This window comes from Carcharodon carcharias, chromosome 9 (genome assembly GCF_017639515.1).
Source record: "Carcharodon carcharias isolate sCarCar2 chromosome 9, sCarCar2.pri, whole genome shotgun sequence".
Taxonomy (NCBI): domain Eukaryota; kingdom Metazoa; phylum Chordata; class Chondrichthyes; order Lamniformes; family Lamnidae; genus Carcharodon; species Carcharodon carcharias.
In genome coordinates, this window is record NC_054475.1 from 48,647,049 (window position 1) to 48,719,137 (window position 72,089).

Sequence of the window (72,089 nt, forward strand, 5' to 3'; positions counted from 1 at the left end):
ACCCAGGGGGAGTTCGTGGAGGGGGCCTTTAATTTGGAATTCGAGGGGGCCGCCTACCAGGTCTTTTGGACCGCAGATGGTGTGTGGTGCTATGCCTGTAAGGAGGTGGGGCATGTGTGGAAGAACAGCCCCACCTCCAAGGCCGCAAGCACCATCCAGGCAGCCGTAGCTGGCACCGCTGCTCCTCACCTCGCCACCACTCCATCTCCCTCCCCACAAGGGGAGATGCCACCGGCAGCCACCACCATCTTAGCCCCCGCGCCGTAAAAAGGCACGGAGGAAGACCCGCAATCTGGGGGGTGGCCCCCAAGACCCCCAAAATCACCCTGAACACCAGACCCCTGATGACTCTGGTTCAGGGGGAACAAAAACATCCGATCCCAGCGTCGTGTCCGCACGTGCTCCCGGGCCCGTGTGCGCCACAGCACCATGTGCTGGGCCCAGCGTCGTGCATGCGCAGGTTCTCAGGTCCGATGGCATTGAGGCGTGCGACCCAGAGCAGGTGAACACAGTAAAGGGGGTGGACTTACCCAAACCCCAGAGGGTGGAGCATCAGGGAGGGCTGCGCGAGGCGGAGGGGGCCTCACAGATGGAGGTCTCCCCAACCCCAGCCTACCCTGGAAACGACGTGACCCCCTCGGAGGGGGAGGATTTCCGACTGACGAGGTCAGGTATGTTCTCTCCCCGTGAAGAGGTGGTGGCGTCTCCGCCACGCAAGTCCTCACTCTGCCCTTTGGGGGGAGCCCAAACCCCTACCCCATTACCAATGTTACCCGTTACCTTGCTACAGTCTCCTGAACAGGGCCCCTCGGGGGTCGCTGAGGGTATCGCCCTTGTGGAGGAGCCCCACCCCGACCCACCTTATGCCCCCGAGAAATCATCTGGCCCACCGGGACAATGCAGCACTCCCTTTTTAGCCCCAATAACTGGGTCATTGGATGGCAGTGGTGAAGGCGGCCTCCCTGCTCCCTCCCAACCTTTAGCACTGTGCGTCACAGTCTTAAGTCCGGAGCTCTTTCCAGACTTGCCGGATGACCCGGTGCCTGAGGGGGAGCGGGGCTTTGAGTTGCTGCCACCCTCTGACCCAATTCTCCAAGAGGGTATCAGAGAGGACCCTTCTGCCCTTGATCCTCGGGGTGGGATCGAGGTGGAGGTGGAGCCCACTGGCAGCTCTGAACCAGCCCCCATACTCAATATGGGGGAGGGGTTGGAAGCTGGAGGTGACGACCTGGAGGAGGACAGAGTTTTGGTGGTGAGCACGGGGGACAACTTAAGAGTCATTGTTAGATGAGGTGGTGGATACCCTGGTACCCCCCACTGACTTTCTGCTCATCCCCATTAGGGAACTCCGGGACTTTTTAATCGAGCAATCACAGTCACCGTGACAGGGTCCAGTTGGCAATGGACTGGTGGCATTATTTTCTGCTGTTGTTCTGGTCTACCCGCGAGGCCCTAATGGCCCCCGAGTTGGACAGGAATGAGCAGCGGAGGGTCCATACGTTTCTCACTGAGCTCCTGAAGGAGGGAAAGACTTAAACAAATCCCCTCCTCCTTTTATTTCAGGTGATGGTAGCATATACTTCTGACAATGAAGGCTAACATAGCCAGCCTCAACATCAACAGCAGCAGGGACACACAACGAAGGTTCCAGAACTTCTTGGTCCTCTCGGTCAGTAAGCGGTGTGCTTCCTGCAGGAAACCCATACTGTTACAGGAGCCAAAGCTATGTGGCTTCTGGAGCAGCGAGAGAGGGGTCCACGAGTCACCTAGCCTCCAATTCTGGCGGGGTGGCTGTCTTGTTGGCCCCACATTTTAAGCCGGAGATCTTGGGGACCAAGGAGCCGGTGCCAGGCCGTTTGCTGCACCTTACTGTGCACCTGGGGGACATGGTGCTTCACTTTGTGAATGTGTATGCTCCCCTGGGCTCGCAGCAAGCGAGCTTCTTTGATGAAGTGTCCACTCATCTGGGCTCCATTGATGTGGGTGAGTGCATCAGCCTTGGGAGGGATTTCAACAGCACCCTCGAGGCCCGGGACGTCACTGTACCCAGCACCACACGCTAGGTGTAAGTTGCAGGGCCTGGTCAGGTCGTTCAACTTGTTGGACGTCTGGCAACATTTCCATCTTGACTCCAGCGTTTTCACTTTCGTGTTACCTGGAGTCAGAGCATCCAGACTTGACCGTCTTTACATTTCGAAAGCGTACACATCCTGCGTTCTGTCGCTTCTGTGCGGTGGGTGCCACACACGGACCACTGTCTGGGCGGAGCTCACTCCGTTCTGCGCTCAGACCGGATAGGCGTACTGGCACTTTAACAACCTGCTGAAGGACAAGCGGTTCCCGGACTCGTTCCTTCGCTTCTGGGCTGGCTGGAGAAGGAAGTGGGGAGGCTTCCTCTTCTTGAGGCTATGGTGGGACGTGGGCAAGGCTCACGTCCACATCTTGTGTCAGGAGTATGCGAGTGGGTCGACAGAGGCGGAAATCCAGGGTCGAGGAGTTGAAAAAGGAGGTGCTTGACCTGGAGGCATGACTCCATCAGCCCAATGCGGACCTGGCCCTGCGACTGGCACAGGAAGGGAAGGACGCGCTGTGGGACCTGCAATTCATCGGGTCTCGCGGCACGTACGAGTTCGCGGATCCAGTTCCGCCGGGACCTGGACCGTGGCTCCCCCTTATTCTACTTCCTAGAAAAAAGGCACGGGGTCCACCAGCAGCTCCTTACGCTGCTGGCCAACGGTGGATCCCTTGTCTTGGAGAGCATCAAAGCCATTGCTAAATCCTACTACACTGCCCTGTTCTCTCCACATCTGTACAGCGATGATGCTCGCAGAGTTTTGTGAGAGGACCTGCCGCAGGTCGGCCCAAAGGGTGCCGGAAAGCTTGACTCCCCTATAAGTCTGGGGGAGCTGACCGGCGCCCTCGACAGCCTCTCCAGGAGCAAATCCCCAGGGTTGGACAGGCTTCTTCAGGGCGTTCTGGGAAGTCCTGGGGAACGACTATGCAGGGGTCCTGGGGGAGAGTATCGCAATTGGGGAGATGCCCCTTTCGTGGCGCAGGGCAGTCATTGCCCTGATGCCTAAGAAAGGGGATCTCCGCCTCCTTAAAAACTGGCGCCCAGTCTCCCTCCCAAGCACGGATTATAAAGTCTTTGCCAGGGCCATGTCTTCTTGACTTGGCACCGTGCTGGACCACCTGATCCACCCTGACCAGTCCTACACCATCCCGGGCAGCACAATCTTTGATAACGTCCATCTGGTCCAGGACATCATCCAATTTTCCCAGAGGACTGGTCTGTCCAGCGCCTTCCCGCCTCTTGACCAGAAGGCGTTCGATAGGGTGGATCACAAATATTTATTTGGGACTCTGCAAGCATTCGGGTTCAGGACACATTTCATCACCCAGATCCAACTTCTGTATGCTTCTGCAGAGTGTTGAGTTAAGGTTATCGGGTCCCTGAAGGAGCCCTTTTGTTTTGGGAGCTGCCCTCTGTCTGGCCAATTGTATTCTATCTGCGTGGAGCCTTTCCTGCGCCTCTGGAGGAGGAGGTTGTCAGGATTGATTCTGCACAGACCGGGCATCGGGGTGGTCCTTTCGGCTTACGCCGATGACGTGCTGTTTAGCGACACCACTAACCTGCTGAGGCTGAGTGCCAGGTTTACTCTGCCAGGATCAAATGGGGCAAATGTTCTGGACTCCTGGTCGGTCCGTGGCAGAGCGATCCCCTACCCGAGGAGTTCAGGCCTTTCACCTGGAGCAGGACCATCCTCCTCTACCTGGCAGTCCACCTCTGCCCTGCTGAGGAATCCTGGCCGACGAACTGTCTGGAGTTAGAGACCAAGGTCACCGCTCGCCTGTGGCGTTGGACAGGATTGCTCCGAGTGTTGTCTTACTGGGGTCGAGTTCTGGTCATACACCAGCTGATTGCCGCCATGTTGTGGTACTGGCTGGTCACTTTTACCCCTCCCCCAAAATCACAAAAATCCAGAGAATGCTCGTCACTTCTTCTGGGACAAAAGGCTGCACTGGGTCACTGCTAATGTTGAGTCTCCCGCTTAGGGAGGGCAGATAGGCGCTGGTGTGCCTACGTACCCAGGTGGCGCCGCCTTCAGGCCCTGCAGCGATACCTTTACGTTGAGCGCCCCCCCCCCCCAGCCAAGATGGTGTGCCCTGGCAACATTTTTCTCCCACCAGGTGCACGGCCTGAATTATGATGTGCAGCTCCTGTTTATAGACCTGAGGCGCCTTCATGTCTCCTTGCAGGCGTTGCTCGTCTTTTACCAGGACCTGATCAAAGTCTGGAACATGGTCGCCTCACAACGCAGCTCTCCACCGTCAAGGGTAGCGACTGTCAGAGAGCCGCTGCTCAGGAATCTGCCCCTCCATCCTTTTCAATGGCTAGTAGAGAGGAGGGGTGCGGCTGCCGGGGTGCGGATCGGGAGGGGACTGGATGCTTCCTCAGGAGTTGGCACATCGCGCGTCCGGCTTGCAGCCAATGCCATCCAAGACCTTAGGATGGTCGTGCTCGACCCCAACGTCATACTGGGCCTCGAGGTGGCGCAGGTCTGAGCGTACCCGTGTTCGAATGGAATTCCACATTGGCCGAACCCTCCCTCGGGACCAAGTGCCCCGCAACCTGAGTTGCCTCGCAGAAATGCCCTCCGTGTCCTTTAGCACAGCATGGAGGGGTTTCCGGTATGGGCTGCTGCTGCACACCCTTCACTTCCTTGTCCTCGCCCGCCGCCCAGACAAGCCCTGGCATGCCTTGTTGCCATCTGGCAGCAGAGGTGCCCATTGGGGGTCCCTCTATGCAGGTGTCCTCCCCCTTTCCATCGGGGACCTAGGGTGGAGGGTGTTGCACACAGGAGTCCTGTACAACGGTTCAGTCTCCCATGAGACCTATACCTTTTGCGGCCTTGTGGAGTCCGTGGACCACGTGTACGTAGGGTGTCATAGGCTGCACTCCCTTTTCACTTATTTAAAAAACCTTTTATTAATGTTTTGTTTGCATTTCAGTCCCACATTCCTGATCTATGGGCACTTGGTGCGGAGGGGGGGCCTCCTCGTGAACCTGCTCCTGGGCCTGGGCCTGGCCAAGTTGGCCATTAACCGGTCCAGACAACAGGTGATTGAGGGGGTTGTCCGACCCAACTGTCTGTGCCTCTTCCAGCTGTCCCTGGAGAGGGAGCACGCAGTGTTTGCCTGCACCATCGAGGCCTTCCATGCTTTTTAGACACCGTGGGGACTGGGGTATTTTATTGACCCCTTAATCACATTTTGGTTTGATGTTTGTAAGTTTCCTTTAAATTTTGTCTTTGGTTTTGCAGTTCCCTACTTTAAGGGCTGTGTTTATTTTATCCCTCATTTTGTTAATTTAGTGTAATGGGTTTACTCCCAAAAGAGTTAACTCTTCTTTACTTTTGTTCTTCCCCAGACATCCAGTGGAGGTGGAGGCAGCTTGCTGACTGCGATGCCGTGTCTGTGATGACTTTGACGGGCGCCCTCTGGAGGCCCAAGATTTGGAGGGCCCTGGCCAGCTTTCAGAGTCATGTTGCGTGGCAGTGGCACCTTCCTCAGCCTGTGGAGCTGGAGCTACCGAGGTGACAGGAAGAGGGGTTGGATGGACGGGCCATGCTCGGAATCACCTGGATGGATGGACCCAGAACGTGCACCTGCTGATCCTTCTCCCTATGGGTGCCTGAGGGCCCCAGGGCAACTCCATGAGCAGCAGGGGTTGCTGGAGTGAGATCGAGCTGCCCAGCTCCCCTCTCATGCACACACTGTTGGAAGCGAACTATGGCATCAGCGATGGAGTTGAGCCCGCACCAGTGCAGGAGCAATGTCCTGGGCCAAGGTCTCCTTAGCAGCTGCTACCCTACTAGTGTTGGCCTTGGTGCATTGGCATGACGGCGCTATTGCCTCAGCCTGAAGGCTGCTACCGCCTCCCAAGCTGGATTGGTCACATTGCTGCCCATCCTACCAGAGAAGCGGTTCAGGACATCCCAGCTGGCCTCCACAGCATCCTTCAGTCGCTCGAGGGGCCTGTCGTTGAAGCAGGAGCTGCGTTTTTTTTTCCTTTGACAGCCATGTCTTCCAGGCAGCGGTGGTGAGCTGGTGGCTACCTTTTAAACATGGTGTGATGCAATGGCAGGGTGATGGCAGGCGGGGTGAGTGGGCTCACCCTCCTGCCCCGAAAACTGCGTGTTTCCTGGGAGTGCATAAGCAATGTGGTGGGCTCGGGACAATACAGCATGAAAACCTGCCATCGCCATCAGTGGGTGGAATGCCATTTTGCCCGCCCGCTACCGCACTTGGTGCAAATTTGGGAAAATTCCGCCTGCTGTTTCACAAATGCCATGGATGATTCAAAAGATGACATCCTCTGGGATTATGATGCTGAGGTGGACGACGAAGACAATGTCTCCAATGATGAAAGAGTTAAAGAGGCAGTAGAGGAGTTGCGTAAACTAATCGAGGACAGTGATTCAGGCAAAGCATTTCAAGGCTTCTATACATGAAATTTTTCTCCTTTATATTTATTTACAAGACTCACCAGTAATTTTTGAAATAAATGATCAAGAACAAAGTCTATAATTCCAGCTGCAAAAAAAAAAAAAACGTTTTGAATTGTTAACATGTTTAATACACAACCGAACTTCCAGATAAACATTTAGGTAAAAAATGTTTTTTATATCCAGAAAATTACAGTAACCATTTGTGTGCTGTCACGTCATAATATTTAATGATTTAGTGGTAGGATGGCACCGTTCAACATAGCAAATTTCCAAAATTGACTGCATCATCTGGCAAAAAGATGCTGGTAGAGAGTAAGAGAAATAACTAAAAGGTGAGTCGGACTGATCAGCTTTTGCATAACCAGCTCAAGCTAAAGGCTGGGAGGTAAGACAGCAGTTTCCAGTGATGTACCAATTTACTTCGCTGTTGTTCACATCAACTGTTAAACAAAAATCTAGACACAGAAAATCAAGTTTAAAAAATAAATCCATTCATGATCTTATCAAACCCCATCAGCTACCTCTTTGGAACAGGCGGTGATATATTGGTACTCTCAGACTTTATCAGTTGCTATCCCCTCCTGTTTGGTTTAGGTAGTTTTACAATAGGGCTCGGTTCTCTTACTCTTGTCAGCTTTGATGAGGGTTCTCTAATCAATACTTTAATCTTTTATCTCGCTTTGCTGTGGTATTTTCTGATTACAGAAAATCAAAATAATCAACAGTATTGAGCTCTTCACTCTATAAATAAAAGAATCATAAACTGAACAAATAAAATGAAGTTTTTGATTATAATGATTTAATCCAGAGTGGTAAATTGTCTTCAAAGTTGTATGCTTGGCTGGGACGAAGACGAAGTGATAGAAAGGCTAGTCATGTTTTAAAAAAGTTTTAAAAATCCCTGACCCAGCAATAAAGAATGAAACAGTCACAGGTTTATGATATCATGCAGTAGTCTTTTTCCAATGCTCAAAGATCCATGTTCTAACAGACAGTGCCTTGAAGTAAAAGTGCAAGGCCATTTATACTTATAATCTCTAAATCTATGTCCACTTTCTTACTGACATTAATGGAGAGGGGAAAATATACTCCTAAATAAGATAGACATGGAGGTTGGTGGGGGTGGCTGTGGGGAACTGTGCACCAACAAAACCATATTTATCAGAGCTGCTCAAGAGATGAATAATCTGTTTTGATGACCAGGAATCATCAAAATGGAGTCAAAGGGTGCAAAACTCTCTTGTAAAATTTGTTAATTTGGAAGTGCCGAGCTTTGCTGCATTTGTTGATGCATTTCAGAAATTTTAACCAGTTATGTATACACACCACCAGCCACCACAAACTATTAGAAAGTACCCAGAAATTGTGAACTAGCACCATGGGCAATCAGGAGGGAGAATAAATGCCCTTTGCAAAGTACCAAATTGCAGAGATTGCTGGTAAAACAGTATACACTCATGTCATACCTATTGTCTATGACAGTCTAATCCACTGTATTTTTCACAAGTATTTTATTCCTCCTCTTAAAATATTGTTCAACTATGGCATCAAAAGATTTCAGACTGGCATAACACCAACCCTGAACTGTTGGTACACAGTTTTCATCACTTGAGCTCGGTTTACTTTTACAGGTCCTGCCTGGAGGTGAAATGGAAGCTGACCCAGATTCTTCAAATTTATGAGGTTCTCCATTCTGTTGTTCCTCATAAATATCTGGTGACCAACAAGGCACGGGTGCTGTCAATGATGTGCTTGCATTCATAGCTGGCAGCACTGATAGTCTAGAGGACTGTTGCCGGCTTGGACCATTGTTTCCAGTTGGTTGCCTTCCTAAATGGGGATGATGTGCAGATTTCCCATCTTGGCACCACTTCAGCAATGAAGTCTGTCTTATCTTTACTGGCACTCCAATGAAAGATGCCTTTAATTTCTGTTCCACAAGCAAAGGAACTTTGGTTTTTTGTTTGGTAGTATTTTTTCCATAAAATTTATCCTTATTATTATCAGAACTCTGCTCCTCTGTAATCAGATTGCTGTCATCTTTCCAGTCCTGCCAGACACATTTTGGTGGGAACTGTATATTGTCGATATTCACTTCCTTTTGGAATAGCTCCTCATTACTGTTAGAACTTAGCCCTTCTATACTGAGCTTGTCAGTTCTACTGCTATCTTGCCGCACCTTCTCTGGTGACTCAAACACTACACCCTTTGGAATATCCAAAGCTCTTAGTCCAATGTGCTGTTGAAGCAGCCTTTTATTGCGTTTTTCATTCTTCTCTGTACATCTTTTTACAGTTTCTGGAACTCGGATTTGCTTTAACTCATCAAATGGACTAAGGTACTGGTAGAAGTATGCCTCACATGCCTTATTTTTCACTACAGGGATAATTGTGCAGGGTTTCAGCCTGGCCACAAACTCTTGCAATTCCTGAAACGAGGAATGATCTGAATAAGGAACCACATGTACATCTCTGTGCCAGACTGTCATTCTTCGACTTGTAGGGATAATAGCAATCGTTGGCCACATTTGATTCCATATAACCATGTTGAAGCGGTTAATCTCATTCTGGTCTACCACTTGGATTCTTCCCGCCCCCACTTCTGAAGTGAAGACATCACAGAGTCCCAAGAGCTGAAACATCTGAAGTCTCTGAGGACTTACCACAATCCAGGTTTTAAATGCCAGGGCCAGCTCTATTAATAAGGATTCTTTGCCCAGGTTGTACAGACCTGTAATTATAGATAGAACCATTGCTCAGATACAATGTGCTTAAATGGTTAAAATTGAAGAGAAAAAAGGAAAAGGACAAAAAGAGGAACTAATGAAGTGATTTTTAAAGTAAAAGCAAAAAACTGCGGATGCTGGAAATCCAAAACAAAAACAAAAATAAAAATACCTGGAAGAATTCAGCAGGTTTGACAGCATCTGTGGAGAGGAACACAGTCAATGTTTCGAGTCCGCATGACTGTTCTGTTGAAGAGTCATGAGGACTCAAAACGTTAACTGTATTCCTCTCCGCAGATGCTGTCAGACCTGAGTTTTTCCAGGTATTTTTATTTTCGTTTTTGTAAGTGACTTTTAAGTGTAGTCACAGTTGGAATGTAAGTAATATGATAGCCACAAACAGAATTAGATAATATTCACATAATCTGGTTTTGGTAACATTTGATAATTACTGGCAAGACACCATGCTCATGGTACAATGCTTCTTAGTGCCATGATGCCTACCTGGGCATTAATTTAACACCTCGCCCAACTGACAGCACCTCAGAGTGCAACACTCCCAATAGTTTCAGACTATAGACTCAAGACTTTGGAATAGGACTCAAATCCATTACCTACTTATTCAGTGGCAAGAGTGCTATCATTGAATAAAATAAGAATCTCTTTCCACAATGGCTAATCCAGGAAAGATTCCCTACAATCACTGATGTGATTTTTCCATTTCTCACACCAGGGGCTGAATTTTACATGTCCCGGCCAGGTGTGTTTTCAGTGAGGACACACATAAGATAGGGCAATGCCCACCTCACCACCTTCCCACCCACCCCCCGAGCTCACCCCTGTAATACAGTAGGTGGGCAGGAACTGAAATCAGCAACCCGCCTGCCATGTTTAAAAAATAATTAAGGGTCAATTGAGCTTGTTAACAAGCTAACTAATGCCAATAATACACTGCCTATGCCACAATACAGTTGGCATGGAGAGGCTGTTTTTTTTTAAAGTTTTTAAAAGGGTGGAACAAAGAGGGGATGCTATCTTTGGACGGCGAGGGGGGGTACGTGCCCTATGCACATCAGGGTACCCCCCCAATGATAGTAAACCCCCTTCCTTCCTACCCGCCTGCTTTCCAGAACCCATCCCCAACAACCCCCCACAAGCTAGTCAAACCCTCCCCACCCAATACCCCAGACTGACCTGACTCCAGGATCCATTAGGCCGCCTTCTTGAGAATGGCTGCAGGCCCGGCAGTGCCAACTACTGAACTTTTGGTGTTGCTGGGACTGCTGGAGCTGCCAGTCAATCTAATTGGCCAGCTGCTCCAGAGGGCCGGACTTCCTCCACAGAGAGGGGCAAAGTCCCACTGTTTGGCAACTTAGCCCACCCAAGCGTATTATAGTTGCTGACATCTTTCCGGGCTTGGAGTGGGGTGGGGTGAGCCATCCGTCTCTCACCGCCACCGTATAATGCAACCCAAGATGCTTCTATTGCATTTATTGAATGAAACCATCAAATTAGAATGAACCAGTACTGAACTGTGGCCTATTTTCTCGTGTGGAGTGAACTAATGACAGGGAGGAATCGTAGCCAACCCTTTACAACTTTAGTAAAAACAAAATACTGCAGATGCTGGAAATTTGAAACAAAAACAAAGTGCTGCAAATACTCAGCAGGTCTCGAAGCATCTGTGGAGAGGGAAACAAAGTTTATGGGCAGAATTTAATCTCTCCCCTCCACCCCCTAGCACCCCAATAAAGAGTTTGTTGGCAGAAGCGTTTGATTGGGCAGGAGGGTAGCAGATGGATACCCTGTCGCCTTCCCACCGGCACCCTGATTAAGTCCATGGTGGGAAGGCCCATGGTCAGCCTTCCCACCCAACTGCCAATTGAGGTCCTTAAGTGGGCAATTAATGCCCACTTAAGGGTCTCATCCCACCACCATTGCATCAACCCGAGTCAGCCTTCCGTGCTCGGTGGGCACCGCGGGGACTGGGGTGTTTTGTTGACCCCTTTAATCACATTTTGATTTAAAGTTTGTAAGTTTCCTTTAAACTTTGTTCTTGGTTTTACAGCTGACCTGAATTAGGGGCTGTGCCTGATTTATCCCAATTTTGTTGATTTGGTTTTCATTTAAAAGATTATCAACCCGAGTCATGGGAGCATGTCAAGCAAACTTGTGTAGGATTGCCTGCCGGCTCCTGGTTGGGGTGGACGGGATTCCTTTGTTCAAAGGAACTGAGTGCATGATCAAGGGACTCAGCATTGGGAGGTGGGGCCTGCTGAGAGCTAACCGCTGCCCTTGCTGCCAATCCGCCTACTCTCCCTCTCCTGCGAACCCCACCCACCATCACACATCTGCAGCTTATGTTTATCCACAATCCCAGGTCTTGGGTGGGTGTTGTACAAGCAGCAGCCACTGTCTTCCTGTGGCGCTGCCGCCCAATAGATATGCCGGCCTCTGATTGGCCAGCAGCTCTCAGCAGGTGGGCCTTCTGCCCCCTGGTTCCTTACTTCCAAGGAAGGCCAAATCAAGCGTGAAGAGGAGAGGTTACACTCTCCGATCCCGCAATGATCACAGAGACTCAGGCATCCTTTTAACTGGTTTTATTCAAGCATATGCAAGGGAGCCACAATCATTCTTAAAAATGAAGACCCAGCTCCCTGATTGATTACATTTCACTACTTTTATACCTTTTCTTAGCATAACAAATTTGAGTACATTTGAATACATCCAATCTGTAACCAACACTAAGCTAAAATCATCTGCCCCTTCCCTATGTGAGAGGGGAGTACACTTAATCTAATTTATGTCATACTTTTGTCTCCAGTCTGTGCAATGTTCATCTGGTAATCTTCAACTCTTAATATGTTTAGCAGCCATGTCTGCCTGGAGATTTTAGGGGTTTTTCAGTAAATTCTTACTGTATTCTCTTTTAGCATTTTTAATTTCCCCCTAACAAATGCATGAGTGGCATTTAATGTGGCGGGCCTTCATTAAATGGGGTGACATGGGGCTCTCCAGCTGGTGGACAAGGCCCCCCATCGCCTCCATTAAATACCATCCCATATTTTAAGTTGAAAATGTTTAATGTTACGCCACGTTCTGAAGTCAGCAACTAATGCTAAGAGACAGCTTTAAAAATTCAGAATGCCTTCCAGTGTCTCAATCTAGCGGCTAACCCATATGTGGTGTAAGACAGGGGGCTGAATTTAACCAGGAGGCAGCCTGGAAGCCTGGTAAAATTGCAGGGACCAGCGTAGGATCTCCAATGTGGTCCCACTATCAGGGCATTTTATCGAAGTGGACATGCAGCCTACCAAGGAGGATTTTTAATGGTGCAAACTTCCGCCACATGAGGAGGCCACCAGATGAAAGGCGGCAGGCTCCAGCAGCCATCGGGGGAGGGGAGTGTTTTATGCAACAAAGCGTGGGCTATGGACAGTGAAGGAAGCTCCTAGAGCCCAAACAATTTCCTCAGAGGGATTTCCCCTCAAGCACTTGGCCCTGTGATTATTTAAAATTTTTTCACTACCTGCTGTAGGCCCCAGGTCCTGCCTGCCTTAGCAGCAACCAGCATTCCTGGCGGCGCTGCTAAGCTGCAAGCCCTCTGATTGGGCCAGCAGTTCTAGGTGGCGGGTTGCCTCCCCTTGTTTTTGGCCCTGTCACTGCACCCCTGCCGCCTCGCAAAATCCAGACTAGTGAGTGCCTGCTGGTTATTCAACCATTGGAGCATCATGGCCAAACCTGATTCAGTTCTCACCCAGATGTTCATACAGACATTTTCCAGCAATAATCTGCTAAAGATCAAGGGCAGGAACCTTCCCTCACAAAATCATACCAAGGCCAACCACTGAACAACAGCATTTTTGGCAATATATTTTTAAAGTAGTAGCTTTATATTTTCACATACAGTTCTTTCTAAACCTATCTGCTAACAGTTAAATGCAGCTTTAATGCTTAAATAAGCTGCCTTTGATGCCTAAAAGCACCAATTAAGACAAGGCATTGTCTGTGATGTACTGAGTCAGTGAGTGGCTGGTCGACAGGTCAGTATCCTTGTCTTTCTGGGAATTGATCAGGAGCAAACTTTTTAATTTCCAGTTAAGTTCTGATCAACTGCTACCCTTTGCTGCCACAAGCCGAGTGTGAATCACTGCCTCCACACCATCCATAATAAAGGTGCAGCACAAGCAAAGAAGCCAATAATTTCTCTCAGACGGGGAATCTTAATAACTCATCAACTGTCTGTGGACTATTTTAACTTACAGCAAGTTCTCCACTTACTTCTCCTCTGCTGAAGACAGTCATGCCAGGAATAATTCCACAATTGGTCTGTCACCAAGGGGTACTCGCCTGGCAATTTTCTTAGCTGGGGACTGGCCCCCAGACACTGTCAATTAAATTAAGATTAATACAGCATCCCCTGCCTGCCCGTGTAACCCAAATTCATAGTGTGACAGCTCAGAATGGAGGTGAATAAGGCAAAATAGATGACGAAAATGAGGATCCTTCTTCAACAGGCATGAGATACTGAGGATTTTTTTGATAAACATGTATGCATCCTAGGTCTATTCTATTCACTCAAATATCCAAATAAATTAGAGGCCTGACATTAGGCATCAATTTTCATCAGCCATCCATATTTGATATTTAGTCAACGCGACAATGACTCTAGGAAATCGCTGAGTTTTTTAAATCAAGACAAGCCCCAGGGAACTCAAGAGTTACCACATTCTTACCAATTACTACATTGTATTCTGGGTGTGCGTTGATTATTGCTTTGATCTGTTCAGTAGCTTCTTGACGAGAAGGCACCATGGACTCAGGGTCACAGTTTGTGTTATCCAGATATAGGATATCTATCCTTTTTCCTGTATTCAGTGGTGGATGGCTAAACATGGTGGGTGTGTAACGGAAATCTGCTATATATATATATATATATATATATATATATATAAAAAAAAACAAAATCTCCATTAGTGTCCTTCGGCTGATCTTAAGCATCTCTTGGCTTTTCCATATTACTCACATATTTTATTTTAAATATAATACATTTTAAGCAAAACATTGACATTTTCTCTGGAAAATCAAACCTAAATACCATTAAATATACTAATTATTGGTTTTGCTGTGGTTCAAAAATTGGCCCAGATCCTTCATGGAGCAATTATCATCACTGGGATTGTCGCCCTGCTCATACTTTTGCCCACCCCAATGTTTGTCTGCACTTCTGTCCAGTCTTTCAAGCCCGGCTTCTTCAGAAGTGCAGAACGCAGTGCCCATCCAAGAGTTACATCAGATCACTGTAGCATTGAGGGAAGACAAGCCATGCCCCCTTTTTACAGCACTAACTGTGGTAGGTGGGCAGGTGGGGAGGGTGGGAAGGAGTTGGTGTGTAGGTAGGTCAAAGGGAGCAGGTAGTCAGGTCGGGTCACAAGAGGTTGTCAGGTCAGCGGCTTGTTAGTTCAGGTCAGTGCTGATTGTGGGGGTGGGGTGTGGTTGCGGAGGGGAGTAAAAGGACGGTGGGGGTAGCCAGATTGAGTAGGGGTTGTCAGAAAGGTCAATGAGAGTGATTGGGGGTCGGGGGGTGGGGGTGGTGTGTGTGTGTGTCTGTGTGTGTCTGTGTGTGTCTGTGTGTGTCTGTGTGTGTCTGTGTGTGTCTGTGTGTGTCTGTGTGTGTCTGTGTGTGTCTGTGTGTGTCTGTGTGTGTCTGTGTGTGTCTGTGTGTGTGAGATCAGTTGTGTCATTATCCAGGAGTTAGACTAGGATTTTTTTCTGTCTAACATTTCTTGGGTAACTATCCAGTTAAGTACAGTGAACTGTCCAACATCTCCGATGAGGCCAGGGGTGGGAGGCTTTTGACATAAGCACAGACAAGATAAAGACAAAGAACATGAAAGGGTGCTCTAATAAAGACATTAGAAATGGGAAGAGGTTTTGACAAATTGGGAAAAAGCTATTTCCACTGGTTGTTGCGTTTGTAACGAAAGGACATAGATGAAAAGAACGAAGTGAGAGACCAAAGTTTTTTTTTTACATATACAGATCTGTTAGGCCATGAAATGTTCTGCCAAACAATAGTAAAAACAGAAATCATAAACGTTTTTTAAAAATAAACGTGGATTACTTTTTAAAAAAGAAAAGCTAAATGAAATTAGGAAATATCAGTGTTCATTTGTGAAAATAAGTTACCAATATTCTTTCTAATGTGAATCTCACCTCCCTCGAATCTTTTCCACTCGACCCCACTGACTTGTGCTGAGGTTTTTTTTTTTACAGTAATTGATTGTCTTTTGGTTGTTTGCCCAATTGGCCACTCCAAGCAGTGAATGCTACCAGGCTGTTTGACCATGGAGGGCATCACAGTCAAGCTCGTCTTGTTCAAAACCAACATTCAAATACATGTACTTTCTAGCAGTGGTCAGCAGTTTGGGGATGGGTTGGGCGGAAGGGGTGTGGTGCCGGAAGGAAAAATGTTGGATTCTTCCTCATATAATGCATGGGAAAAGGCCAGTTATGAGATTCCAACAGTCTGACTGGTTAAGATCAGTAAACTGAAGACAAACTGGGGAACCAAATATATGCCACGTCAAGCAGTGCAGTGGCCCACTGAGACATCAGGTGGAGCTCCTGGAAGGATGTTTAAACAACGAACAAAAGGAATGCATTAATGAGTGAGGAGGCTACATTTTTTCAGATGAGCTGCAGGGCACCGTAATTTACTTAGGCCAACTGCTGACATTTTCTTTTGCATCTGCTCGTGAAGTTTCTGAACAAAAAAATCCGCAATGGATAACATTACTCTTCTACATGGTTTCAGGAAAATTTGATTCACCAGCTCTACAGCGTTCAGTTACTTTCAAAGCTGCAGTGATCCGGAAAAGATTGCTTAAAATAACTTTATCTCCCAACGCCCAGTCCTTTGTTATTGATGTCTCTGCTATCCAGCTGCATCCCTTGCATTGCAACACACTTGAATTCTTTCCTGGCCAGCTATCTGCTTAACCCTGCCAAGGGTGTGTCTCATTTATTTTTAAGAATTTATTTGAGGTGAAAGTTTTAATAACTTTTCATCTTGGCACACTGCAAAGTAATATTTTCCAGCCTTGCTGAGATGAATAAAAAGATTGGAATTTTCATCATATTTGAAGGGGTAATGGAGCAGTATGACATGCCCTGGGACAAGTTCTAAGCTAATAGGGACTGGCAACTTGAATACTTAGCCTGCACCCTCCAGTAATGGGCTTCTCACAACAGTACAGTAGTAATAGTTAATTTTGAAGGACATAAAACTTCACTCATTTTTTAAACCCGTAGCCACTGACTTTCAAATATTTAAACTGCATTTAAAATGGATAAATACAATATTTTTCCATTTTCTGGGAAGTTTCAGCTTCTTTCACTTCTTAGCCAGGCACCCTCATGACAGGTGGCAAACAGGTTATTTTCAGGTTCACAAGGACTTCCCACCCTTTCCACTCTGCTAAATGACACAACAGTCTCTGATTAATGCCTTCCATTCAACGTAGCTGAGATAGGGATTTCAACCTGCATTTGCTCCTCTTGTCACATTAGCAATAATTATCCTACTTAAGCATAACTTGTCTTTCAACTGATGCATATGTAAATGATTTACCACAAACTTAATGGATAACCACTACATACATTCAGAAGTAAAAATATTTGCCATACCCGTATACAGAACTGTGCCAAAATAGCCATCAAAGAGAAACATGACAGAGCCTGGGCAGTGATTGCTGTCAATCAGTGTCACAGTCATGGTCTCTTTTCCAACTTCATCAAGATTCAAGAGGTGACTGTCCCCTAACTCCAGTGGGTGGATCCATATTTCATCCACCTGATGAAGAAAAACAAACAGCTGATATATTGGAGACATATGAACCAATTATAAATCAACTGGACTTTTCTTCACACTCTAAAATCACATCTGTAATACTAAAATGAGTTCAAAGCATCACAACAAAGATGGTGAGATACAATTTATATAGCATTCCTTATAAAAAAAAATCACTTCACAGACTGGAGGATGAAATGGACTCTAAGTCGGTGAGGCTGAAAGGGCAGTTAAAAGAAAGTTGCTAGGAGGGACTGTTGGATCATATAATGGGAATGGAGTAAGACACGGCTGAAAACAGCCCCCAGTATTTCTGTGGTTTATCCCTTTGGAAGTTGCTGATGTTGGGTTGAAAGGTTCAGCTTTTTGACTGTTAGTGTTTTGGAGTTTGCTCTGAAACTCAACATACATTTGAAATGTCTAAGCCCAGAGGCAAACGCAATCAGAATGAAACCGGGCCTGATACTATCAACTGTGGTGTCCGATATTACAGCTGGTAACAAAATGGCAGTGTCCCACGCTGAATTTAATTCTGTTAGCACATTTGCTGACTTATAGAGCACTATTGTCACTGAATTCGCTGGACTCCGCTTGGAACTGCGTTCTTCTGTTGCTAATCTACAAGCCTCTATCACCTCCTTCAATCAAAGGCTGCGGGATGTCGAACAAATCAGCTACTGATTTGAACGACAGAATTGTGGCTCTGGAGACCTTCTGCACCCAGCTGGAAGCCCAAAATACTAAATTGTTGATGAAGATGGATGACTGGAGAATCACAGTTCAAGACAAAATTTAAGGATTCTCTGAGAGCCCGAGGGTGTGGAACAGGGAAACCCTACAAGTTTTACTGAGGCAATACTTTGAGGTTTTTGGCAAGGAGAGTTTCAATTCACTGACAATAATGGATCGAACCCATCACTCTGGCGTTGCGGCTAAAGCATAGCAAGCCCCCAAGGCTGTTAACTCGAAGACTGCATCACTAAAGGGTGAGGAGCAAATTATGCATCTGAAGAAAAGGGTCAACTATACTTTTGTGGAAGTAAGATATTCATCTACCCTGACCTCAGTGTGGATCAAGCCCAGTGTCGTGGAGATTATAAATTTGTCAAAGCCCAACTTCGTAAAGCCAGATTTAAATATGGCTTACTCCACCCAGTTCGCCTGCCTGCAATTTTCAACAGAGTGAAAAAGACTTTCAACACCCTGCAAGAAGCTTCAGCCTTTTTCAAGGTCACAATTGTATCTTCTCTTAATATGTCATATCTTGGCTTCACCGAGGACAAAATGGTACTCAGTGCTTAATTAGGTTAACTATGCGTGATGGTTCTGTTACATGATTGGTATAACCAACAAAACCTATCTCTTTGTATCTTATGTCCAAACGGCACTAATCGCCAGATGTTTTACATAAACCCTATGGGTGTTTATTTGTTACCCTGTACCACATGTGCAATTGAGTTCTTTGACAACTGAATCTCTCTTTATATTCTCCCTCTCAATGGTTATAACGTATTACAAAACTGTTGCTTCGGACAGATTTTGCACCATGTTTAGCGTATGCTGAGCTTTACAATACTTTTGTTTGGGATATTTGATTGTATATTGCTTTAATGTGGGCTGTCGTTTCACTCGTAAGATAGGCATGAATAGTACAGTGGCTGTGAGGGATAACATTCACTTCATTTGGGAAGGTGATCTCAGCTTTACTTTCCTTCTATTTTTCTCCCTTCTCTTCTTTTTTCTCTTTTTCTGGTTCTTTTCCAAATATACAAACATTCTTTCCTTTTGGTCAGTTTTTTAACATTCTTTAGGTGGATAAGCTCAGTAATGGTGACCATTATAATTATCATTGATTTTTGAAAAAACCTATCTGGTTCACATGTCCTTTAGAGAAGGAAATCTGCAACCTTACCTAGTCTGGTCTACATGTAAGTCCTGATCCACAGCGATGTGGTTAACTGCCCTCTATAATGGCCTCACAAGACACTCAGTGAAGGGTAATTAGGGATGGGCAACAAATGCTGGCCTTGCCAGCCACATTCGCATCCCATTATTTCCAGAAGGCGGGAACATTGTGGCTAAAAATGCAGTCATCAATGATGGAGTGAAGAGGATGGGAACAATGGGTAGACCAGTGTCAGAGCCATCAAAGAGCCAAACAGTGACAAACGTTGAAGATCATCACTGAGGGAAGATCCAGAATTTAGCTTTGGAGGAGCCTCAGCCAGTGCCCTTGTCCAATAGGTACAAGGTTCTTGATCCCGGTGTGGACAAGGGCACAAACTGCAGGGAGAATGAGCGAACTGACCACAGTACTGTGGTACAGGGCGCCAATCAAGTGGGGGGGTGGGGGATGGATGAAAAGAGAAACATAGTAGTAATAGAGGATAGCATAGTTAGGGGAATAAATACCGTTCTCTGCAGCAAGGACAGAGTCCCGAAGGCTGTGTTGCCTACCTGGTGCCAAGGTTAAGGACATCTCTTCTTGGCTGGAGAGAAACTTGGACTGAGAGGGGAAGGATTCTGTTGTCGTGGTCCATGTGGGCGCCAATGACATAAGTAGGACTAGGAAAGAGGTTCTACTGAGGGACTACGAGCAGCTCGGGGTTAAATTAAAAAGCAGAATCACAAAGGTAATAATCTCTGGATTACTACCTGAGACATATGCAAATTGACATAGGGTAAATAAGAGCAGAGGTGTAAGTGCATGGCTCAAAGATTGGTGTGGCAGAAATGGGTTCAGATTCATGGGGCAATGGCACCAGTACTGGGGAAGGAGAGCACTGTTCCATTGGAACGGGTTTCATTTGAACCATGCTGGGACCAGTGTCCTGGCAAATTGTATAACTAGGGTTGTAGAAAGGACTTTAAACTAATTAGTGGGGTGGGGAGGGTTCAACTGAAGGGAAGTTTAAAAAATCAAAAAGAAACGAGAGAGCAGAGGTACAGGGTAGTGAAGAGGCAAACCATAATCATAGTGTGACAGGAAGGAGCAGAAAATATAAGCAGAAGAGTGCAGCAGAAATTAGAACCAGAACGAGTAATAATGGCCAAAAAGTCAAAGCTTAAGGTTCTTTATCTGAACGCATGCAGCATTTGTAACAAGATAGATGAGTTGACAGCGCAAATAGAAATAAATATGACTTGATAGCTATTAGAGACATGGTTGCAGGATGACCAAGACTGGGAACTCAATATTCAAGGATATTCAACATTCCAGAAAAATATGCAAAAAGGAAAAGGAGGTGGTGTAGCTTTGTTAAAAAAGGTATCAATGTGGTGGTGAATAGTGATATAGGTGCAATAGATTGTGATGTGGAATCAGTTTGGGTGGAAATAAGGAATAGCAAGAGGAAGAAGTCTCGGGTGGAGTCATCTATAGGCCCCCGAAGAGTTGCTTCACTTTAGGACAAAGTATAAATCATGAAATAATGGAGGCATGTAAGAACGGCGCTACAATTGCCATGGGTGGTTTTAATCTGCATATTGTCTGGACAGATCAGATTGGTAGGATAACATGGAAGACCAATTTGTAGAACGCATCAGGGGTTGTATCTTAGAGCAATATGTTGCAGAACCTACCCAGGAACAGGCTATTTTAGATCTAGTGATGTGTAATGAGGTAGAATTAATAAAAGATATTGTAGTTAAGGATCTTCTAGAGGGTAGCAATCACAACATGGTAGAATTTCAAATTCAGTTTGAGGGCAAGCAACTCAGGTCTCAAACTAGTGTCCTCAATTTAATAAGGGCAATTACAGAGGTATGAAGAAAGAGTTGTCTAAAGCAGGCTAGGAAAATAGACAAAGGGGTCACACACCGAGACAAACATCAACTGCAGCTGGAGGATCATCAACTCAGTGAAAGACACTCTTTGGTCTACCCAAAACTTGTTGGTTTTCCAGTACAAAGACTTGTCCCCGACCGAGTATGGCAGACTGGCACATTCCAAGGTCCAGGACTACGTGCTGAGGGACGCACTAAAGCTTGGGGCAGCCGCCACAAAGGCACAATGCGGAAAGGTCGCTGTCTAAGACCTTCCTGCCATAGTGCACCGAGGGGCTGGGAAAGGTATAGACCCCTTGGGCTGTACGGCTCACAAATTAATGCATGCATTGAGTACTAATTGTATTCTAATTGTATTGAAGCACCTCAGAGTGCAACACGATGTATGTTGATGACTCCGATACCACTGCACTGTAACTGTCTGCAATGACCATATTGAAATGATTGTAATATTAATTGATTGTATTGAAGCACCTTGTGATCCACGTGTAAAAGTTGAATCTGATTGCACTTTTTGTGATGGTGATTTAGAAATGTTTTGTAATGTTCTTTCAGATATTTTATGAATAAAGTATATTTTTCAAAAAAAAAGATGGGGGCAGAACTTGGAGGGCAGGGGAGCAAGGAACAGAGGGAAGAGTGAAAGGCTGGAGATAAAAGTTAAAAGACTGTCTGGGGAAGTTGGAGAGACTGTCCTGTGGATAGTGCCACGCAGTCCGGAGCATATTTAAGAGGCTGCCTTGGGGCTGAGGGCACGCTATCGGGGGCATATTTAAAAAACTGCCTTGGGGCTGAGGGCACGCTACCGGGGGCATATTTAAGAGGCTGCCTTGGGGCTGAGGGCACACTACCGGGGGCATATTTTAGAGGCTGCCTTGGGGCTGAGGGCACACTGTCAGGGGCATATTTAAGAGACTGCCTTGGGGCTGAGGGCACACTGTCAGGGGCATATTTAAGAGACTGCCTTGGGGCTGAGGGCACGCTGTCAGGGGTATATTTAAGAGGCTGCCTTGGGGCTGAGGGCACACTGTCAGGGGCATATTTAAGAAACTGCATTGGGGCTGAGGGCATGCTGTCAGGGGCATATTTAAGAGACTGCCTTGGGGCTGAGGGCATGCAGTCAGGGGCATTTTTAAGAGGCTGACTAGAGGCTGAGGGCACGCTGTCAGGGGCATATTTAAGAGGCTGTCTTGGGGCTGCACAGACCATGATAGAGGGCTCTGCATGGCACGCAGGTCTTGGTCCCGATCTTGGGCGGGGGATGGCCTCACTGGACAGTGACAGTCATGCACAGAATGCTGTGTAGGGCATGGTCAATGAGCTAAAGCATTTAGTCCTGGGAGTTAGAATCATAGTATTGGGAGACAAAGGGCAGTAACATTCAGGAGAGGTATCTAGATTCTGTACGGCAGCAACTGAAGAGTCTTCGGTGGTGGTGGTGGTGGTTGGGCGGGGGGGGGGGGGGGGGTAGATGGGCGAATTGAAAAGCAAGGATGCATGGGGCCTTGAGAAGGGGAGGTGTCAGATCGACAAAGGACGTGGGAACATCAACACTGAAGGGATCGGGGAGAGCACAGGGATATCGGTATGCACAATGATGGGGTCAAGGGTTACAGGGAAGGCTGGATAGGTACAGGAGAGTTGGAATTAGGAGGCAGTGACTATGGAGGAGGATGGTGGGTGATGGGAGAGTTTGGAAGCTAATCTAATGAGCACCATGTTTGCCTTCAGTGATAAATGATGCAGTTAGAAAAACAAGCTTGAAAAATTATATGGAAGGGGTCTTGGTGTGTGGGAGGAGTTTAACACAACTATTTTGGGCCAATTGAAGGGACACCTTATTAATTTCTTGCTCAAGACAGAGAACAGGGCTCAGCTAAGTGCTGGATTTGAGGGTCAATGAATGAGCTCTGCTCCTTTATAAATGGTGCGCATTCAGGCATGAATCCATTAAGTCTTAGTGCTCAGTGCAGTTGGTCTGTTCCTAACAGAGGCATGTGAAAAGGCAAGGAGGATCAAACAATCAAGGGCCACAGCTGCTGCACAGAAGCTAAATGGACACTACAAGCCTCAATAATTATATTGGTCATGGGTTACAAGGTACCATGCTTACAGCCATGACATAAGGACAAGGCTAGGGTCTCGACAATTAATGTCTAGGCTACTGGAGGTGAGTTGACAAAAGCTTGACTGAGGGTTATAGCACATGGTTATATTGACCCTAATCAAGACCCTTGTTGTGAATGCTCAGCCACCTGTGGACCTCCAAGATGCCATTAGCCAGCAAGGGGTGGCCTGGGAATGCCATGTCTAGACTGAGGGCAGGCCAAGGACTGCATTCCTGGCTTGGAGATGGAGGGAGACCATTCAAGGAGAAGTGGCAATAATTTCTCTACTCTTTCCCAGATACAAGTAGAGAATACAGCCTGCAGGCAACGCTGCCTTACTGATAGCTATGATTAGAATGAGGAGAAGGGCCCATCACTGGGAAGACTATCGGCCTGAGGAGCAAGGGGCAGCAGAGCCCCAGGAAGTTCCAGATGCTGCCGAGGGGCAAAATCCATGAATACGTGACCAAGGCTCTATATAAAACGCAATTGATACATGGAGATAAGCAAAAGACAGTGCTGCAGGTGCCCTCACTTATCTAAGGATATGGTATCTCACATTTTCCACCTTCTCCATGAGGAACTCATGTCACAAGAACTTGGAGAGCGCCCCATGCCAGTTGCTTTGAAGGTGGCCACCACACCAAATGTTTTTGCCAGTGGGTCCTTCCAGGGCTCCAATGGGCACCTTTGCAGAATATCACAATCAGCAAAACACAAATGCATAACGGAAGTGACAAATGCCCTTTTCAATAAAGCTCACCATTATGTCCAGATCTGCACTGTAAAGAACATATCTCTTTATTTCTGTTGGATTGTTGTATATAACATAATTTATTTTCTTGGACTGTGGCTTTAAAACTACCAGGGCTGCAGTTGAAAGACCTGTCCCTGGAACAGGATGTGGAATATACAATGTTGCAATCTCCAGGAACAGAGTGTGCCAGGTTGGACAGCATGTGGCTGCAACGGGGAACCGCCTAGCAACAATGCTTTAATTGGCTCCTGATCAGGTGATCAAGCTCATACGTGATAGCAGTGAGCAGAGAGATCCTAGCCTGGAAAGGGAACACACCTAAAAACCTCTCTTTCTCCTGTGTGTGTAAGATTCCAGAAAATCCGCAAAGCTAGCTGCCATGTCTTCATATCTCTAATCTGCTCTCTCTGAAAAGACCCTCTGTCAAGGGGAGAAAGGGGGAAAATCACCAGTGGCGACATTGAAAAGCAAGTTTTCAACCAGTGAACTGCAGACTGAAAGTGCTGGAAGACCATCTCGTATCATTAACAACCAACTGCAAAGAATTTCTGAAGACATCAATCAAAACTCAACCTATCTAATCCCATATTCCGGATTGGTGCTATTGAACTGTTTTACCTTATCCATAAAACAATCTTTTGTGTTTGTTTGTGTGTGTGTGTATGTGCTTGTGTTTGTGTATAGGGGTTAAGAAAGGGGTAGAGTTTAAGTTATGGAGTTACAAGTTAGCAGTTCATATTTCTTTCTTTTGCCACTGGTTACAGACAACTTGTTTAATAAAGTTATTTACGAGTTGGTGCTCGTATTCTGTTAACCTAAATTAGACAGTTAGCTAGAATTGGAGCTATTTGGTAGTCTAATCAAACTTTTCACATTTGTCTCAGCTCGGGTAGCAGTGGGGATTGATATTACAGCGCATCACCCCCAGTGAGTTGTGACAGCATGGATAATGCAATCCAGGCTGCCGGAGCTGTGGGATTCATTGGAATCTCAGGTTTCCTGCAAGTGCAGAGCTTCAGCGACGCTCCCTCTCCATTGCGGGTAAAAACCTGGTCATCAGGTGTGAGGCACTCTCGCTGTTGCTGTACGTGGCGCAGGTCTGGCCCATTCCACACTCCTATGTGGTGGCGATCACCCGCGACATCTTCCACTTTATCTGGAGGTCGAAAATGGATCGTGTCCGCAGGGACACGATGTACAAGCCTCTAGATAAAGGGGGAAAAAACGTGCCCAACAACGCCCTCATACTGATGGCCACCTTTGTGTGCAGCTGCATCAAGCAGACCCTCAGTATTTAAACACCAAGTGTCACTACATGCTGAGGTTCTACCTGTCCCCAGTGTTACGAAGGATGGGTCTGACCATGCTGCCGCGGAACGCTCCAAGTAGTTGGACCGTGCCGTACCACCTGTCCCTCATGGGAAAATTTATGCAGAGAAATACCTTTGACCACAAGTCCATCAGGCAGTGGTCGGCACGTAACGTCTTAAAGGCCCTGAAGGAAAAGGAGAGGGTGGATCCTGTGGGATGGTTCCCTGAGCAGACTGACAAAGTCATTTGGCAGAATGCCTTATCGCCAGAACTTTCCAACAAACACCAAGACTTAGCTTGGCTGGTGGTGAGAAAAGCCCTCCCTGTAAGATCCTTCCTACATGCCAGGAGTCTCACCCCCTCTGCACATTGCCCTCGAGGTGGCTGTGGTGGGGAAGAGACCGTTGTTCACCTCCTTGTTGATTGTGTCTTTGCGAAGAAGGTCTGGAGAGAGATGCAGTGGTTTCTGTCGAGGTTCATCCCAAGCAGTTCTGTGACACAGGACTCTGTGCTCTACGGGCTGTTCCCAGGGACACACACTGAGACAAACATCAACTGCAGCTGGAGGATCATCAACTCGGTGAAAGACGCTCTGTGGTCTGCCCGAAACTTGTTGGTCTTCCAGCGCAAAGAGTTGTCCTCGACCAAATGTTGCAGACTGGCACATTCCAAGGTCCAGGACTACGTGCTGAGGGACACAGTTAAGCTTGGGGCAGCCGCCGCAAAGGCGCAATGGGGAAGGGTCGCTGTCTAAGACCTTTCTGCCACAGTGCACTGAGGGACTGGGAACTGTTTAGAGCCCCTCGGATGTACAGCTCAAAATGAATGTCTGCCAATGATTGTAATATTCACTGTTTGTACTGATACACCTTGTGATTCATGTTGTAAAAGTTGAACCTGATTGTATTTTTGTAATGTTGATTTTGAAATGGTTCGAAATGTTTTTGAAGATTTATGAATAAAGTATATTTTTGCAAAAAAAAAGCTTCATCAACTGCACAACTGATACTACCTGGCAGAGGAGAGACCTCGATCGCGTTTCTGCCAGGGAAAGATCAACGAGCAATGGCTATAACCAGTCGAACTCCTTACTATGGGGTACCTAACACCATTCGAGTCATGGTGAAGGGCAGCGAGGAAGGAACAGTAATGGATCGGACCTTCTTCACCAAGAGCTGTGTGGTTTTGAGGCTGCGGAAATCTACTGCCTACAGGACTTCCCCAGCGCTGGATTTTTTGATGTGATGTTCAAGCAAATGGCAGCTTGTGTCAAGCTCCTGAAGGTGTTTGAGGAGAAGAAAGACCTGCCAGAAATGAAGATCCTGACGGCGTAGCCGCTCTTTGCTCTGCCGTTGCAACAAGAACGGGTTGCGATGGTGCATCTTTACAACCCCTTCGTCCCTGTTGCTGACGTGCTCACCTTCCTTACCAGGTACTTCGATAAGGTTGGGAGCTGCACTGCAGTTAGAGATGATTTGGGGATCTGGACATGTAAATGCCAGGTTAAAGTCACGCTCAAGACCGACGGTAAGGGAGTCATCTTCCACCCTCCTTCCAGATTCGCTATCGGGGGAAGCCGTGGCTACCTTGTCTATGCTGGGCAACCCAAACTTTGTCGCTCATGCGGCAAGTCTGGTCATGTGGCGGCCAACTGCAGCGCCGTCCTCTGCAAGAACTGCAAACAGGAAGGGTACCAGAGAAAAGACTGTAAACAGGCTAAGTGCTGCAACCTGTGTGGCGAGGCAAGTCACCTCTACAAGATCTGCCCCAGACATTGCCATACTTATGCACAGGCAGCCAAAGCCAACGAGGGGGAAGCAGAAGAAATGCCTCGTGTCACTCCAACCACCAAGGCCCCCAGGGAGAATATCGGGACAAAGGAAGACACAGAGAAAGATAAGGTGGAGGAAAAGATTGGGGCAACAGACAGCCAATCAACAACACTGCCCCCTGAATCTCCCACTCCTCAGGAGAGCGAATCAACGGAGGAGGAGGAGGCAGCAGTGGGAAAGCAGCAGGGGAAGTGGCAGTTGGTGAAGAGAGCCAAAAGAAAGAAGGGGCTAAAAAGAAACCAAGCCACTTCCCAGACAAGAGGCAAGAGGCGTCTCCCATTCGACACGGATAACAAGAGCAGCAGCTCTTCGGAAGAAGGGCCAGAGTGTCGCCGACGAAGAAGCGGCAAAACGCTAGGGAGTTGGAGGGCGAGACACCCGAGCTCCAGAACATTGGAGACAATGAGGAGACCAGCGTACCCCAACTTTGCCCACAACCCGAAGAGGCCAGTGTTCCACAGCTCCAGGAATCTGGGAGCAGTGAGGCGCTCAGCGCACCCCAGCTCCGGGAAGCCGGGAGCAGCAATACCCCAGAGGGGGAGAGGATTGGAGAAGCTTCTCCAACAGAGGACACTTCAAACCCCGCTCTCTGCACGGACTCCCAGATGCCACCCGAGCAGAACACCGCCAATGGGGAGGTTCAGGACGGTTTCCTCAGCCCATCCAAAGTGAAGCAATTTGAGCACACTACGGGCATGAAGGAGCAGACCAAAGGTCTGGAACTCTCAGAGACAACAATTTTGGTAAGAGACTAAATGCTTTAAAATGGGTTTAAAGATTGTATCCATAAATGTGCATAGCATTAAATCTACTACACGATGTGTTGCGACCTTGGACAACCTTGCCAAGGTCAAAGCTGACCTGTTGTTTCTGCAGGAGTGTGCAATACCGCACCTCAGCTCCTACAGGCAACGTTCACGATGGTGGTCCCATGGGCCATCGATCTGGTCGGGAGGAAACGACTCTCGTTCCTCCGGCCTGGGGATTCTGCTGCGGGGAGGCAGCTTCACCGTCTCCCAGGTTAAGGAGGTGGTGGGCGGGCACCTCCTCGTAGCAGATGTAATGTACAAGAATGCTGCACTCCGGTTAATTAACGTGTATGCCCCGTCACAAGGGGCTGAGCGGCTGGAGGTTTTTCAGTAGCTCCCACTGCTGCTGGCGACCTCCAGGCCGGTCATTCTGGGCGGTGATTTCAACTGCATCATCGATGCGGCTGGATGATCCGGCAGGGCCGACAGCAGATTGGACGCTATGTCCAAATCCCTGATGGAAACAGTAAAGGATGCCAAACTGCACGACGTCTTCAGCAACCCTGCAGACGGAGCGCAGCGTAGATACACCTGGTCGCGGCCTGACGGGTCCGTCCGTTCCAGGATAGACTTCCTGTTTGTGTCCTGTGCATTCGCAGTCAGATCCACCGACGTCAAGCCGGTGTTCTTCTCTGACCACTGCCTCCTACTGGCTGACTGTCACTTAGAGGAAGACCAGAGGGTTGGCGGGGGGCATGGAAGCTAAACGTGCAACTGCTGACCCCAGAGAACATTGAGGAGCTCAAGAGGGATTGCAAAGGTTGGAGAACCATGAAACCCCACTTTGAGTCACTGACACACTGGTGGGAAGCGATCAAGGGAAACATCAAGAGGTTTTTCATCCTCAAAGGCACCCAGAAAGCTAGAAAGGAACAGAGGGAAATGTCCCGACTCCAGAAAAACATGCAGAATCTGCTTCGGCTACAGTCGATGGGGGTCGATGTCAAGGAGGAACTCCAAGAGGTGAAGAGGCAGCAAGCCTCGCTCTTTGCCTCGGAGGCCTCCAAGATCATCTTCCGTTCCAGAGTCCGCTCCGTGGAGCAGGATGAGACGTGCTCACGTTTCTTCTTCCAAAAGGTACACAGAGAGAGCTCTGTGATCAACAGCCTGAAGGAAGAAGACGGCTCAGTAAAGTCATCACAGTCCGACATTTTGAGGATCAGCAAATCCTTTTATGCCGGATTGTATGACGTGAAGCCCACAGACAGCACGGCCTCCCAGTCCTTCCTGTCCTCTAATCACGGAGGTCTTAGACGACAGTACACGGGAGAGCCTGGACAAAGCGCTAACTCCTGACGAACTGACTGAGGCCCTTGAGTCCTTCGAGAAGAGTAAAACTCCTGGAAGCGATGGCTTGCCGGTGAAGTTGTATTCGGCTCTGTGGGACTGGATCGGCCCAGACCTGCTAGAAGCGTACGAGAGTATGCTCCTGGCCGGCAGTATGTCAGAATCCATGAGGAAAGGCATTATCACCCTCATCTACAAGCACAAGGGGGAAAGGGAGGAAATTAGAAATTGGCGACCCATTTCACTGTTGAATGTGGACTATAAGATCCTGTCTAAGGTCATCGCCAATCGGGTCAAATCCGCTCTGGAATTGGTGATCCACCCTGACCAGACCTGCACTGTGCCGGGCAGGAAGATCTCTGACAACCTCGCGCTGCTCAGGGATACGATTGCCTATGCACAGGACAGGGGTGTGGATACCTGCCTCATCAGCCTGGATCAGGAGAAGGCCTTTGACAGAATATCGCACACCTACATGGTGGTTTGGGGAGGGAATTCGCAATTGGATCCAACTGCTCTACACTAACATCATTAGCGCAGTCTCAATCAATGGGTGGGAATCAGAAAGCTTTCCTATTAAATCTGGAGTCAGGCAGGGCTGCCCCCTCTCCCGTCCTTTTTGTGTGTTGCATAGAACCCTTTGCTGAGTCCATCAGGAAGGATCCGGGCATAAGAGGAGTGACGATCCCAGGCAGTGGAGGCACTCAGGTCAAAGCCTCCCTGTACATGGACGATGTTGCCGTCTTCTGCTCGGATCCCCTGTCGGTGCACAGATTGATCCACATCTACGACCAGTTCGAACTGGCCTCGGGAGCCAAGGTAAATCGTGGGAAGAGCGAGGCTATGTTCTTTGGGAACTGGGCTGACCGATCCTTTGTCCCCTTCACTGTCAGGGTCGATGGCCTGAAGGTGCAGGGGATATGGTTCGGAGGAACCAGGGCACACGTTAGAAACTGGAAGGAGAGAGTGTCTATGGTGAAAAGGAAACTAGGCATGTGGGAGCGACGCTCCCTCTCCATTGCGGGTAAGAACCTGGTCATCAGGTGCGAGGCACTCTCGCTGTTGCTGTACGTGGCGCAGGTCTGGCCCATTCCACACTCCTACGTGGTGGCGATCACCCGAGCCATCTTCCACTTTATCTGGAGGTCGAAAATGGATCATGTCCGCAGGGACACGATGTACAAGCCTCTAGATAAAGGGGGAACAAACGTGCCCAACATCGCCCTCATACTGATGGCCACCTTTCTGTGCGGCTGCATCAAGCAGTGCGTAGACCCTCAGTATGCAAACACCAAGTTTCACTACATGCTGAGGTTCTACCTGTCCCCAGTGTTATGAAGGATGGACCTGGCCACGCTGCCGCGGAACGCTCCAAGTAGTTGGACCGTGCCGTACCACCTGTCCCTCATGGGAAAATTTATGCAGAGGAACACCTTTGACCACAAGTCCATCAGGCAGTGGACGGCACGTAACGTCTTAAAGGCCCTGAGGGAAAAGGAGAGGGTGGATCCTGTGGGATGGTTCCCTGAGCAGACTGACAAAGTCATTTGGCAGAATGCCTCATCGCCAGAACTTTCCAACAAGCACCAAGACGTAGCTTGGCTGGTGGTGAGAAAGGCCCTCCCTGTAAGATCCTTCCTACATGCCAGGAGTCTCACCCCCTCTGCACGTTGCCCTCAAAGTGGCTGTGGTGGGGAAGAGACCGTTGTTCACCTCCTTGTAGATTGTGCCTTTGTGAAGAAGGTCTGGAGAGAGATGCAGTGGTTTCTGTCGAGGTTCATCCCAAGCAGTTCTGTGACACAGGACTCTGTGCTCTACAGGCTGTTCCCAGGGACACACACCGAGACAAAATCAACTGCAGCTGGAGGATTATCAACTCGGTGAAAGACGCTCTTTGGTCTGCCCGAAACTTGTTGGTCTTCCAGCGCAAAGAGTTGTCCCCAACCGAGTGTTGCAGACTGGCACATTACAAGGTCCAGGACTACATGCTGAGGGACACAGTTAAGCTTGCGGCAGCCGCCACAAAGGCACAATGGGGAAGGGTCGCTGTCTAAGACCTTTCTGCCACAGTGCACTGAGAGGCTGGGAACTGTTTAGAGCCCCTCAGGCTGTACAGCTTAAAATGAATGTCTGCCAATGATTGTAATATTCATTGTTTGTACTGATACATCTTGTGATTCATGTTGTAAAAGTTGAACCTGATTGTATCTTTGTAATGGTGATTTTGAAATGGTTCGAAATGTTTTTGAAGATTCATGAATAAAGTATATTTTTGCAAAAAAAAAATCAACTGCACACCTGTGATCTTGAGAGCTCCCTGGCAGCAGCCAGTGAGATCTGCAAATAGAAAAAGGATTTCACTCTCTGAACGTCCAGCTAATTTGTGATCACAGAAAGCAGATCCTGCATATTTGTGCAAGGTACCCACGAGCGCTCATGATTCTTACATCTTGACTCAGTCTCAGGTGCCACAGATCTTTGAAGGTCCTCGATGCTTAGAGTATTGGCTCCTCGGGGACAAAGAATATCCCCAGAAGACATGGTTAATGATGCCCATTTGTCATTCACAGTGTGCATCTGAGGAGAGATACAATGAAGCTCATTTTACCACAAGGTCCTTAATAGACCAAACAATTGGCCTCTTGACGCAGTGACCTCTAAATCTACATCATGAACCACAGTTGCAATGTTTGTTTGCATTGTCTTCACAGAGACTGCCTCAATGGTTTGATGAGTACCAAACACTCAGGACCCTGAAATCTTCAAAGGCCTGACAAGTTTGAGTCCTGGATGACCTTTGCATTCGGGACAAATCTGGCCCATTCATTATTGACACAGTAGCCAATGACATCTTCCTTTCATAGACCCTGTTGAGGACTTAGATTTGCAAATGCATCACTTTCAGGGCAAGACAGTCCTTGATATGGTCCAGCTCTCAAAAAGCCATTCCTTTCAATATATCCTAAGTCAATGAGAGCACTGTCATGCAATGAATTCCTTTACACAAGGAGCACGAAAAGCACTGCTTAGCAACTGTCCAGTTCCAGTGTAATATTATAGCAGGTAAGAAGACAGCTTCATCAAGTTGAGTGCACACCTCTGAAAGCTGTGTGGTGAGGAATTGAGAGAGAAGGGGGTCAAGGCAGATAGTGGCAAATTTCACAAACAAGATAAGAGCCTGGGAAAAAAACTACGAAATAAAGATGCAAAGGTAGAGACAAGTGATTGGAACGGAAAGGAAGGACCAGAGTATCAGTCAGTCACAGGTAGAGACACTAATGCAAATGGCTTTGATTTTTTAACAAGGTCCAGATTTTTGACAAAGAACATTCAATGAATAAAGGAAATGGGGAAGAGGTAAGAGAAAAGGAAAGGGCTACATCTGGTAGTGAACAATAGGAATTTACAAATGCTTGGAATAATTCAAGAACATTTTACAGTAATAGAGTGCACAGCAGTGAACAATGAAGGGTTTAAGGCTGATGTAGTAGTGAATTACTCGGCATGTCACAAATCAGATATGTTTGAGCTTAGAATCAGGTGTGGCTGTTTTAGCAGGGAGTGTCAGATGTGAGACACTAGGATCTAGTGACAATGAGGGCATTAGCCAGGGAGCCTGGGCAATTATAGAGGTTAATAAATTGTAAATTTTAACAAATGGTAAACCAGAAAAGAGAAAGTTGGAATTTGAAAGGGTTAGGAGCTGTTTTTTTTTAAATGGCTTAAAACAGATTTGGCTACAAGGAGATGAATGAGGTGGAACTCTATCACTCAGAGGTCTGGGCAATCTTTAAGGCCTGTATGATAACAGGATTAGGGATTGGTCATCCATATAGTGACAGACTCAATCTGGAAGTGAAGTTGAAGGATGCAAGAAAATCAGTTATTGTGGGGAAGATGGAGCTTGAAATTATTGAAGGTAAAACAGTCACTCAGTGAAGAAACTGAGAGAAGGCACAAAGGAGAAAATTTTAGTAAGGAAAGCATCCACAGGCCTTACGAAAACAGATGTGGAAAATTCTGGAGGAAAGCTGGACACAATAATAAAGGGTGACATGTCCACAAGCCGAAAAGAGTTAGAAGTATCAGGGAAAGGCCAGCGTAAGATTCGGAGCAAATTTGAGCAGCCCATGGCAATTTCAGTGTGGCAGAATGAGAAACTAAAGGAAAGAAATAAAGAGATGGAGTGGAAAAAACAAGTTTTGGTAATCTGAATCTCAGCAAGACTCACAATGGAACTTGGGAATGCAGAGAAAGAAGCTCAGCAGAGAGAAAATGCAGTTGGAGTCTAAGTGAGATTTAGCATATAAGGGAGATGAAGAAATAATGGATAGGGTGGGTGATAAGGGAGGGACAGACAAGACATTACAGTGGTCTAATGGTTATGGAACTGAATAAGCAATCTAGAGATCCGAGTTTACAATACCACCACAGCACAAAGTAAAACCAAATTCAATAAATCTGGGGATTTGTGGGCTAGTAGCAGAAAATTACCATAAAAGCTGCTGGATAGTTATAACAATCCGACTGATTCACTGATATCCTTCAAGGAAAAGGATCTGCTGTCCCCACCTGGTTTGCTGTACATCTGATTCAAATGCCACATTGCATGGTTGAACCTTAATGACCCTCAGGGTAATTAGGGATGGACAATAAACACTGCTTCGTCACCCATCCTGAGAAGAATGCTTTTAAGAAAAAGGAAAGCAGAGAAATTAGGGTATTCACGACTGGGTCAGCAGCGATTTCACACACAAAGTAGTGAAGAGTCATGGATTCTTTTGCAAACCAATGCTGAGAAACTAACTGTATAACCCGGACACCATTTCAAGGACTCCACCATCTATCCTTTTCCCTTGAACAATTGACTTTTAACCTTTTGGCAGAATTCCCCTTATTTTTGGTGTGTGTATGTGTGTGTGTGCGTTAGGATATTTAGAGTAATTATTTCACATTTCTATTTCATATTGTATATTAATAAGCTTTGCCTTTCTTCTTGACAAACTAATAATTTTGTTGTCTATTGGAGAAACATGTGCATTGAGTGCTCATTCTGAACTTAATAGGTAAAGCACATATTTGGCCATAGTTAGCTGGAAAAATTGTTTAAACATACGTTGTGATCTGTGAAGTAGTGGAACTAGGGACAGATAGAGATGGGCATTCCTCCCATCTCAGTTGTTACATTCAACTATCTGCAGCTGTACGGCTGGTCTTCACCGTCAGGCTTCACCAGCATAGAAGTTATTTGAGTGATGTGCCATAGCAGCTAGTAGTGCCTGTGGGATTATATCCTAGCATGGGTTAAAATCTTTATGACAGGAGAGAAGAGAAACATAGAACACCCTGAAAACCTCACCTCTTTGTCTCACCTGAAACTTCCAACGCAACAACCTGGCAGTAATGGGAGAGCAGTATATGGGTCTGCTCCAGGTGGAGGACAGACCTGATGTGTGATCACTGTGCAAGTGAGACAGGAAAAACAAACGGACATGGCTGCACTTCCGAATCTGCCAGAAATCCACAGCAAATGGAGTGTTTGGGATCAATATTCCATTCATTGCTCACTATTCCTCAACAGCCAGCACCTGGACAAGATAAGACACATTTTAACCCCTATCACACTGTAAAACTAAAAATTAACTTGTAGTTTGCTGGACCAATACAAAGTAGCCCTTCACCTGATTAGTCTCAATTGGATTCAACTTAGCAATCAGCATGCTAACTAAGCTGTCTAAGCATCTCTCCAGGCTCTAGGCTTCTACTTATCTATCTATTATAGAATAAAAGCACTGAGTAGGTTTCAAGATTCCATTTCAAAATGAAAAGTCTCATGTCTGGCTCAGACTATCAGATTAAAGATGTTGTAGTAACATTAGGCAGAAAAGTCAAAATTTCCTACCTGTTAAAACTCCTAAGCACTGGACTTTGACTCTTGCCAAGGTTGATCCTTCCCTTGGGCACACAACCTTTGATACCTGATTCTCTCCCACCTCAGCAGCCATAAATGTTACATAGACAGCTGCAAAAATTGCCTCTCCACTTCCCCCAATAACAAGTACACGATCAGCCACGATCATACTGAATGGGAGAGCAAGCTTTAAATGCCGAATGGTCTGCTCCTGCTCCATTTCTTACCTTATCTTCTTTTACGTGGAGTGAAGTGGAACAATGCTAAGCAGAAACCACCTAGTAAACAGTCCTGCAACACCAAAGTCAATGTTGGTTCCCAACTGATTTCTCCCATCCTCACATAATTGAGCTAGTACATCCTGTTTCTGAGCAGCAGGACCAGTGTCAAAATGGCAATATAAGTTACCATTTTCTCCGTTCCTACCCTCTGTCCCCAAAACCCAGTATATTTTTGGGGACAATTGTTCCATTTTCAGTGCATAGCCAGATCCCCTGCTGCAAGTGTTAGTGTCACCCAGGAAATTGTCAGCCTCCATTCTGATGATGGTTTTTGCTGCAGTGCAGGTCAGGTGCAGCTCATGAGTCCTGAATGCCCACTAGTACAATGAGCCAGACCCAATTAGCGGGCACAATGCATCCATGATCCACATTTCCATCCCCTGGCCACTCAGCACTGCCAGGAATCACACGCCACCAATGGACTCACTGCACTCATCAAAAGCATCCCACAGTAGCTAGTTTGTACTTATGAGCTACCACACCCCCACCAGTGGGCACAGCACCCATAAAATAGGCGCTTCCCCCCTCCACTGGCCACAGCACCCATAAAACATACCGTAGCAGTGAACACTGTGCATCCATAAATCACACCCCAATAGTGGGCATCCGACACCCATAAGATATCCCACTAGTGGGCACCCAGCACCATAAAACATACCCTACTAGTGCCTCCTCACCCCAAGAGACAGCACCTTTGGGTGAGGTCAGCCCGTTGTCTATCACCCCGGGGTGGGGGAGCGGTGCTGCTTTCCAATCATCTGAATATTTGTTTAAACCGGGAGTCCGCGAGACACGGTTCTATTGAAATTAACGGACCACCTCCTAAGCTCCTGCCCTTCTCCAACCGTCACTGAATTCTAACTGAAAATTCTCCACCATTAACCGCCGCCGATCTCGGGCTTCATTTTGTGTTTCGTTGACACCTGCATTAACCACTCAGCGTGCGGCTCTGAGGAATACTGTCCAATAAGAGGGCCAATGGGCGGGACTGCAGTGGAGGGCGTGCGTTTGTCCCCCTTTGAAAGCAGTGTTGATGTCAGCGCCCCCTGTTTCGGAGGACTTGGCGGCAGCCGGTACTGCACCCGACAGAGATCAACAGGGGAGCCAGCCAAGCAGAATCTTAAATCAACAGGAAGCCGCTGTATTAACTTCTGCACCCAGAATGCATGGTTCTGACCCTGCTTGCAGAAAATAGGAAAATATTCTGTACCTCACAGAAATCATATTGATCTGCACCAAAATAATGCTGCTTGATTTTTTTTAAAAATCAGTAAATAGAAATAATCAAACTGAACAACTTATAGGGTAACTTTAAACATTCAAAGGGAAGGAAATATTTTGACTGCAAGAACAAAGTAGCTTAATTGCATTAAGTGTTCTACATTTCCCTAAATTAATTGGCCTGCATTCCACTGCATAAACACTATAATTGCAGCCCTCTCTGGTACATGTGGTTTCATGGAAACAAACTCAAGTATTGTTAACATGTGCAAGCTAATCTATACCACATGTGGTGTCAGAAAACTTGTACAACTCCTGAATAATAGTTAACCTGGAACTTTTTCTATTGCACTCTTAAATAATGTATTGAAATGATATGCAAACATTCACATTCAACGTCTTCCTTCATTAAATATGTTACTTGGCTGCCACTCAACAACAAAAACAGTTTGTATTTATTTAGCAACTTTAATGTAAGAAAATGCCCTAGGATGCTTCACAGGAACATTATAAAGCAAAATTTGACACTGTTAGGGGGAAGAAAGTAAATGAGAATTTATGGTAAGGAAGAATTCATTATAAGGGAATGAATTGCTATAAAATCTATAGACAGGCCAGCGCAAATCAGTAAATCAACAATTAAACAGTTAAACCAGATGAACCTTATACACTCTCAAGTACAAACTTTGTACACCCTCAGGGTTTGCAATCGCCAGCAAGGTCCTGGGAGTTAGACTGGAGTCAGAGGATGGCAATAACATAGATTAAGTGTGCTCTTCAACAGATAGGGGAAGGACAGATGGTCCCAGCTTAGATAGGAAGGCAGGTCTCTGCCTGGGTGAAAGTAGGGTTACCTTTGTACCAGAGACCTGTCTGTTTAATGTAAACCTATATGTTGACAAGATCGGAATCTGGAGGATGTTCTTGTATGTGACCAATAATGTGTAAATATAGTGAATACTTGTAGTTTAGCAGAGTACTGTCTCAAGCTGCATTGAGATGGTGCCCTCCTTGCAATTGCTCGAATAAACAATTGTAACCTGTACCTGAGTCTCCTGTGGTCCGTTCATCAAAGACACCAAGTCACATAAGACAAAAGCTTGGTCAAAGAGAAAGTTTCAAAGAGCATCTTAAAGGAAGAAACAGAAAGAAAAGTGGAGAGGATTAGGAAGGGAATTCAAGAACTTAGGACCTAGGCCATTGAAGGCACACCTACCAGTGTTGGCCACCTGCTCCCTAATTTCACACATGAAGAATCATGTCTTAGTTGGAATTGTACTAGTGCAATGTAAACTCAATACGAATCACAGAAACAATTCTATGAGCTTGTACTACAAGTGGGAAGTGCATACCAGAAAGTTGTGACCAAGGTTTCCCATCCATTACATTTATATCCATGAATCTTCATTATCACTGTGTCAAAATCCTGGAACACTCTACATAAAAAGCATTCTGGGACACCGCCATAACACGGACTGCAGTGATTCTAGGAGGCGACACACCATTACCACGGGCAACTAAGCATGGGCAACAAATGCCAGTATTGCAAGCGAAACTCAAACCGAAGACTGAATTTACAAATATCCCATATTTGGGGTCAATGGCAAGGCTCCCTATTGGCAATTCAAAGCCTGCTCTAAAGCTATCAGTCTTTCAACATTCTTTGCAGTATCACTGCATCTAATTCCAATGTCCTTGAGTTCACCACCGGTATCCATAAGAAGGCCGCCAGACTCCTTGAGTCTCCTGTCAAAGACATTGCTGCCTCATGGACTATCTACACATCTGCTGGTTCCACTATGTTGGCCCCATTCCCAATCCCATCAGAATGCTGCCAACCTCATCATGTTAGCAAGTGAAATACCAAAGATTATGTTTTCATCCATGAAGATATAACTGGCTTTTAAAATTTACTCATGGGATGTGAGCATAGTTGGCAAGGCTGGCATTTATTGTCCATCCCTAATTACCCTTGAGTAGGTGGCGGTGAGCCGCCTTCTTGAACCTACATGGAGTAGGTAACCCATAGTGCTAGTTTTATTCTTATTCAACTTTTCTATGATGGTTTGAACATACGAATCAGGAGTAGTAGGCCATTTGGCCTCTCGCGCCTGTTCCACCATTCAATAAGATCATGGCTGATCTGATTGTGGCCTCCACTCCACATTCCTGACTACCCCCAATACACAATGACTCCCCTGTTAATAGAGAATCTATCTACCTCTGCCTTAAAATATTCAATGACCCTGCCTCCACCGTTCTCTGGGGATGAGAGTTCCAAAGACTAACAACCCTCTGAGAGAAAATAATACTCCTTATCATAGTCTTGAATGGGAGACCCCTTATTTTTAAACTGTGCCCCCTAGTTCTATTCTCTCACACAAGGGAAAACATCCTTTGAGCTTCCACCTTGTCAAGTCCACTCAGGATCTTATAAGTCTCAATAAGAACACTTCACATTTTTCTAAACTCCAATGGATATAGGTCCTGCCTGTTCAACCTTTCCTCATAAAATACTCTCCCATTCCAGCTATCAGTCAAGTGAACATTCTCTGAACTGCTTCTAATGTATTTATTTCCTCTCTTAAATAAGGAGACCAAAGCTGTACACAATGCTCCAGGTGTGGTCTCACCAGCACCCTATACAAATGTAGCAAAACATCCTTACTTTTATATTCCATTCCCCTTGCAATAAACGACAAGATTCCATTTGCCTTTCTAATCACTTGCTGTATCGGCATATGGACTTTTTGTGGTTCATGTATCAGGAAGCCTAGATTCCTCTGCACCTCAGAGTTATTTAAGTAATATATTGCTTTTCTATTCTTCCTGCCAAACTGAAGTTCACATTTTCCCACATCTGCCAAATTTTTGCCCACCCACTTAGCCTATCTATATCCCTTTGTAATCTCCTTATGTCGTCTTCACATCTATCCCTGGGTCATCAGGTTGATACTTTCTTTTTCCACAGATGATGCCAGACCTGCTATTTCCAGCGTTTTCTGTTTTTATTTGGGTCTTAATTGTGGGATATGTGGAGCATCCTTGGTTCCATTCAGGCAGCCTCTCCCCCACATCTTTTTCCAATATATCGATGACCATGTTGATGCCATTTACTGTGGTCACCCCGGACAGGAAAATGTCATCAACTTTGCTTCCAATTTCAACCTTTCCCTTGTCTTCACATGGTCCATCGCCAACTCTTTCCTTCCCTTTCCTTAACTTCTCTGTCTCCATTTGTAGGGATGGACTGTTGGTCAATATTCACCATTATCCCATTGACTCCATGCATTTTGTATCTTGTGTACACTTTCTCCCACCCTGCTTCATGTAAGGATTCTCTCTCTCTTCCCAGTTTTTTCACCTGCATCTCATATGTTCAGATGATGTCATGTTCCACAACCCAACTTCTGATATGTCCTGCTTTTTCCTCAACTGAGGATTCCCCCCAACGATGGTTGACAGGGACCTCAGCCACCTGTCCCAATTCCCACACTTCTGCTCTCACCACCAAACACGTCTTCCCCTCCCCCTTCAACATTCCAAAGGGACCTTTTCCTCTTCAGCACCATAGTTCAATCCTCAAACATCCTCAACACCCCCTCCCATCCTCACAGCACCTTCTCATGCAAGCATAGGAGTTACAGCACCTGTTCTTTTACCTCCTCCCTTCCCACTGTTCAGGGCCCCAAACACTCCAACCAGATGAAACAATATTTTAATTGTACTTTTTTTTCAATTCAGTGTGCATATTTGCTGCTCATTTTGCAGTCTCTTCTGCACTGGTGAAACAAGTGAGCTGTTACTACAATTCAGACATGAATAGAATAGATAATAACACTGGAAAAGGCATAGGATTACAAAATTCTCTGATTAATTTTATTAAAGTGTGCTTCAAAATCACAAGAACATGAATAGCACACTGATAGCTGATGAACAGGTGAATATCACCATGTCAGACCCACTAATGAAATACAAAACTCACAAACTGATCACTTTTGATTCAGCTGTCCTCATCTTATAAGTACCCCACAGAAGCTGAATCCTCCCAGTCCACAGGACAACTGGCCTGTCTTTAAACTGTGAGATTAAAGGTTAACACAGCCAGTTGTCTAGATGACATCCACAGAGCTGAATCTCCCACCCCAGCCTTTCCCTTCAATCTCTTTACTTCGACCCATGGAAAAACTGATCTCTTTCACCCAGGCGTTCTGTCTTTAACTCAACTATAGAGAAACTGGCACTTTCTCTTCAGCTCTCCACTTCAACTCAACCAGGATGCTGAAGGGTTACACGTTCCCTGAACGATACTTACCAGCTTTCCTCTAACCCAGCCATGCTGCTCTCCTCTACTCTCCATTCTTATCTGGAGCACTGATCAGATGCCCATGGGAAAAAAATGTAACTCCTGATAGTTTGGCCAATGTCCAACTATACACTAAGGAATAAAGGAAGGTACCCCTTTCTTATACCTTCTATGTATTTTTTTTAAAATGTACTTTATTCATAAAATATCTGGAAAACATTACAAAACATTTCTAAATTGCCATCACAAAATGTGCAATCAGGTTCAACTTTTACGGATCATGAGGTGCTTCAATACAATCAATGAATATTACAATCATTTCAATATGGTCATTACAGACAGTCAGACAATGCAATAGTACTGGAGTTATCGACATACATCATGTTGCACTCTGAGGTGCTTCAATACAATTATAATTCAATTAGTATTCAATGCATACATTCATTGTGAGTGGTACAGCCTGAGGGGGCAATACTTTTCCCAGCCCCTCAGTGCACTATGGCAGAAAGGTTTAGACAGCAACCTTTCCCCATTGGGCTTTTGCGGCGGCTGCCCCAAGCTTTAGTGCGTCCTTCAGCACATAGTCCCGGACCTTGTAATGTGCCAGTCTGCAACACTCGGTCGGGGACAACTCTTTGCACTGGAAGACCAACAAGTTTCGGGCAGACCAAAGAGCGTCTTTCACCGAGTTGATGATCCTCCAGCTGCAGTTGATGCTTGTCTTGGTGTGTGTCCCTGGGAACAGCCTGTAGAGCACGGAACCTGTGTCACAGAACTGCTCAGGATGAACCTCGACAGAAACCACTGCATCTCTCTCCAGACCTTCTTTGCAAAGGCACAATCCACAAGGAGGTGAACAATAGTCTCGTCTCCTCCACGCCACCTCGAGGGCAACATGCAGAAGGGTTAAGACTCCTGGTGTGTTGGAAGGATCTTACAGAGAGGGCCTTTCTCATCACCAGGCCTTTCTCATCACCAGCCAAGCTGCATCTTGGTGCTTGTTCGAAAGTTCTGGTGATGAGGCATTCTGCCAGATGACTTTGACAGTCTACTCAGGGAACCATCCAAAAGGATCCACCATCCCCTTTTCCCGCAGGGCCACTAAGATGTTACATGCCAACCACTGCCTGATGGTCTTGTGGTCAAAGGTGTTTCTCTGCATAAATTTTTCCGCAAGGGACAGGTGGTATGGGACGGTCCAACTGCTTGGAGTGTTCCACAGCAGCATGGCCAGACCCATCCTTCACAACACCAGGGACAGGTGGAATCTCAGCATATAGTGACACTTGGTGTTTGTGTACCGAGGGTCTACATACAGCTTGATGCAATCATACACAAAGGTAGCCATCAGGATGAAGGCAATGTTGGGCACATTTTTTTCCCTCTTTATCTAGAGGCTTCTACATCGTGTCCCCGTGGACACGATCCATTTTCGACCTCCAGATAAAGCGAAAGATGGCCCAGGTTGTCGCCATCACGCAGGAGTATGGAATGGGCCAGACCTGCACCAAGTTTAGCAACAGTGAGAGTGCCTCACACCTGATGACCAGGTTCTTATCTGCAATGGAGAGGGAGCATCGCTCCCACATACCCAGTTTTCATTCCACCATAGCCACTCGCTCCTTCCAGTTTCTAACGCATCCTACGGTCCCTCCGAACCATATCCCCAGCACCTTCAGGCCATCAGCCCTGACGCTGAAGGGGACAAAGGATCAGCAAGCCCAATTCTCAAAGAACATGGCCGCGCTCTTCCCATGATTTACCTTGGCTTCCGAGGCCAGTTCAAGCTGGTCGCAGATGTGGATCAGCCTGCGCACCGACAGCACTCTGTCTTCCTCTCCACAGATGCTGTCAGACCTGCTAAGTTTTTCCAGCTATTTTTGTTTTTGTTTCAGATTGCCAGCATCAGCACTATTTTGCTTTTAGCTTTTGGTAATGATTCTGTTTTCCCAAAGACCCTCATTTGTTTCTTTACTTGTCCCATTATCATCTCATTTTGGGTTGCACCACCTTCCCTTTGATTCTTTCCAGCCTTCCACCCAATCACAGACCTTCCCTTTTGCTCTTTCCTCCCCTCTCTCAGTTTCCTGTCACTGTGCTTTCCTAAAACCTGCTACATCTCTAACACTTTCCAGTTCTGGCAAAATGCCATCGACCTGAAATATTGGCCTGGATTTTTGCTCCTGAGTCTGATAGTGGGAGTTGGGAAATTTCTTGGCTCACCGCACCCACCTCAGGGGAAACTCATCTGAATGGCAGGATGTTCCCTCTGGGAGTGGTGGTGGTGGTGGTGGGGCGGGGTGAAGGGGGGGGATGTGGGGGGATGTTGTGGTGGGGGGGTTGTGGGGTGCTGTTGGCAGCATGGAGTCAGGCCTGCTGTCCCTGGATGCAGATTCGAGATGGCCACAGGGGAGGCAGAGTGCCAAGGCCCACCTTGATTCTCTGGAATTTCATCCCAGTTGTTCTGTTAAATATCAGGCCCTCTAGCCCTCACCCCTCGCACACCCAACCCTGACACATGCCCCATCCTTGCCAACTCATGCCCCCCACCTGATGTATTCTATCATCACTACCTTGAAAGGATGCTGCTTGGACATCATGAAGCAGTCTTTGTAGTCTTTAGTATATTACCAGCAAGTCTTTATTAACAACACTTACTACCTATATACATATTTACAGTAGAGGGTAAGGTATGGAGGGGACACCATACTAGGTCTTTACACATCACTGTCCATGTGTAAACTGACCCAAGGTCTGGGTCCTGTGCCTTCTTACATCACTGTATGGGGGGTACCGTCATCAGTCCCACGTTAACCCTTTAGGTACCAGACCCTGCTACGACACCCCCAACCCAATTTCTCCTCATACCCTGCATGTCAACCATGCTCCCACCCACTCTCCATGGCCTTCACCCACCCCAATGGTCCCTCATACCCTCCGTGCCAAATAAATGTCCCGTCACCCACCCCAATGGCCCCTTACAGCCCTATACCAGCTTATACCTACTCAAGCCAACTCATGCCAACCCACCCACCACCCTTTGGCTTTACACCCTCCATGCCAATCACTAGTATCCACCATAGGCTCAGGAACCATTTTAAGATGAAACACTGTAAAGTTCTAAATAGCTATTATAGCCTTCTGCACATCAAAGACAACTGATCCTTTAGTAATAAAAACAAAAAAACTGCGGATGCTGGAAATCCAAAACAAAAACAGAATTACCTGAAAACACTCAGCAGGTCTGGCAGCATCGGCGGAGAAGAAAAGAGTTGACGTTTCGAGTCCTCATGACCCTTCAACAGAACTGGTCTTTCTTTAAGCTGTTTTTATGTCCATAACAGAAGGGTCATGAGGACTCGAAACGTCAACTCTTTTCTTCTCCGCTGATGCTGCTAGACCTGCTGAGTTTTTCTAGGTAATTCTGTTTTTGTAATCCTTTAGTAACCTTTCATACAAATATGCGAATTAGGAGCAGGAGTAGGCCACCCTTAAGCCTGCTGTGCACAAAACATGGGAAAGGGTTTCACAACATCCGCCCCATTTGCCCTCATACCTTTGCCCAATAAATTAGGGATAAGGGAAAGAAAGGGGCACAGGGAAAGACCACAATAAAAATAAGAGTTATAGTCTCATGTGAGTCCAGTGTCCAGAATCAAAAGTTCAATGGGGTATTCCTTCAAAGGTCATCAGGCTCAAACTATTGCAGGGTGATCCATCTTCCCAGAATCGATGACTTCCCCGATGAAAGAAGGCACGTAGAGATGGATGACTCTGATAGGCACAGATGCAGGAGTTATAATGTTCCTGTAGTTCACAGTGTAGATTAGGGCCAGGCTCTTTACCTGCTGGATGGTAAAATAGGAGATTGCCTGGGTTCAGTTCCATACAACAATATTATAGGTTCTAGCAGCTTGTGGAGGTCATGTGACATACCTCCCACTTCTGCTCCTGGGTGTTGAACAAAAGATGTACATTCCCAGGTCTGGAATCTAGAGGTGTTCAATAGAGGAGCCAGAGTCCATTTTGACCTTGCAGACACACAGTTTCCGTTGGCCAGTTCTGCTTTAGAAATGTAAATGGTGTGGCTGCATTTCTTTGGAATTTGATTTTCTGCAGTCACAGGGCATAAGTGCCTCTTTAAAGATAATGAGGTCTCAGCTGTTTCCTGAAGGCTAGATATTCCTCTGGTATGAGTGATGGCTAGTCAGGGAAAAGTCTATGTCCATTTTTAAAAAATAATAATTTTATAGTGTAGCCAGGTTGATGTAGGTATATATATTTTCCTCCCTGAATTCTGGACCGCATACTTTCCACATCCACCCTGTCAAGACCCTTCAGGATTAAATATGTGTTAATCAATTTGCCGTTTACTCTTCTAAACTTCAGTGGATAAAGGCATAGCTTGCCCAATCTTTCCTCATAAGACAACCTACTCATTCCAGCTACTAATCTAGTAAAACTTCTCTGAACTGCTTCCAATTCACTTCCTTAAATAAGGAGACAAATATTGTATACAGTACTCCAGATGTGGTCTCACCAAAGCCCTGTATTTCTGAAGAATAGCATCTCTACTTTTGTATTTAATTCCCCTCACAGTAAATGATAACATTCTACTCGCTTTCATAGTCACCTATTTGAGCTGTCAATCAAACTGTGAACTTAAGATCCCTACTGAGATAATGATAGTTCATGGAAAGGCCCAAGTGTTAATCATAACATAATGATTGCTTTTGGGATATTGTCAACAAACAGCTATTGTAACTGCTAGGCTAGATTTTTTCATCTCTCACTTACACAGGTGGGCTTTTTTTAATTAAAGGGCTGGCAATTTAAATAACTTCATGGCTTACATTTTTGTGGCTCACTGACGCAAGCAGGCTGTTCTTCTAAATTCTAAAGGGCTGTGAATTTAAATAACTTAACAGCTTGACAGTTGTACAGACCTTACCCACCTTTCCACAGCATTTATGACTACTCTAAAAATCTGCAACTCTCACATTGGGGTTAAGACCCTCACGACAGTGAAAGTGGGGTCTGTTTGAACTCAGCACTGAGTTCAAATAGCCCTGATGAGTTTAGGTTTCTGTCATGCATAAGTCACACCCTGCCCTCTTTCCCCTACTGGCTAAAATGGAATCTATCAAAAATGGGGACAGAACTTCCCATTTTCAATTCTGAAAAACTGGGCCATGAATCGTTTCTCTTCCCAAAAATGCTTCTTGACCTGCTCAGCACTTCCAACATTTTCTGTTTTAATATCAGTAAGAAGTGTCTTCCTCCAACTTTAATCGAAAAATCCCAAACCCTTTTTAACCAAAACAAAAACAGAATTACCTGGAAAAACTCAGCAGGTCTGGCAGCATCGGCGGAGAAGAAAAGAGTTGATGTTTCAAGTCCTCGTGACCCTTCGACAGAACTGATTGAATGCTAGAAGAGGGTTGAAATATATGCTGGTTTAAGGTGGGGGGGTGGGTAGAAGAGAAGTGGGGGGTGGGGGTGGTGTGGTTGTAGGGACAAACAAGCAGTGATAGGAGTAGATAATCAAAAGATGTCACAGACAATGGAACAAAGAAGTGTTGAAGGTGGTGATATTATCTAAACGAATGTGCTAATTAAGAATGGATGGCAGGGCACTCAAGGTACAGCTCTAGTGGGGTGGAAAGACTAGCCCGGCATACAAGATTTAAAAATAATGGAAATAGGTGGGAAAAGAAAAATATATATAAATTATTGGAAAAAACAAAAGGAAGGGGGAAGAAATGGAAAGAGGGTTGGGATGGAGGAGGGAGTTCAAGATCTAAAGTTGTTGAATTCAATATTCAGTCCGGAAGGCTGTAAAGTGCCTAGTCGGAAGATGAGGTGCTGTTCCTCCAGTTTGCGTTGGGCTTCACTGGAACAATGCAGCAAGCCAATGTCAGACACGAGAGCAAGAGAGCAGGGTGGAGTGTTAAAATGGCAAGCGACAGGGAGGTTTGGGTCTTTCTTGTGGACAGACCGCAGGTGTTCTGCAAAGCGGTCGCCCAGTTTACGTTTGGTCTCTCCAATGTAGAGGAGACCGCATTGGGAGCAACGAATGCAGTAGACTAAGTTGGGGGAAATGCAAGTGAAATGCTGCTTCACTTGAAAGGAGTGTTTGGGCCCTTGGACGGTGAGGAGAGAGGAAGTGAAGGGGCAGGTGCTGCATCTTTTGCGTGGGCATGGGGAGGTGCCATAGGTAGGGGTTGAGGAGTAGCGGGTGATGGAGGAGTGGACCAGGGTGTCCCAGAGGGAATGATCCCTACGGAATGCCGCCATGGGGGGGTGAAGGGAAGATGTGTTTGTTGGTGGCATCATGCTGGAGTTGGCGGAAATGGCGGAGGATGATCCTTTGAATGCGGAGGCTGGTGGGTTGATAAGTGAGGACAAGGGGGACCCTATCATGTTTCTGGGAGGGAGGAGAAGGCGTGAGGGCGGATGCGTGGGAGATGGGCCGGACACGGTTGAGGGCACTGTCAACGACCGTGGGTGGAAAACCTTGGTTAAGGAAGAAGGAGGACATGTCAGAGGAACTGTTTTTGAAGGTAGCATCATCGGAACAGATGCGACGGAGGCGAAGGAACTGAGAGAATGGGATGGAGTCCTTACAGGAAGCAGTGTGTGAGGAGCTGTAGTCGAAGTAGCTGTGGGAGTCGGTAGGCTTGTAATGGATATTGGTGGACAGTCTATCACCAGAGATTGAGACAGAGAGGTCAAGGAAGGGAAGGGAAGTGTCAGAGATGGACCATGTGAAAATGATGGAGGGGTGGAGATTGGAAGCAAAAGTAATAAATTTTTCCAAGTCCCGACGAGAGCATGAAGCAGCACCGAAGTAATCATCGATGTACCGGGAGGGGGCCAGAGTAGGACTGGAACAAGAACTGTTCCACATACCCCATAAAGAGACAAGCAGAGCTGGGGCCCATGCGGGTACCCATAGCCACACCTTTTATTTGGAGGAAGACTAACTAAGCTGTTTTTATAAAAACAAAAAACTGCGGATGCTGGAAATCCAAAACAAAAGCAGAATTACCTGGACAAACTCAGCAGGTCTGGCAGCATCGGCGGAGAAGAAAAGAGTTGATGTTTCGAGTCCTCATGACCCTTCAACAGAACTGATCTTTCTTTAAGCTGTTTTTATGTCCATACTGGTGGATAAACAAAATAGCAGTGCTACTAACAGACTTCTCTGCCTTTTTATTTCTCTTAGCAATTAATGAATTAAATGTCAAACATTATGAATCAAGCTGCAAGAATTATATCTTAATGTTTATCCAAGTACTGGTTCTGACTTTCTATGGATATGCAGCCAATTTCCCATCACAATTTTGGCAGGTGGCCTGGTACAGTCCCAAGGGAATATGAAGGCTCCGTTGTTTTCAATTGAAATTGAGATCAAAGGAATGGTAATCCCATGGCTGACAGGCTCTACCAGGTTGCAGATACTCTATTGCCCGTATTCCACCCTGGCGAAGATTGTAGTATTCCTCCTCAAATCATGCAACCAGATATCGGCATACAATCAGTGCATTTTTCATTTTCTTTCACCTGGGAATTTCCTCTTGAACAGATAAAGTGTAACCATCATAAGTCTGAAGGTGCACCATCATTCTTGTAAATGCAAGATTTATGGTAACATATTTGGGTGAGCGTCTATTCAAACGACATTCCCAAAGTGTTTCAAACGTAAATTTTCAAATTTACTTTGCATGCCCAATTTTCCAAAGACTTTACATTTGTTTATTTAGACTTTAGCTAAGACATATTCCTTCCACTTGTCTCCTGAAGCTGGTGATTTGTGATGGGTATGTTGTAGAGTTGTTGGATGTTCCCTAATGCCTCATCCAAATGATACTTTCATACGAGGGTTTATTTAGAGTCCAAAAAGTCTTATAAACTATGAAGGTGCCACAGTCAAGTTTGATCCTGTCTGTAACCCAACATCTACACAGGGGTCACTGAAGAGGAAGCGGGAGCAGGAACCCTGGTTATTTTTTTCCTCTTCGGAGCCAAGGGTACTGGCACTAACTCTTTCACCATTACCATTGCCTGGTTAAGAAGAACATAGACTGGGAATGGAATCTGGGGCCTTGGAGAGCTGTACTACTCAGCCTACAGTGAATTCATCAACTGAGCTTACAGGAAGTTGTCAGCTTTATGTAGGGGGTGGTGGTGTGTATGTCAGCTTCACCTCTGGCTTCTGAATGGTTCGAATCACTCCCACTCCCTGGGTTCTAGACATTGGACTTATTTGGGAGTTGTGACAAAGTGCAGCAGACAACAGGTTTTGGTGCAAGAAAAAATACTGAATTTTTGAAGTCACAAATGAACTTATGACATTAGGATTACACTGAGATTATACAGACCTACAAAGTACACTTAGTTAAGAATGGGGAACACATGGCATAATGAGGGAAAATCATGCTACTAATCCCCTTACTCTTGTCCCACCCCCAAAATCTAACTAAATTGTACTAGGAGAGGTCAGGGATCATGCTCATCAACCAGGGTTCCTTGACAGTTCGAAATCCAGCCAGGTAAGCCGGCTGCAGTTTTGGGGTACGCTCTTAGTGTCCTCTGGGGCCGGCCATCCCCATGTGGTCCTGGTCTGTGGAATCTGCAAAGGTTCTTCAGTTGGGTGGAGGGTGCAGTTGTGGGTGGTTGATCTTCATAGAGGGCTGCAGTTGTGTCCTTGTTGTCTTCGGTTGAGCCTGCCACCCCGCGCCCCTCACCGTGATGTTGCCTGTGGGCCTGCAAACCTCCAGATCTCCTTCCTCCTCTTGGCTCAGCTCCCTGCTTAAACTCTGCAAAACCGCTCACCCTCCTGTTCACTGCCCAAAAAAAACTGCTCACTTCAGATCTGCTGGCCCAGTTATACTGTTTATTTTTGAATTTCTTATCTCAATCCAAATCAAGGTTAGTTCTTTGTTTGATTTTAGTGAGCTTCTCTAGGTGATTGTTGTCTCATTGTTTTTAATAGGCTCGCATGATGTTTATCATTGTCTTCCTGCCCCTGTAACTAGTCTTGAACTGAAAGTTATTATATGTATGGAGTATTGATGGGTTCGTATAATTGCATTGATTGTTGTCTTTCTGCCTTAGTAGTTAGTAGCGATTATTTATGCAAGATTTTGATGGGCTTTAGTTGCGTGTCTTTCTCTGGGTTGATTGTTTTAAAGGGAAGAATGTGTGTTCTGTCTGCTCTTGTTGTCTGGTTTCAGGTAAAAGTCCAAAAGTCATATCGTTGTTGATGATATGAAAAGTGTGGGAATTTTGAGAACGCTTCACAGCTGACACTCTGGAAGTTCTGCACCTTTCCTTCATTCTGAAATTGTGCTGATTGACTGTTACAAATGCTTGCAGCCTCATCTCATTTTATTGCCAAAATCTATGATGGTTCTTCTATTGTATAAAGGGGAAACTAAGCTAGAGGTTTATTGAATCACAGTGGGCTAGAATTGACAGGGCAATAAAACTGTGATTCACCTACTGTCATTGCGCAGTAACACAAATTGGGAATGGCCACCTTGTTGAGTTGTATTCATACTACCGGTAGCCATCCAGTGAGAGTTGGCACCAGCAGAAAAGGAGTGAAGAAACTAGGGAGCAAAATTTAAGAAGCAGTGATGCAGTTTTGATGTAAAAAAAAGTCAAGGTTTTCGGCAAGAAGCAAAGTCTGCTTTGTATTTTGCACAAATATAGCCCTGGGCCCAATCCTACAAAAACAAATAGTAAATGTATTCCATTTGCAGCTTGTTAAACATGACGCACAGTTTGGGCAAGTGTGCCAAAGTCTCAATCAACTTTCAAACACCACGGACTGACTTTATATGGAAATACAAGAAACACAGGACCAGTCATGCTATTTGCAAATTTGCATTCTTATCTGAGTAATCATTTGCAGAAAGGGCTGTAGTTAGATTTTTTCCAAATTAATAAGAATCAGTTTGTTCTCCACAGTTGTGAGTCAAAAATAAAGCAGCTGCTGCTCCACAAAAGACAAATACCTCTGGAGTCTCAAAGAACGTGGTAGCCTCTTTGAATGCCATAACTGGTAGGCAAACTTCCTGCCAATGAACGTAAAGTGTTCTGGAGAAAACAAGCTGAAGTTTGGAATTGTGAGGCAGGAGACCCCAGGGTACTAATGCAAAATAAGAAGATATTGCCTCCCTTAATTCCTCTATAAATGTGCTGATATATCTACTAGAAAATCGTACTTTCCAGCAACATCTGCCAGCCAGATGTTTCTGCCTGGGCCAGAATAAAAGCAGCCGCAATGCATAAGGATATTGCCCCCAAAAGCTTATGGGATATTTTAGAGGAGCTAACAGTTGTCCAGAGTGACCATCAAAACATGATTAAGTACAGAGATTCAATACCTAAATGTAGCAGACACCATCCCCTGACTTAACAGACCGCCCACTGAGGATGAAGAGCAACAATCCTAATCAATGACAAACAGAGCCTATCCTCAAGCCCTGTACCACAGACCTAACTCATCCCCAGAATCCTAAGGCAACCAAATTATGGCAATGGGCCGAATTTTCAGGTCGTCGGGCAGGCGCGGTGGGCGGGCCCAGGTGTGGTCTGGAAATGGGTCGCCGCCCACACTTTTAATCTGGCTGGCCAATTAATGGCCAGCATGAAAGGCGCACTGAAAAGCTCAGCGCTGCTGGGAAGAGGGTGAGCGCTGACATCAGTGCAGGCGCAGGGAGCACGGAATAAAAACTTCTTGGAGGCAGAGAGCTACCTCAGGGAGCTGAAGAATTTAAAAAACAAAAATAAAGATTATGAAATTGTGAAAAAATGCGAAAAAAATGTCCCCACATAGGACTCGCTCACCTGAATATATAGATGATAAAAATTCTGTCAAAACATTTTTTTAAAATTAATTTTTAAAATTACACTCTGAAACCTCATCCCGCCCGTGGATGAGGTTTCCTCAAAAATCCAAAGGCCGCCTGGCTGATTCTCCCACCTGCCAACCTGTAAGGTTGGATGGGCAGCGAAAAATTGCTCTTAATTAATACATTATTGGCCATAATTGTTGGCGGGCGCGCTGCCGACTCTTGTGCACCCCCGCCGACTGAAATATCGTGTGAGTGTGAAATGACTTCAGGGTGCTCACCCGACATCATCACAAGTTATTTTACGCCTGGTCAGACCGGGCGCACGTCTGCCTGCAGGACGTAAAATTCTGCCCAATGTCTTAACTCACATTGCCGCCAGCAAAAGCACACTCACACCAAGAAATCTGCTTTAGAATCATAGAATAGTTACAGCATGGAAGGAGGCCATTTGGCCCATCAAACCAATGCATTCCTTCCACTGCAAATCTAAATGTACAATGATGGAATAGTAGGTAATAAACATATGTCATAGGCGGAATCTTCCGCTCTGGGCCTAAACTCCATGGTGGGAGCGAGAAGTTGGAGCGCCTTCTGCTGATGAATAGAATGGGTAATTACATGCAATCGTGTGCTTCCTGCCTCATTATTTATGCATTAGTGCAGTTCGCGTTAAGTCTCGTGGCAGGGCGGACATAGACAACTGCCCTTTCGTCATGTCTGGGCTATATTTAAAAGGACAGCTCTTCATTAACGGTGCCAGGACCTTTGCAGAAAGATGTGCAGCAAAAGGCAGGAACCTCCAGCTCCACAGTTCAGTGATGCCTCCCTGAAGAATCTCCTCCAGGTTGTCAAGGAAAGGCAGGACATCTTCTTTCCATAGGATGGCAGCAGGTGGCCCTCTCGCCTGACCACAGCGGCCTGGGAGGAGATCGCCAGGGTGGTCAGTGCCTTTGGGGCCCAAAGGAGGACCGCTCTACTATGCAGGAAATGGGTCGATGACCTCATCCGTTCCACTAGGATAAGTGAACCATCTGCTCACTCCAAACTGACACCAGTACTCATTTTGTGATTCTGTCATGGGATGTGGGTGTCACTGTAAAGGCCAGCATTTTTGTTGCCCATCCCTCAATGCCCTTGAGAAAGTGATGGGGTGCTGCCTCATTGAACAGTTTCAGTCCATGTGTGTGTTGTTAGAAAGGGTGTTGACCCAGACACAGTGAAGGCACAACCATGGGGTGCAGCGTGGAGGGCAACTTGCAGGTGGTGTTGTTCCTTTGTGCCTGCTGCCCTTGTCCTTCTAGCTCATAGAGCTCACTGGGTTGGAGGGTGCTGTTGAAGGAGCATTGGTGACTTGCCACAGTGCATTTTGTAGATGGTACACACTACTGCCATTGTACCTCGGTGGTGGAGTGGGTGAATGTTGAAAATGGTGGATGGAGTGCCAAACAAATGGGCTGTTTTGTCCTGGATGGTGTTGAGCTTCTTGAATGTTCATGGAGCTGCACTCATCCAGGCAAATGGGGAGTATTCCATCACACTCCTGATTTGTGCCTTGTACATGGTGGTCCAGCTTTGGGGAGTCAGGGAGGTCAGCTGTTAGCCACAGAATTAGCAGCCTATGACCTGCTCTTTCATCATACGTGTTCACAATCCATCTGCCTGTCTTTATGCAGAAGAAGACGGCCCACAACAGGACAGAGAAAGAGAGAAGACAGGAGGTGGGATGCCTGAGCTCAGACCTTTCACTCCTTTTGAGCAGTAGGTTGCTGAGCTGGCAGGTGAGGGTTGAGACCATGCCCGTGCCAAAGGTGAAATCAGCCCCTCCCAAGAATCTAGTGAGGAAGCATCATTATTCCGAGAACTTCAGAAAATCAAGGTGATTGATGCTTTCAATATTGAGCCAGCCTTGGCAGTCACTCATTCACTCTTCTCTCCATTCTAGGTGCCAGCAGGAAGATGTGATGTTTACTCTCCCCTCTGTAACTCTTGAACCTCCCCGCATCACCCTGGATCCCATAACCATCAACATGCCTTCCCTCCTCGATGAGCCCACACCAGCCATAGTGCCTATGTCCACCCTGATCCTTCCAACTCCCGTTATCCATTCCACCATTCTTGTCCCCCTCAATGATCTTCCCAATGAGAACTATACCTGCCATATCCATACCCTTATCCACCCACCCTACCGCATCCCACTTCGCCATCTCACTGTCATCGTCCCTTCATTCCATCAATACCCTCATACCCCAGTACTCCTCTATTGACTCCACTGACCCCTCCCTATAAAATGCTACCCCCTTCCACATTCATAACACCCCTTTCCCACTCACAACCCCTCTTCCCCACTTACAACCCCCTTCCCTGCTCACAACCCCTTCCCCGTTCACAACACCATTCCTGTTCATAACCCTCTCCCCTTCTCAAAACCCCTTCCCCGCTCACAACCCTCCCCCCCTGCTCACAACCCCCTTCCCCGGTCACACCCACCGCTCACTTAGTGTCTTCAAATCCCCTCTCTTCATGCCTTCAAACCCGTTCTCTTTAAGCTCTCAAACACCCCTTCTTTGATTCTTCAATCCCCCACTCCTTAGGCATTCAATGACCACAACTCTTCTAGCCTTTAAACCCCACCTCCCTCATAATTTTCAGGCCTTCAAACACCCTCTCTCTGTGCCTTTAACTGCCCCCTCCCCTCACCTTGAGTACCATCTCCTGCAATCCTCACCAATGGTGCAGACAGCGTCGACTGACCAGTAAGCCCTATAAGTAAATTTCCCTCGTTTGGTGCATGCCACGTGTTAAGTCGGTTAACAGAGCGGCATGAACTCCTGCTGGTGGCGAAAGATTTGATGGAGCACAAGATTCCAGTTTATTGGCCTAGTAATAAGATGCAAAGTGGGTTCCTGATGATCTTCAGTGGGAAAGTCGCTCTGCCATTAACCCGCTATGAAAGCCGGAAGAACACGATCCCGACTTGATTTCCCAATATTAGGAAAGTGATTTTTGGATTCCCACCACATCTTCTTCCCTCGCCCGCCATGATTTCCACAGGTGGCGGGAGGGGAGGATTCTGCCCCATAATATTCACTATTATATTGTCTTTAATATAGAAAAGCTTTTCAAGGGGTTTCAAGGATGTGTAATTTTTAAAAAGGATGCTGAGCAAAAGGAGGAGATATTAGGATTGTTGGTTAAAAGGGAGGGTTTTAAGAGGGTTTTAAGGAGGTTGTAAAGGACCAGAAGGCAATGGACTGACAGAAGCACTCAGGGATGGAATTCCAGAATGTGAGGCTTAGGCAGACGAAGGTAGAGCTGCCAATTGGAAAAGAATGCAGGAGAGGGCAGAGTCAGAGTATTTGGATCTTCGGGAGGAGTTTAGGATGAAGGGTTTACAAATATAAGGAGTTATGGAGCCATGAAGGGTTTTAAGTACGAGGATGAGAATTTTAAATTTAAGGCTTTAAGGGACCTGGCGGCATTGTAGGTTGACAAGCAACAGGGACAATAACAGAAGTTGGTGTGAGATAGGATGCGAACAAAAGAGTCTTGGGTGAGCCAGTTTATGAAGGGTGAAAATGAGAATCCAGCAAAGCGGCCTTTAGAACAGTTCAGCCTGGAAGTGATAGAGGCAACAGATAGGCTGACCCAGGGTTGGTGTGGATAATCTTAAAGAGATAGGAGTAGGTGATCTTTGGTTGGAGAAGTTGAAAGATCAGTAACTGAGCTCATGGTCAATTAAGATATCAAGGTTGCAAACACTCTGGTTCAGTCTGAGACAGGGGAGGGGTCAAAATTTGTAGCTAAGCTACGGAGTCTATGTGGGAACTGAACATGATGGCTTCTCCATTACCCTGGGTGGAATGATCTCAGGTTTGCACTAAGTGTGGTAGCTGGTGGGTAAAATTACATTTTACCCGCCAGTCATGATGGTGGGTTTTCATGCCGTATCGTCCCAAATCCCCCACATTAATTATGCACTCGCAGGAAACAAGCCGTTTCCATGGCAGGCGGGCTCTCATTTGCCTGCCCGCCATCACCCTGCCGCTGGATCACACTGGACACCATATTTAAAGTCCAGCCGCAAGGGCACATCTCAGTGCTTCCAGCCCACCATTGCTGCACGGACGACATGGCCTGAAAGTGAAGCTTGAAACTGACTGTAGCCCCCAGGTTCAGTGATGCGTCCCTCGAGCGATTTTTGGATGCTGTGGAGGCCCACTGGGATGTCCTGTACCCCCGCTCTGGCCGCAGATGGGCAGCAACAGTACTAACCTGGCTTGGGAGGCGGTGGTAGCGGTGGTCAAAAGAAGACAGCCACCCAGTGCCGCAAAAGGATGAATGATCTCTTCCGTTCTGCCAGGGTAAGTCACTCTTTTCATCACTCTCAACTCACACACTCACAAACCCATCACACATCTACAGGGCCCTCACTCAAAAGTTTGCCAGTTCAAAAGACATCACCATTCACCGTCTCACACTCACCGTCATTGTCCTCATCCCATCCATGGGACCACTCACCACCCACACAGGCCAGGCATACATATCATCTGGCCTGGCAGATGTCCTGCTTACACTCTCTCCACCTCTATTCATGCAGGACAAGCTGGCACACAAGAGGGAGCGGTCACAGACCAGTGGTGGAATGCCCAAAATAAAGATCCTCATTGACTTTGAAAACAGAGCCATCCAGCTGGCTGGCGATGACTGGGACCAGTCCTGTGCTGACGGTGAGGTCGGCGCTGCTCTACCATATGAGGATTCAGCAGTGCAACATCCATCAGACAGCAATGCTGTGAGTGATGTGTCCTGTTTCACAGGCCACTGCCATGCACTAATTATCTCCCCTTGCTTTCACAGGCACATCTTCCAAACAGCCAACAGAGTCCACAGCTCAGGCCCTCCAATCAAGCCCTGAAGAAACCTCCAAAGAGGAATCTGAAGGCTCCCTCCCTGAAGTCCCATCACAGCGCTCACCCACACCGTCCACCAGCGCAGAGACCCAGACCTCGGGGGACCTAGCTTTAGAGTAGCCTCGGGATCACAATCTGGGGAGCACATCACACTGTCTGATCCACAACAGGCGGTGGCAGGGACTTCCCAGGTCCCTCGCACTTGGGGGTCTGCTGGAGGCCAGAAATGTGCTCTGTCCGAGTCAAATGACAAGCCCCTGGACTTGGCCACGTCACAGTTGCTAGAGCTGCAAAGGCAAGCTTAGGAACATCAGGAAGGGATGTCCGCTGCACTCCTCAGATTACAAGGCATGATGGGGGAGCCTTTGCCTTCAGGCTGAGGTGATAGTGCCGAGGTCAACACTAATAGGATGGCAACCACCATCGAGACCTTAGTCCAGGACTTCGCTCCTGTATTGCAGCGCGGGCTCAACTCCATTGCTGATGCCATATTTGGCCTTCAACAGTATGTATGTGAGAGGAGTGCTGGCAGCTTGATCTCACTCTACCTACCCCGGCTCCACAAGGAGTCAGCCTGGGGACACTGGGCACCAATAGGGAGGAGGGTCAGAAGGTGCACACTTCGGGCCCATCCATCCAGGTGATTCCGGGAGTGTCTGGCCCATCCGACTCCCCTCTTCCTGTGACCACAGCAGCTCCAGCTTCCCAGTCCGAGGAGGGTGCCACTGCCACACAGCAGGACCCCAAAAGCAGGCTAGGGCCCTCTAAGTCTTGGCCCTCCAAAGGATACCGGCCAATGTCATCACAGACAGGGCGTCACAGTCAGCAGGCTGCCTCCACCTCTGCTGTGGATGTCCTGGGAGCACCAAGATATAGCTGCAGGGTTAGGAAAGTTAAGAAGAATTAGGTGCACAGCCTAGGCACAGGTGTTAATCACTTGTACATACTGTTCATTTTTGTCAATAAATGCCCAAGAATGTCTCCTTGCTTATGGCTTCTTATTCTGATGAGCAGTGTTCTTGCCGCTCAGATGTGAAACCTTTCTGCACAAGATAAAGGCAAGTGTCTCAGTCCAGGGCCTCTTCCCTGTGCTTTATGTAGCCTTCAGGCTGAAGTGACGGTCTGGCATCTCACTCCCTGGACAATTTACTGATGCCTGCACCTCAGTGGTGCTTGTCATTGCTGCCAAAATGTAGGTGTCACAGAGTTCTGTCATTCTCTCTGTGTACTCTCAGCACCTTTAAGGACAGGCAAGCCCTCATCTCTTCAGCATCTGTGACCACTGATGCTGTGCTCCTGAAGGGGTTGGGTGCTGGATATGGACAAAGGATCAGATGCTTCTAAAGTTTCATGGCTGTGTCTCTATGATATGACCCTATCATGGAGGGCAAGTGAGCTGCCCTCGGCCAGGCAGGAGTCAGACATTCTCAGAGGCTACATGAGGATCTATGGATTGTCCTCACTGCATGTCGTCATCATCCTGCTGCAATCGACCGATTATTAGGGCCTCCACTGTGCCTCTGTGACAGGAGTATTCTCAGTGGGTATTGGTGCTGCCATAAGCCAGATTAGAGTCAAATGTTCACAATTGTGATGTGGGGATCTACGGGGACACCTCACTGCATGTCGGCATCATCCTCCACAAATCTAACAGCTATGAGGACCTCCTTAGCATGCCTGCCTCATTTAGCCAGTGCGAGGGCCTCATCCCTGTCATTGTTGCCTTCAAGGACCTCCTCACCCTCATCCCCGTTGGCATCCTCCTCATCGGAGGAGACATGCAGCTCCTCCATTTCCTCCTCAGCCAGCTTGTCTCCCTGTTGGAGCGCCAGGTTGTAAAGGGTGCAGCAGGCGACAACATGTATTGACTGTATCACAGGGCTCCACTAGACTAGTCCAGACACAGGAACCTCATCTTCTTCATCCCAATAGTTTGCTCCACCAAGTTGCAAGTTGCAGCATGAGCATCATTATAACGCCGCTCAACTGTAGTCTGAGGCCAACGCATGGTGTCATCAGCCACGGCCTCTACGGCTAGCCCTTGTCCCTGAGGAGCCATCCCTGCAGCTTCTGTGAACTCTGGAAGAGCCCAAAGATCTGTGAAAAACTGATGATGTAGACATCGTGCACGGTCCCTGAAAACTGTGCGCAGACCTGCAGGATGCGTCTCTGGTGGTCACACACTATCTGCACATTCTGCGAGTGGAATCCCTTGCGATTGATATAGTTGACCACATGTTGCATTGGAGATCTGAGTGCCACATGAATGCAGTTGATCACATCCTGTATCTGTGGGAAACCCAAGATCTGGGAGAATCCAGTCGCTGTTGCACGCTGGCAGTCCTGGTCCTGGGCGAAATGCACAAAGTTGTGTGCCCTCGCAAAGATGGCATCCATGACCTCATGGATGCACTTGTGGGTGGCGGCTTGTGAGATCCCGCACAGGTCACCTGTGGACCCTGAAAGAAACCATTGGTGTAGAAATTGAGTGCCGTTGTCACTTTCACGGTCACTGGCAGTGGATGCCCTCCATGTCCCCGTGGTGCCAAATCCTGCAGCAGCTGGCAGATGTGACCGATCAGCGACACTGGTTCTCGGTCATCTGCAGGAATGAAAGGCAGCGTCTATAGACCCTGGGTATCGCTAGGCGCTGATCAGCAATGGCTCACTGTGGCTCTTGGGCTGCGTGTGCAGGATCTCCAGGCACCCCTTCTTCCTGAGGTTGCTGCTCCTCCCTCTGCACAGCCAGGGGCCTCAGTCACTTCCTCCATTGTCTTCTGTAGGCCATCAGGCATACAGCTAGTTCACCAGGCTCTATGATCATGATGTACTCCTCCTGCAGGATGGAAGAGAGAGACATGTGGTTACTGTGGGTACTAAGAACCTTTCCTGCTTAAGTGTGAAGGCCCCTTAACACTTCCCGGAGAGTGCTGGCCACCGCTTGGATAGCCAGAGATTAGTGCGCTGCATGGCTGCCCTGTTACTTGAACCATGGGAGAGATTGGTCCAAATTTGGATGCTGGCATTGCAAGAGGCTGTGAGTGCCTCCAGCAGTGACTGTTCCATGGCCAGCTTTAGCGATGAGATTGTACAATGTGTGCAGTCATCCAACTGCTCTGTAGTCCACCAAAGTTCTCATGAATTTGCAGTCTGTGCCAGGGAGGTGGGGAGGGGGGGGAGTTGAGGCCGGGAGTGGTGGTGGAGGAGGAGGGCCCGGACTGGGGAGGGGAGCTCAGGAGAACTTGGTGGCACCTTGATGTCTCTGCATTGCTTGAGTGGGCAGATGCCCGACACGACTGCGCTGAGTTGCAGAACAGTGGTCACTTTATATAGGTTTCCCTAATGCTTGGACACTTCTCTCACCCATCCTACCCCGGATCCTTGTGTGCTATATCTAATGGCAGGGCTGTCCTTAAACCCACCCCCCGCCACGAGTCACCTCAATGGCAGGGCTACCCTTGACCCTGACCCCCCCAATGCACCTCAAGCTTGAAGTCCAACAGGCAACCCTGGCGAGCGCTATACATGTTACTGTGTACTCACCTCCGAGTTCCCCTCAAAGTGCAGCCCACCAAGTGCACGCCTTTTACGTGCTGTTGTGAAACACGTCAGCATGTTTTCCCGCCGGCGTAGACAGACGGTCCAGCGACGGTGGGGACAATTCCAGTGGGCTGGCCTGATAATGATATGCCAATGTATTACAAAGAGGTTCCCGACGTCTGATGGTGGGAAACACAGCCCGCTATTGGCGGGCTGAGTGGATGATTGCAAACTGTTGTGAAACTGATCACGCCATATTGTCTGCTCACGCCACAGATCACACCCAACGCTGGCGGGCACGGAAAATCCAGCCCTATATTCCAGACAAGCAATGAATGAATGGAGAGAGGTGATTGAGAGGTAGAGTTGGGTGCTGTCAGCCAGTCTAGATCCCATGCCTGCAGATTATGTTGCCAAGGAGAGTAATATAGATGAGGAAGAGGAAGGAGCCAAGGATTGATGCTTAGGATGCTTTCGGAGGTAATAGTGTGAGACTGATTTTAACTCTCTGTAAGTGAATGGCTTTTGAGTGAGTTAAATGTCACCGTGGGCACAAAAAGAAAAGCCATTCCTGGATATATTTTGGCTACAATTGGAATGGTGAGAGGAAAATCGTGCGATGGTGTAAAAATATAATGATATTTTACATTATTTTAACATAGAACATGACAACAGCTAAGGTAGGCAGAATTGTTCGCAAATCCTATCTTTTGATCTCAATGACAGTGATAACGCTGGAGAAGGATGAATTTCAGGCCAACTTCATTGTACTCTGTAAGTGCAGGGAAAATGACGCTGCCTTATGATACTTTGAGGAATGGCTGAACTTACGAAACAGAGGCCATTTCCACTCCCATTGGCAGCAAGCATCATGTTGGGTGGCGAGGAGGGGGAGGTACAAAATGGCGGGAAGGCCAAAGCCCAGTTTCGCGTCGTCCAGAAACCAGTTAGCCACTGTCTGCCCAGCCCGTCAATGGCGGGATGCCTTACCTGCCATCCAACGTCAGGAACATCATTTCAATCCATCATCTTGCATGCCTGCTGGAATCATCCCCCCACGTCAAATTTACCTTCCATGTCAGTGTGGTTTCAGAACGACTTGATTCACAACAACATTTAAAAGGCGTGTACCTGATGAACTGAACTTTGAGGGGAACTTGAAGGTGAGCACACACTAACGTTTCGCAGCACTCGTGAGTGTTGCCCATTCGACTACAAGGAAGAGACACTGTGCATTCAGCCGAGGTCACAGGCAAGTCATTTTTCCTGGCTGCCTGATGGTGAGGTACCGGGCAAGGACTGCACTATGGTTGGGGTGAGGTGTTCGGGGCAAGGCAGCACAGTCTGATGGTAGTGTACAAGCATATCGGTGAGGTCGGGGTGGGTGGAGAGAAACAGCCATGCAATAGGGAAACCTTGTATAAAGTGAACATTCTTCTGTAGCTGAGACAATTCAAGCGCAGCTACATTGACACGTTTGGAGTCAAGCCTCTAGATTAGCTGCCCACTCAAGCAATGCAGAGGCATGAAATACAACCAAATGCTCATGAATATTTCACCCCTCAGGCACAAGCTGCAAATTAATGAGCATTTTAGGGGGCTACAGAACAATTTGATGACTGGGCAAGTGGTACAACCTCCTTGCTAAAGCTGGCCATGGAACAGTCACTGGTGGAGGTGCTCACAGCCCCTTGTAATGTCATTATTCAGGTTTGGGTCAGGTTCCCGCATGGTTCAAACTCACAGTGCAGCCTTACAGTGTGGGTTAGGAGAATGCCTGTGCCTGAGCTGAGAGCACAGCATGCAGTCCAATGAGAAAAGCTGCCGCCAATGGGAGTGGGCCAGAGGTGAGTGGGGTTTTGGGCAGCCATGCAGCGCACTAAACACTGACCATCCAAGTGGTGGCCAGCACTCTCATTAAGGAGCCTTGAGAGGAAGCAAGAGCTGCACATGGAACCATGAGATGTCCCTAGGAGACCAATGCTAACTGGCACATCCCTCTCTTTCATCCTGCAGGGAGGAGTACATCAGGAGCATGGAGCCTGGTGACCTAGCTGTATGTCTCATGGCTTACAGGGAGCAGAGATGAAGGAGAAGGCAGTGACAGAGGGGCCTGGGTGGGCAGAGGAAGGAGCAGTAGCACCCTCAAGAAAAGGGGACAGCCGGGGACTCCTGCCCACGCCGTTAAGAACCACAATGTGGCATTGCGGGTTGACCCAGTGTCTACAGATGGCACTTGTCATTCCTGCAGCTGACTGGGAACTAGTGTCGCCAAACACTGTGCATGTCCAGGGAACCAGTCGATCACATCTGCCAGCTGCTGCAGGATTCGGCATCATGGGGACTCAGAGGACATCCAATGCCAATGGCTGTGAAAGTGACTGCAGCGTTCAATTTTTACGCCAGTGGCTCCTTCCAGGATTCCACAGACCTCGGTGGGATCTCACAAGCCTCCACACATGAGTTCATCCAGGAGGTCACGAGTGCCATACTTGCTAACGCACACGACTTTGTGCATTTACACAGGGATCAGACAAACCAGGAAGCAAGAGTGCTGGGATTTGTTCATATCCCTGGTTTTGCACAGGTGCAGGGTGCCATCAACTGCACTCACCTGGAGCTTAGATCTCCATCGCAACAAACAGTGCAGTACGTAAACCGCAAAGGCTTCCACTTGCTGAATGATCAGCTGGTCTGTGACCTCAGCAAATGCATCCTGCAGGTCTACGCACAATTCCCAAGGAGTATCCACGACTCCTACATTCTCAGTAGGCCTCAGATCCGTGACCTTTTCCAGGGTCCACAGAGGCTGCAGGGTTGCCTCCTCAGGGAACAAAGGCTACCCACAGGGGATGTGGCTGATGACACTCATGTGGCAGCAGAGAGAAGGTACAATGAGACTCATGCTGCAACTCAGCAATACAATCCACAGAGAGTATCATGAATCGTTGTCACGTGCTGTGCCCTTCACATCCTGGCACTGCAACGGGGTGGAGCTGCCTGAGGAGGAAATGGAGGAGCCGCATATCTCTTCTGTTGAGGAGGGTGCTAACGGGGATGAGGGCAATGAGGTCCTTGAAGGCAAGGGTGACAGCAATGAGGCCATTCCGTTGCCCAGATGAAGCAAGCGCACTCAGGAGGTGCTCATAGCCGCTAGATTCATGGAGGATGACGACAACATACGGTGAGAAGACACCATAGATCCTCACATTGCATCTGTGAACGTTTGACTCCTGTCTGGCTGATGGCAGCGCACATAACCTGTGATAAGGCTCCTGTCATGGAGAGGCAGTCGAAGCCCATAGTCCCTACATTCCAGGATGATGATGACAACATGCCGTGGGGACACTCCATAGATCCTCACATAGCTTATGTGAATATCTGACTCCTGTCGGACTGATGGCAGGTCACTTGTGCCCTGTGAGCAGAGTCATATCATAGAGATGCTGGGGCGAAAATTTAACTTCTTTTGATCCTATGGCACACTTTGTGAGCTGAAACCTTTAGGACCACACTGTCACTGAACACTGATGCTGATGAGATCGGGGGCCAGCCACACTTCAAAGGTGCTGAGAGCACTTGGAGAAAATGATGGAACCCTGTGCCTCTGGCCCAGGACATTCTGGCAGCAATGACCAGTCAGTTTAACTTCAGTGGTGGGTAGGATTCTCGAAACAATTATTCGGGATAGAATTAGTAGTCACATGAAAAAATATGGGTTGATAAGGAAGAGCCAGCATGGGTTTCTAAAAGGGAAATCGTGTTTAACTAACTTGTTGGAGTTTTTTGAAGAGGTAACAGAAAAGGTCAATGAAGGTAATGCTGTTGATGTGATATGCATGGACTTTCAAAAGGCATTTGACACAATGCCACACAACAGACTTGTGAGAAAAGTTATTGCTCTTGGAATAAAAGGGACAGTAGCAATGTGGATACAAAATTGGCTGAAAAATAGGAAACAGAGAGTAACAATCAATGGATATTTGTCAGGCTGGAGGAAGGTGCGTAGTGGATTTCCCCAGGAGTCAGTATTGGAACCCTTGCTTTTCCTGATATATTAACGATCTAGATCTTGGTGTGCAGGGGACAATTTCAAAGTTTGCAAGTGATACAGAGCTTGGAGTGGTGTAAACTATGAGGAGGATGATGTGGAACTTCAAAAGGACATAGACAAGATGGCTGAGTGGGCAGATAGGTGGCAGATGAAGTTCTATGTGGAGAAGTGTGAGATGATGCATTTTGCTAGGAAGAACTGGACAGACATATAAAATAAGGGGTGGAATTTTGAAGGGGGTGCAGGAGTACCTGACTGCATATGTGTATAGGTCATTGAAAGTGGCAGGACAGGTGGAGAGAGCAGTTAGTAAAGCATATAGTATCTTGGGCTTTATTAATAGGGGCATAGAGTACAAGAGCAAGGAAGTTATACTGAATTTATATAAGCCACTCGTTAGACCTCAGCTGGAATATTGTGTACAGTTCTGGGTGCCACATTATAGGAAGGAGGTGAACACCTTGGAGAGAGTGCAGAAGAGGTTTACAAGAATGGTCCCAGGGATGAGAAACTTCAGCTATGAGGATAGATTAGAGATGCTGGGACTGTTCTCCTTGGAGAGAAGAAGACTGAGAGGCGATTTGATGGAGATGTTCAAAATCATGAGGGATAGAGTAGAAGGGGAAAAGCTGTTCCTGTTCGGAAAAGAATCAAGAATGAGACGGCACAGATTTAAAGTGATTTACAAAAGAAGCAAATGTGACGAGAGAAAAAACTTTTCTCAGTTGTTCTGGTCTGGAGTGCACTGCCTGGAAGTGTGGTGGAGGCATGTTCAATCGAGGCTTTTAAGAGGGCATTAAATGATTATTTGAATAGGAGGGATACGGGTACGGGGAAAAGGCTGGGCAATGGCACTAGGTCATCATGCTCATTTGGAGAGCTGGTGCAGATACAATAGGCCGAACGTCCTCCTACTGTGCCTTTAAAATTCTGTGATTCTGTGATAAGACCTATCTTGGTGCAGGCAGGACTGATGTGACCAGTGACAGTGCTGACCATCAATGTGTTGGGAAGGTTGCACAAAGCACAGGGAAGACGCCCTGGACTGGGACATCTGCCTATATCTGGTGCAGGAACCAAGCTATCACTTCAGACTGACACGAACACTGCTCATCATAACAAGAAGTCATAGACAGGGTGACGTTGTTGGGAGTTTATTTACAATAGTGAACATTATGTAAAAGTGATTAACACCTGTGCCCATGTGGTGAAATAACATTTTCTTAACCTTCTTAACCCTGCTGCTACATCTTGGTGCTCTGCCAACATCCACGGGGGAGGCGGAGGCAGCCTGCTATGCCCAGTCTGTGATGGCCTTGATGGGCATCCTCTGGAGGGCTGAGATCTGGAGGGTCCCAACCTGCATTTGGGGTCCTGCTGTGTGGCAGTCACACCCTCTTTGGCCTGTGAAGCTGCTGGGGTCACAGGAAGACGGGATTTGGGTGGGCCAGACACTCCCAGAGTCATCTAGGTGGATGGCACCAGGGTGTGCCTGAGGGCCCCTGACTGACTCCTTGAGGAGAAGGGGAGGCTGCAGTGAGATCAAGCTGCCCTGCACCTCTGGTTGGAGGTCAACTATGGTGTCAGCGGTGGAGTTCAGCCTGAGCAGCAATGCAGGACCTATGTCCTGGACCAAGGTCTCCATGGCAGCATCCATCCTACCAGTGTTGTTGACCTTGGTGCATTGGCATTCGGACACTATCACTTCAGACTGAAAGTGGACAGACTCCTCCATCATGCCTTGCAATCTGAGGGGCACAGTGGACATCCCATCCTGATGTTCCTGAGTTTACCTTTGCAGCTCCAGCAACTGAGATATGATGGGGTCAAAAGGCTCCTCACCTGACTTGGACTCAGCAGATTTCTGGCCTCCAGCAGTCCTCCAAGTATCGGGAACCTGGGAAATCCCTACTGCTGTGTCTGCCTGTGGATCAGGTGGTGCAGTGTGCCGACCAGAATGTGATCCCGAGGCTACTCTAGAACAAGGTCCCCCCAGGTGTGTGTCTCTGCACTGGTGGAGGGTGTGGGTGAGCGCCATGATGGGCCTTCAATTAGGGTGTCATCAGATTCTTCTTCCGAGGTGCCTTTGGGGATTGAGCTGAGGACTTGGCTCGTGGAACACCTCGGCTGTTTCCTAGGTATGCCTGCAAAAGCAAGGAGAGATAATTAGTGCATAGCAGGGAACCGTGGAACAAGGGAACCCACTCACTGCATGTTTACCTGATGAATGTTGTGCTGTTGGATCCTCACTGATCTCACCATCAGCACAGGAATGGCCCAGATCATTGATGGCCAGCTAGATTACTCTATTTTTAAAGTCTGTGAGGACCTTGATTTCAGACGTTCCTCCACCAGTCTGCGACCTTTCCCTTTTGTTCTGTGCCAGCTTGTCCTGCATGAAAACAAATGGAGAGAGTGTAAGCAGGACGCCTGCCAGACCAGACAATAAGGATGACTGGCATGTGTGGGTGGTGGGTGGTGCCACGGACGGGATCCGCAGGGCAGATGAAGGTGTGTTTGAGAGAGTGAATGGTGATGTCCCTTGAACTGGCAGTGAGTGAGATCCCTGTGGATGTATGATGGGTTTGTAAGTGTGTGACTTGAGAGTGATGAGAAGAGTAACTTACCCTGGTGGAACGGAGGAGATCGTTCATCCTCTTTCGGCACTGGGTGGCTGTCCTCTTTTGCAGGTCATTGGTGCTGACCACTGCTGCCACCACCTCCCATGGATTTGTCACCTTGCTTGCTGGTCTTTGCCCAGAGTGGGGGTAGGGGACTTCACAGCGGGCCTCCACTGCGTCTAGTAGGCTCTCAAGGGAGGCGTCGCTAAATTTTGGGGCAACGTGTTTCCTCTCTTTGGCAGCCATGACTTTCCAGCAGCTTCTGATGCATCAGAGAGAGCTAGCTCTGTGCAGGGGCAGCCTTTAAATACGGTGCTCAGATCACTGAAGGCCTGAGCGATTGTGGGGCGAGTGAATCAGACCCCGCCCTGCCAGTGACCCGGCGCGTTTCCCAGGAATGCATTATTAATGAGGTGGGATGTGGTTGGGCATGGGATGATATGGTGTGAAAAGTTGCCTTTGTGGCTGACAGGTAAAATGTCCTTTTTCCCACTCGCTACTGCACTTTGTGCAATTCTGGAAAGATTCTGCCCAGACAATGCAACGCCTTGTGATAATGCACCTGAAATCATGGTGCAAGCAAAGGGGGGCATCCTGTATCCTGGGATAGGAGGTACTCCAGATATATGCCCAGTAGGTTGTTGGAAGAAATAGGGACCAATGCCAGGAGTGTGCCTCCAAGAACACGGACGAGTGCAGCAATTTAATGACGAGTGAATCTAGTCTTCAAACAGCTTATCCTGCCAACTGCACCACTAGCCTCATCCAATATTCAATTCATTAGACCCCCACTATCCTACCAACAACCTCTGTCGATCAATATTTAACTCTTCACTATGTATGCTTTATCTCACCTTCAAGCACTTACACTGGTTCAAGCCTCATGCTCATAACTCACAGCTCCCACACACTGGCAGCTATTCAACCATGCCAGTCAGATCACCTAAACTTATTGCAGAGACACTCACTGATACACTTCCCTCTTTCTTAGTGGAGTATAATAGGAAAGAAGCAGAGGAAGACAAATGCACCTGCATGTTTTAGCCCCTATGGAGGAGGCAGTGCTGGCCATCATGGAAAGGGACATCGCTGAAGGCTTGGACACTGGCAATGCTGAAAGGATTGATATTGAGGGTATCTTCAAACCTAATCCTCATTCTTTCTTCCCTGATCCGATAATTTTATCTGACTCACAGCCTTCAAATGGTGTAAGCATGAATTCTATACTTTCTCCTCTCCTCTCAGCATAACCCAGCCCTTCCCTCTTTTATATTTCAAATACCAAAGAATTTAAGTCTTGCCAGTCAGAGGAGGACGAGGAAGAAAACAGTGAAGATTAGGAGATAGTGTCATGTGATCTTACACTCACAGTCACTGGTTCAGAGACTGATAGCATATACACTTTAGAGCCTGGCATAGAGAAGGGATCTGCATGTGGTGAGACACTGGGCATAAGCGCACAGTGGCCAGAGTAGGTATCAGCTTTCCAGAGGGCCAGGCCACACACACTAGTTCCACTCCAGAAGATTCAGATGAGGACTTCAATAGGTCAGGCCACAGAATAAGTCTAATGGGTGTGCACAACCAAGTGTTTGGTGCAGTGGAAAACCTGCACACAATTCCAAGGAGCATGGAGAAGTCCAGTGGCAACTTGACACAGGACTTTGCACGGAATTTGGAACCAATTATCTCTTCAAGATGGAACTGGGGATGATCAGCAATCCTCTGCAATCCACCTTGATGCAGCTGATGGCTGATAGCTTCCAATGCAGCACAAACAACTTTCATCAAAGGTCTGAGTGATGCAGTGAAACTTCAGACTGCTGTCGTTTTGGCTCGGTATATCACTATTCAAAATGTCTTCCAGAGTGTCCCAGGAGTCCATCAATTTGTTCTCCCCAGACTGGAGGCTCTGTCTTGGAACAGTGGCAGTGATCCCATGGAACAGAAAGCTGCTGCTCCCAGGATGACAGTATCTCTGCTCCCCCAACTGCCACTCCAGCAGTGTCCTTGCTGTTTCCTCTCGGCCCCCCTGCGCAGACTGATGCAACCCAGGCTGAAATGGAGCAGTTTGAATCTGGGACCCTCCAGGATGAGAGCATCCTGAGGTCTCCAAGGCCATCTGCAGTTTCCTCAGTTGAAGGTCAGCAGAATTCCACCCCCAATGCTGCAGCCTCTAGGGAAGCACTAGGATAGGCAAAGGCACAAGAAGGACAGGCATTAAGGGAATGCACAAGGATGAGCTGTTTACACATATTTATTTAAAGAGAAACAAACTTCACTCAGTAGAATCTTAGACTACCTTCAAGGAAGTAACGTGAACGGGCTTTGGAGAAACAGCTTTTATGATTCCTGCAAAGTTCTTTACATATAAGTTTTAGACATATGTGTGTATCTAGCCCCAAAGGGCCACAGGCATTTTTCTCCATTTGAGAGAGACATTTTGGCTACTCACAGCTTGCCTCCATGAATTTCCATAACCAGTATGGGATTGAAGCCGCACTGTTGGCATCATTTGGCATCCCACGCTAGCCATCTAGCCAGCTGAGCTAACCAGCCCCCTAAGTTTTAGATGCAGGGCTAAATAATTCTCTGTGGGACATTTTATGATTAATGTATTGAAACAATAATAAATGGGTCATTGTCAGACACATTACTGTCTCTAGCTTTTCAAATATGTTATTAAAAAGTATAAGGAAATTATTATCCCTCTGAGAGAGTAGTCCCTCTGCGCTGGATAATTGAAGACAGGCTTTGGAGGAGTGTGGCTGACCATGTCAAAGGCTGCAGGGAGGTCAGTGAGGATGAGGAAGGGTAATGCACCACAGTCATAGAGAAGGTAATTGTGCTAGGTTGTTTCGGTGCTGTGGCCTGGTTGCAAATCTGAATCGGAAGCTTCAAAATGGAATTACAGGAACAGTGGCCCAGATTTAGGAGATACAAAAATGCTCGGGTACTTTGTTGAAGAATGGAGTGGGAGATAGGATGGAAGATTGCAAAGACAAAGATGTTAAGAGTTGGTTATTTCTGGAAGGGGTGATGACGGAATTCTTTAAAGGGAGATGGTTGGCTATCATGGGGCCAAGAAGGGAGACTGAGTTGGCAGTTTATGTGGGGTAGGATCAGTGGAGCAGGAAGTGCATCTTGTGAATAATGTGACTTGCAGCTTGGTGGGAAGAGAGCAGTGGGGGAAGCGATAGCAGCAGCAGAACAAAGAGTCTTAAAGTTAATGACAAAGATGTCCATGAGCTCCTTGCACTTGTTTTTGAAGTTGAGGATAAAGGGGACAGAGGAGACGGATTTAAAGAGATAGTGAAGAAAAGGAACCAAATGTTATCTTTGCTTCTGGGGTAACAGATAGTTTTGGCACAGGAGAGTGTGGCCCTATGGTGCTTGATGTCGTCCAGCAGTTCAACTAGTTCTCTTTCCAAAACTGCTGCTGCTTGTCCAAATTGTGCAGGTCTATTTTTTGCTACTCCGCATATTAGTGCAGCAGTATTTGAATCTGACATGAGGGAGAGCAGCTGATTATTACTCACACAAGTTCTTCCCTTCTTGTCTCTCTGCTGAAAGCATTGACTCATGCTGGCTCCAATATCATCATATTAAATCTTAATTTTTTTTAACTCTAAGGAGAACAATCAAAGCTTCTCTTGTTCTCCACATAACTGAAGTCCCTCATTCCTGGTGCTATTTCAGTAAATCTCTTCTACATCTTCTCATTCTTGACTTTCTTCTTAAAGTGTGAAAAGTTACAGCATAATAGAGAAGCCATTCGGCTAATCAAGCATCACACTTTAGCTTTTTATTTTGAACGACAGAACAATTTTCGGATCACAAACCCAATTTTACGGATATTCCTCCAGCACTGGAAATCTTCCAGGAGGCATCCAATTAGGAGGGTGGGCAGTAGCTTCATCTTGCAATTAGGGATGGAGGGCAGGTTGAGGAAGTGGGAGGGCCATTCAGTGTGCGCAATAACAAAGGCGGCCAGCAACCTTCAATGTGTCTGCAGTGAGGGGGCTGCTGAAATGAATGGGATGAAAGAGGGTGGGATGAAATGGAGGTGCAAAAGGGCTGGAAGGAATGGCAGCCATTTCCTCACTACCAGCTATATCGGTGACATCAGCCTCCAGGAGATAATCATCCAGTTGCAAGTCTCTGCATGTGGCTGGCCTGAAGCTGGGCTGAGGCTTGCTGTTTTGAGCCTTTAAGGTGCACATTCCATATTATTTTCATGCCATTTTGACCTTCCACTGTGCACTTGCCTCCTGTGGGTTGGGGAGTTGCAGACACTGCAGGGGTCCAGTGTGCCACCAGTAAAGTTCCATTGCCCTGGGAAAATGCCTGCTAATTACTAATTTCAGCCCTCGCTGCTGTCTGGTGGCACAGTAGCCACCTGTGGGAAAAGCAGGAGGAGGTGAGAACAATCAGCATTCCTTTCCAAAGTCATTTTTTTCTCAGTTGCCTGGCCCTCTCCCCTCCTCCCTCACCCCCACCTCCAGGGACCTGGTAAAATTCCACCAAACATGGCTGTTCCAGCCAAAAAAGATCTATCCAAGCTAATTCCGATTTCCAGCTCTTGGTCCACAGCCCTGTAGGTTTCAGTACTTCAAGTGCATGTCCAAATATTTTATAAATATAATGAAAGTCTCTGTCTCCACCAGTCTTACCTCTAGCTATCCAAGCTAATTCCAATTTCCAGCTGTTGGCCCTTAGCCCTGTTGGTTGCAGTGCTTCAAGTGCATGTCACAGCATTTTGTAAATATAAAGAGGGTTTCTACCTACACCAGGCTGTGATTTCCAAACATACACCACCTTCTGGGTAAAATAATTTCTCAACTCCTGTCTAATCCTTCTACTGATTACTTCAAATCTAAGCCCCTGGTTAATCAGACCTCTGATAAAGGAAATGGGCCTTTCCTATCCACTCTACCTTGGCCCTTCAAATGTTATAGACTTCAATTCAATTGCCCTTTAGCCTTCTCTGTTCCAAAAATACACCAGCCTATATTCAATCTTTCCACATAGCTAAAATTCTCTCTTCCTGGCAACATCCTCATAAACCTCCATTGTTTACTCCTCCCCCTGTGACTGCATCCTTCCCTGTAATATAATGAGTGGAACTATTCACAGTATCCTAGCTGCAGTCTTACTAGTACTTTATACAGTTTCAGAAGAACCTCGCTGCTCATTTTTCTATGTCTCAGTGTTCAGAGTTGCATATAATACTTCAGCTGAGGCCTAACAACTGATTTATAAATGTTTAGCGTAACTTTCTTGTCTTTGTACTTTATTCCTCCATTTATAAAGCCAAGGATCTGGATGTTTATTTTAACAGCCTTTATTACTTGGCCTGCTGCCTTCAAATAAGAGCAAATTTAAGGGATTTTATTTT

At 47.0% G+C, this 72,089-nt stretch overlaps 1 protein-coding gene across 11 annotated transcripts; it reads right to left on the reverse strand.

Annotated features, from left to right (window-relative positions):
• Positions 1-6,517: 6,517 nt before the first annotated feature.
• Positions 6,518-36,109, reverse strand: dclre1b (DNA cross-link repair 1B). Of its 11 annotated transcripts, XM_041195702.1 has the most exons (6): positions 35,991-36,095; positions 35,118-35,168; positions 34,352-34,567; positions 16,927-17,092; positions 13,974-14,156; positions 6,518-9,242 (listed from the first exon to the last, which is right to left on the reverse strand). In XM_041195702.1, exons 3-6 carry the CDS (start codon positions 34,538-34,540, stop codon positions 7,996-7,998), a joined length of 1,785 nt encoding a protein of 594 aa, XP_041051636.1. In that variant the 5' UTR covers positions 34,541-34,567; positions 35,118-35,168; positions 35,991-36,095; the 3' UTR covers positions 6,518-7,995. The 11 variants fall into 11 exon arrangements, with proteins under 11 accessions (XP_041051636.1, XP_041051634.1, XP_041051633.1 ...); XM_041195700.1 differs by lacking the exon at positions 35,118-35,168 and having other exon boundaries at positions 35,991-36,109; XM_041195699.1 differs by lacking the exon at positions 35,118-35,168 and having other exon boundaries at positions 35,864-36,095.
• Positions 36,110-72,089: the final 35,980 nt, after the last annotated feature.

Bases quoted from the DNA above. Each gene is read 5' to 3' on its own strand.
- dclre1b (XM_041195700.1), bottom strand. From the start codon at position 34,540: ATGAATGGAATATTGATCCCAAACACTCCATTTGCTGTGGATTTCTGG. The intron at 17,093-34,351 runs GTGAGACAAAGA...TTTCTTCATCAG, and splicing joins TGTTGCGTTGGAAGTTTCAG to GTGGATGAAATATGGATCCA. The intron at 14,157-16,926 runs GTATGGCAAATA...ATATATATATAG, and splicing joins TGGCACAGTTCTGTATACGG to CAGATTTCCGTTACACACCC.